General features: G+C 48.1%; 1 protein-coding gene and 1 non-coding gene across 2 annotated transcripts; both read left to right on the forward strand.

Moving 5' to 3' along the window:
• Nucleotides 1–6485: 6485 nt before the first annotated feature.
• On the forward strand, nucleotides 6486–6570 carry LOC129736297 (small nucleolar RNA SNORD45). The gene has a single exon (XR_008732668.1). It is a non-coding gene; the product is annotated as a small nucleolar RNA SNORD45 (small nucleolar RNA).
• Nucleotides 6571–13165: 6595 nt separating this feature from the next.
• On the forward strand, nucleotides 13166–29771 carry LOC129736198 (aprataxin and PNK-like factor). Its single transcript, XM_055712000.1, is given in 7 exon segments — nucleotides 13166–13308; nucleotides 13310–13392; nucleotides 13395–13467; nucleotides 13469–13564; nucleotides 20278–20403; nucleotides 22890–22936; nucleotides 28994–29771. Coding segments are annotated over 7 exon segments (708 nt in total). The 3' UTR covers nucleotides 29134–29771.
• Nucleotides 29772–70674: the final 40903 nt, after the last annotated feature.

The following is a 70674-nucleotide window of genomic DNA, read 5'->3' on the forward strand; positions in this document are numbered from 1 at the left end:
ATGCACCCCTTCCCCCAGGCCTGGCTGGGTACCCCTGCTCCAGGCTGGTGCCTCGTGGCCATACGGCTGAGGTGGGAAGCAGGATCAGGAAAGCAATACACAGAGGAGGCAGAGACTTGCCTGGCCGACCCTGTCTGTAATGCGGTGGATTTCTCTGTCCTGCAGGGCAATGGGTGGGAGTGAGCCATCACCACCCCCCCGCCCCCGCCCCCATCCCCCCGGGCAGCAGGCAGTGAGCAGCAGGAGCAAAGGCATCTGGGGGGGCAGGAGAGGAGCGGCAGCAAACTGCTCTCCCTGCCTGAAATCCTGAGGCTGCAGAGCAGGCACAGAGGCTCTGCAGGAGAGTTTTACTGCAGGTCGATGTTTGAGCGTATTCAGGTGAGAGAGTGGCTGGGGAAATGGTAGGTGAAGAACTAATTGCTTAGTAAAAAGGCTGCTTATTCCGTCTGACGTGCGGAATTAAACTCCGTAACCCAGGGTAAGTTATAAAGCAGGTGTGTTTATTGCGGTGCCGGGTGCAAGGGGGTCGCTCCTCCTGACTTGCACACGTAGTTTTATTCACAATACATATTTACACAGTGAAGTTGGTTAGTTCTGCCCAAAGTCTACACCTACGAGCTAATTATTGGTTAGTTGCATTCTCGCTTCAATTTAAAGGTAGAGTTCATTTTAAATTTTCTCCCCGTGCTCCCCAAGCGGGGGGATTCACTCTCTTCGGGGGGCCCATTTGAGTAGGAGGTCGGGATCTCCCCCTACCACAGTGATTTTACCCTGGTGTCCTTGAGCCTTACCTCTTCAGCAGCCTGTTTTCTTTCAGCAGCTAGCAGGCCCTTGCCAGCAGGCTCTGTATTTTCACGCCGGTGGGGCTCAGCTCCCCCTGCCCTGGCTGCCCCCCGAGGCGCTGAGCGGGCTGAGCCCCAGCCCTTCTCTGCAGGCAGGGAGGCTCCTGCCCGCCTGCCGACGGCTGCTGGCCCCGGGGCGGCTCCTGCCTGCGGCCCAGCTTTCGGGGGGCACCGCACTGTCTCGCATCAAGTCCCCCCCTTTTCTTTTCCCTTAGGAAATTCTTTTGCTTAAACAATACCATTCTTAGTATGGATTCTGGTAAAATATTTCCCATCTTCTAGCCTTTGTCTTAGCCCTTGTTTCTTCCATTCTTCATAACTGCTATTGTTATTTTTTTTTCACATGCACAGAAAGCATCGTAACGTAATACAAATCAATAATTCTAATACAATAATTATGATAACTACAACAAAGGGCTGCTTCAGCCACATAAAATGAGGTAGGCAAGAAGTAAACTTTTCCCAGAGGTCAGAAAATCCAAAGGAAGTGTCATCTAGGGATACTTGATGTAGTATTTTGGGGGTTATCCAAATTTGTTGCAAATCCATTGCAATACGTTTTTCTTGGTTAACATAGACACAGCAAGTTTGATTAATAACAATACATAATCCTCTTTCTTTTGCTAAAAGTCTCTTCAGACCCATTCAGTTTTGAAGTACTACATTTCTTAATGAAGAAACTTTGTTGGACTCCCTGTACAGCGCCTATGGTGAGTTTTTCCATTTGTTCTATTGTGGCATAAATATTTATTATTGCTTTTTCTAACTCACCCCTAATGAAGGAAGATGCCATCTTGCAAAACTATGGAATACTAGGGGGCTTTTGGGTCATCAGGGGGTTATTAGTTCCTCATTTAACCAATTTCCATGGGGATCTCAAAACACCCGGTGGAGGATGCGAATGATTAAATATCCTGCCTTGGGGAACTCGTATCCTACCCCAGATTCACCTTGCCGTCAGTTAGGTAGTCTTTTCCTGGCCCTGCCATCTCCACATAACCACCATAATACTTGATGTAAGCAACTATAGGTCTGATTAGCGAGCATATCTAGATGTACTTTCCCACATTTCGGGGTAATACTATATTTTCCTTTTGTATTAGTTGGTGTTAGAATTGGCGGGCCACATACACTCCAATTCAGAGCAGTATAGTTTAAACTGAGCCATCCTGTCAGTGGAGCATTCATTCCCATCATTCCCTCTAATTATTGTAGAATTTCCTGATTTCTGTACTTCATATCAGGGTCCTGCTGTACTATCTGGAGATTTGTAACAACCAAATCCTTTATGATTAAATGGCCAGCTCCAATTTGCCTGTGATACCATTACACCATACAATGGAAATTCTGTACTACCTCTGGAAAATGCTGAACATACCCAGCAATCTGCCAGATTCAAAGCATTCGTTACATTATGGGTTAATTGTACAAACAGATTCTGGTCCCAAGAATGAGTTCCTACTGTACAGAACATTGTTAATATACAAACAATCAATGGTCTTTTTGTTGGATCCGAAGCCGCAGAGGTCTGGTAGGTGTTGATTTCCATTGTGACTTAGGGGCTGCCTTCGCTCTGGTGTGGCGGATCCAGGATGCTTGTTCCTTAACTCTGACTGCGGTATGGGATGTAAGCAGTATTTGGAAAGGACCTTCCCACTTCTGTTCCAGAGGTGAACCTGAAAGAGGTCTGACACATACATAATCTCCTGGCTCCATGTTATGCACAGGTCCATCAAGACCTGGAGCTCCAGTTCCTAAAACTACGTCTCGAAGCTGTTTCTGCATGCTTCTTCCATAATCAGTAAGTACTTCATTCTCAACTCGGGCTGACGCTCTGCTCCTGTTTGTATAATAAAAGGTCTCCTATACAATATCTCAAAAGAATTTAGCCCTTCTTTAGCTCTGGGCTTGGTTCTAATTCTCAGGCGCGTCAGAGGCAATGACTGAGGCCAAGATAAACCAGCCTCCTGTCCAGGTTTTACAATTTGCGGCTTAATTAGGTGGTTCATTTTCCACTTGACCACTTGCTTGTGGATTATATGGGGTGTGTAACTGCCAGTCTATTCCAAAAAATTTAATAACTTGCAGAATGACTTTTTCAATGAAGTGTGGCCCCCAATCGGATGAGATTACTGCTGGAACCCCAAATCTCTGTACTCTTTCTTGTAATAGTACTTTGGTTACTTCTTTAGCTTTGTTGGTTCGGCAAGGGCGTGCTTCGGGCCACCCTGAAAAGGCATCCTCAATACCTCCTGCATGACCAGCAGGTATTAGGACCCCCCTTTTTGGGTCGGTGAGCCTGGATTGCGATGACGGTGCCACCTTGTCCCGCGGCCCCACGGGGATTTCAGGAGTTCACCTGGCTCCCGGCTCCCCCTTCAGCTCAGCTGCCCCCTGCCCCGCACCCGCCCCAGCCCCTCCGCGCCCCGCTGGGGTCTCCTTCATGTGCCCACATGCCGGGGGCGTCCGTGCCCTGGGGAGCCCGTCTCGGCGCGGGCACGGAGGGGAGCGTCGCAGAGCCCCCCGGAACGGCGAGCGCGGCTCGGGGAACGCCGGCCGAGGCGTCCCGGGGCAGGGGGGGCGCGGGGGCCCCCAGCCCCGCAGCGGGCTCGCTCCCCGTGCCCCGAGTAACCCCCCGCCGCCCCCCCCGGCGCCGGGCGAGGGGCTGCGAGGGAGCCCGGGGGACGGGTCGGGCCAGGGCCCCTTTCCCCGCGGGGCTCCGGCTGAGGGCCGGGGGACCCCGGGGCGGGCAGCGGGGCCGCCGGCGGCGGCCCCTCCCTGTAGCGGGGCGGCTGCCGGCGGCGGGGCCGGGGCGGGGAGCGGAGCGGCCGCTGAGCGCCGCCGGGCCGCGGCCGCGCCGGGGCAGGTGAGCGGCGGCCGGGGCGGCGAGCGGCGGGCGCGGGGGGAGAGCGCCGGGGGGGCGGCGGGGCCCGGGCCGGGGCGGGGAGCAGGGCCGGGGGGGGCCGGAGCCGCGCTGGGGGGCGCGGGGCTGCGCGGGGGGCCGGGGGCTGCGCTGCCGGGGGGCGGCCGCGCTGTGCCGGGAGCGCCGGGCGGTGCCGGCTGCCGGCACTCGGCTGCGGCCGCGCGGCCCGGGCCGTGCCGGGGGCTGGCGGCGCTGCGGGCCGGAGCGGCGGGGCCCGGGCTGCCGGCGCGGCGCGGGGGGCGCTTTGCTGCGGGGGGCGAGCCCGGCGGGGGGGCCGGGGGCGCAGGGGAGGGGAGCGGACCCTGCGGGGGAAGTGGGGGTGTCTCCTGCCCGCTGGCCGCCTCGGGGGGCGGCACGGGGGACTCCAGCCGCCCGCGAGCCGGGTGCGGGAGCGCCGGAGGGTCCGGGGGCTGAGGGGGGGAGGCGGGGAAGCAGGAGGCCGCCCCCCGGGCGCCGGCGCCTCCCCAGCTCGCCAGACCCCCGAGTCTGCCGCGGCCCCGCTCGCCCCGCACCGCTGCCCCCGCTGCAGCATCTCCCCCGCAGCCGGGCCCCAGCCCCAGGTGCCCCCGGCGCTGCCGTGGCGGCGGCCAGCCGGCCCCCCGCTGCCGCTCGGGAAGGGCCTGCGGCAGGAGCGGCTCCGGGCGGGGCCGAGCGGCGCCGGTCACGGCCCCCTGCGCTTCTGTCCCTCTGCCGGGGGCCGCGCCGCCTCGGGCTGGCGGGGGTTGTCCCTGCCAGGCCTCGCCCCCCGCGGCGCGGGTGCGGGAGGGGAGCGGGGGCACGGCCCGGTGTGGGCAGGAGCTGGGCCGGCCGGGGAGAGGCGAAGGAGAAGGAACCCGAGGGCAGGCGGGCAGCAGCCGCCTCCTGCTGCGGGCACAGAGGGCCTGGCCCTGCGGTGGGGGGGGACCAGCCCCGCAGCAGCCGGGTGCCAGCGTGCACAGCGGGGTCCGTGTGTCACCCGCGGGGTCCGTGTGTCACCCACAGCCTGGGGCGGCCCCCGGTGCGCGAGGGAGCGACGCGTGGTGTCCGGCAGGCCGCGTCTTGCGAGGAAGAGCTGTGAGACACCCGGGGGTTACCGGGGGTGGGGGAGCCGAGCGGCCGGCGTTCTGTGGGAGGGAGGGAGGGAGGGGAGAGGGGGAAAGGCGCATCTGAACTGGCACATTTTCGCAGCGGTACCAAAAGCAAGAGCTGTGGTGAGTCCTGGTCCGTGGGACCCTGTCTCCCCTCTTGTGTGCCCCAGGCGCCCCCTGCCCCTCCTCTGCCCCCCCTCCCCTTCCCTGTGCCGCTGTGATTTTGTGGGGGGGTGGGGGTGGGGGGGGGTGTGACCCGGGCTGGACCGAAGCTGCTCTTACCGCTCCCCCTCCTCCGCTGGACAGGGGGGACAGAATATAACAAAAAGCTCACGAGTGGGCACAAGGATGGGGAGGTCACTCCGCCATTACCTCCGTGGGCGAAACAGACTGAACCTGGGGAAATCAGCGCGATTGATTAGCAGTCAAGTCAGAGCAGGAGAATGCGCAGGAAAAGCAAATCTTCAGAACACCTTCCTTCCAGCCCCCATTTCTACTGGGCTTAACTTTACTCCCGATTTCCCTGTGTCCTCCCCGCAGGGGGATGGGGAACGGCAGCTGTGGTCAGTTTGATCACATGTTGTTTCTTCTTCTTTCTCCTCCTTTTCCTCCTCCTCCCCAAACCTTGCCATACAAACCCATCATGTTTTGATTCCCTGTAGCTCTCCATCCTATTCTTCTGTCCTGCTCCCTCTTCCCTTCGGTCTTTCTCTCTCATTCTGCTGCTCCCTTCTCTTTTACTCTCTCTGCTTGTGTCCCACTCCCTCTCCTTCTCCCCTTTTCTTCATCCTCCACCTCTGTCCTGCAGCCCAGGGCTGGTTTTCCTTTTACATCTCTGTCCTCATCTGTATCCGTCTCTTTTTAGGTTTTCTTCTTCTCTTCCCCACCGCCCCCCCCCCCCCCCCCCCCCCCCCGCCTTTCCCTAATGTCTCTGGTCTTTTCCCTGATGTTCTTTTCCTCCTTGCACCTGTACATGCCACTCGGGGTCCAGGGAGTTGTCTGGAGGCGGGGAGCACCTCAGGAAAGTCTGTGTCCAAAGAGGCACTTACTACTGTGGAATTCCTGACTCCCCCCAGGCATGGGAATCTCCCAAGCCAACACCACAACTGACCTTTTCTTGGTGTTTTTTAAAGGTGATGCCATGAAAGGATGGGGTAAGAAAACCTGATGCCCTAAGCATGTCATTTCCAGAGAAACATGTTGCTTATATGCCTTCATCTGGGAGGAGGACAGGTGAGTACATTGTGTTGACTTGTTTCAGCACAGCTGTGCTTTTATTAAGAGGAATAACCTTCTTTTTCTTGTTAAGAGTTAGGGGTTGCTTTTTCTGAGAATTCTGCCCGTCTGTTCAACAATCGCTGATCTGTTGCGTGCTTTTCCCTCGAAAAGGACCCTGTCTCAGTCTTGTTTATTCACCATTGCTCGCTCTGTTGTAGAAAAAATTTCTCACCATAAGGCTACAGCGCTTCCAAACGGCAGCTTGGTGGTCTGCATAATGTATCTGTAGTCCCCTCTCAAGGAATGCGTTAATGGTGTTACGAATTATAAATTTGTAAAAAATTAAAAAGTAAAAAATTAAAAGCTTTCTGCCATAGGAAGACAGTGTGTTGGGTTTGAAACCTTTGGGTAGGACAGAAGGGGGTTGCCACCCTGGGTCAGTGGTGAGTGCTGGCATGTATCGTCTGATCTAGAGCTGATGTCTGTCACCACTTTAGCTCTAGAATTACTCTGAGACGCAGGGAACTCCAGTTCCCTTCAGCTGCAGCCTTGGAGCTTTTCCAAGCAGTGGGATGAAATTCCTGTCACAAGCTGTAACCCAGCTTAAGGAGAAGGGGGCACAGTTTGAGTTTTCTTCCACGTAGGCATCAGGGAGGTACAGTTCTGAGCTTGATACTGCTACTAGGAGATGCTTTCAAGTGAACTGAGTGTGGCTCTGGCGACCCAAAGCTGGACAGGGTTGGCAAATGATCATGTAGAGGTTTGGTGGTAAACTTGACCAGCCTGTCTTAACAAGCAGGCATGTTCTTTGTTTGCAAGCACTGTTTAGTCCTGCCTAGGCATCCCGAAAGTTTGAAGGGCTGTGGTCACATCATCCCTTGGTCACACACAATGAACAGTTGCCTGTGCAGAGTTGCTTTTTAAGGAGCATGCTTGGTTATATTTTCTCTGTTTGGCTTTGCATTTGGGAAATAATGTAACAGTTACAGCTCAACTGAAGGAGCACGATACCTGACGTGGCAGAGACGGAGGTGTGTTTTACTAATTTTTTGGTGTGCATCAGTTTGACCCCAAAATGACATTGTGTCAAAGCTTGTGGCCAGGTTCCGCTGTAGATGTTGACTTGGGGTATGAATGGCTCCAGGTGTGCTTTAGGAGAGCTCTGTTGGTGTAGATGTGCTGAGCAATTGCTCTGCTGTGTGTGCAGCTGTTCTGGTTTGGCTTGCGGGTGTGAGCATGCAAAAGAAAACTCGCAAGTGTGGTCAGCCTTGCTAGAAAGTCAGAACGGTTTCTACTGCTGAGAGCCTCCTGAACATTTCAGGCTGGCCAAGTGTTGTGCCCCGGTGTTTCTGAAAGTCCACAGCTCTGCAGTTCTCTAGGAGGGTGATGCCAAAACGGCACAGAGTAACTGCTCAGAGATGAATTTTGTCTTTAAGCAGCAAAGGTATTTATTTCGTGCAATGCTGGGGAGCTAGCTGGTTCGCACCAGACAAACTAGCCCCAAAGTTTTCAGTGAAAGGTCAGGTAATTTATACAGTTTTCACGAGAGGTTACAACATCTTTACATACATATTCATTTGATTTCATCATCTAATCATCATATTCATAATAGATGGGGTTTAGGCGGAGCTTGAGGTGGAGTCTTCTAGAATTGTCTTTTGGGGAGACTTTTGGGTGGTCGTTCCGTTCTTTGGCTGGAGCTTGCCTCCTGACTCATGGCCTTCTCATCTCCTTCAAATGCCCACCTTATCTTTATTTATGACTGCTAGATTGCTCAGAGTACATTTCTCCTGTCTCTTACATCAGTAGCATCAGCGGAACAGAACAGGCCGTGCCGTCTCTGTTACATCTCAACATAAACAGAGCATCCCCCAGAGCATGGTACCAAACTCATCCCAAATAATCTTTCAAGACTTTGCTCTGTTTCATTCCCCCCTTTTCTTAGGACTTGGGAAGTCTTTTGTCAAGTTCTGAAGACAAAGGGTTTTGGTAGACATGCATCATTGATCACATTATTTGTGTTCTTCTGACTATGATACTTAGTTTATACCACAGACAGACGTTTAAGAGAGATAACAGGATCATTCCTTCCAACATGACTTAACATGGGATGTATTAAATAGTAGAATACTTGTGTTGCTTTGGGGGAATGGCCTGCAAAGGTGTCCCACCAGTGATGTTCTCCAACTTGTTCTGCATCGGCTAAAGATGGATTTTATATTTTCAGAGTCACGTTTCTCCTGTCGAAGCATGTGTTGGGCCGTTCTGTTTATTTCTTGGACCAGTCTTTCTATGTTGGGGTGTCTAAGCATTGCTTTGAAGAGGCTAATGTTCATGCCTATTTGTAATTTAGGTATATCATGATACAGGGTATAATCAGTTCCAATTAACTGTCTGGTAGTTACAGGAACAACATAATCAAAGTCACAGCCTACAATTCTAGTAAAATTACACATACAAAATTTAGTACCATTTGCCATTTCATGACAATTATCAATACTCTTGTTACCAGAAGAAGTTGTAACACATGTTCATCCATTTCCTACATAAAATACTTGTGGCTGGGCTTTAATATGTGGAAACCTTTCAAAAGCACGCATAGCCTTTTTGATATCTAAACACAGATCTTCATTCTCTATTACTGCGTTTTCACAGATGTATCCCAGTTGTTCCCTGGGGATATATACTTCCATGTTCATTGACTGCCACTTGCCTTTGGTCTGACCATAACTTGCCCAAACATTATGGCCTAGGGGTCTGACAGTGACTTTCTACGTGTATGGCTCCTAGTGTCGCAACGGGAAAGATTGCCTGTTCTTTTGCTGCACTAATTGGGAGCACATATGCTTCAGTTTGCTCCTGTTGTGGGTTGTAGGTGAAGTTTACTAGTTGTCACCAAGCCTGGTGATGTTTTTCAAACTGAGTGGTGAGGCTGGTTTTGCCTATTATTTCCCTTATTTCTTGAGATAGTATTCCTGATGTTCCTTCCCTTAACATTCCTGCGGCTACGGATTGTACCCACTGCTGAGTATTGGATAGCAAGTGCAACCTTTTTTGCTAATGCCCCCAGTCTGATGAGATTACTGCTGGAACCCCAAATCATGGTACTATTTCTTATAATAGTGCTTTGGTTACTACTTTAGCTTTATTGGTTCAGCAAGGGTGTGTTTCTGGCCACCCTAAAAAGGCATCCGTCATGACCAGCAGGTATCAAGACCCCCCTTTTCTTGGGAGTTCTGAGAAATCAGTTTGTCACTGTTGCCCTGGATAATTTCCTTCTCCAATTGTCCCCATTTGATTCATGTTCTCGCTACAATTTTGTCAGTCTAAATATTTATACTATGAGTCAGTGCCCCAATGGGTCTTATGATATTCTTCCTTCCTGGGTGACCCTCTTATAACAGCGGGGGCCATTCCTCACATCAAGGTCTGGCATGGCACATGTTCCCACCACTCGGCACCTACTGGCTTGCAGCCGAAAGCAGAATTTAAGATTCTTCTTGGTGGCCAACACAGAGGCCAACCCAGTCGTGCCCTTGACTAACGGTAGGAGGCACCTGACCAACCTTATTCCTTGTACTTCGTTGTCAATGCAGAGTTTCATCTGCGCACCCCATAACAGGTCGCTGCCATGGCAAAACACACAGATTTACATTGGTAGTAGAACTACTACACAGTGCGTTTTATTTCAGTTTTTGTGCCAATATCCCCCACAGCCCTGCTGACCAAGGGATATTGTTTTACCCAAACTGGGCAGGCCCCCCTTTTCATTTCTGCTGTAACAGGTAAAGCATTTTTCGCCTTACCTGGAATTTACTCCCAGATATACCTGGTTAAAGATTTTGGTGAAATGGCATTCTGATTTTTTTTTTTTTCTTAATTTGTACTTCAGACGTTTCACAATGCTTTTTCCTGGCGGCCAGTAGCTCCCACAACTGTAACAAATTCTTTTCTCGCTGAAGTTTAACACCAAATAAGTTGGTTTTGTATTCACTAAAAATCCCACCTCCTTTTTCTCTAGTCCCCAGCTTTAATTTAACCAGTGGATCCGCTAGGGCGGATTCCCCAGGCCTCTCAGTCTGGTTCTGATGCAGTCACTGGAACCCCCTGATGGTTCTTCAGCTTTGGGCAATCTGGCTGCCTGTGCCCACTTCCCTACGATGTGCCCACTGATCCGGGCCCGCAGGGCTGGGTTCGCTCTTTCACCTCTGCCAGGCATCCCTCCTCTGCCTCTGCCTCTGCCTCGTCTTCTCACCTTAGTCCCTCGCCAGTTTTCACTTTTCCCGAAGCCGCCGCCGTAGCTGTGACTACAGCACGACCCAGCTTTTCTTCTCTGACCTGCTGTGCACGTCCATGCTGCTTCTGTCAGCTTCTCTACATGGCGATTACCCAGTAACAATCAACTCAACCCTTTTTCTACTCCTGTTGGGTCATCCTGCTAGTCTTTCACAACCGACTTCCAAGCATCTAAATCTCCCATCACAGATTCGCCTTTATTCCCGCCCGCCCCCCGCCCCCACTGCGTGCCCTGAAGGGGCCAGTTCCCGGGTCCGTCGTGCTGCAAATGCTGCGGCCCTTGGGGTGACATTGTCAGGTCCTTCAGCTCTGGTGTCAGCAACAGCGACCCCCGCCTCCTAGCACTGGAAGGATTTGGGGCAGGAGAGCGCTCCTCGATCTGCAGCAGGTACAAGTGCCTGCCTCTGCAACAGCACCTCTGCTTTAACCCTTTCGAACCCTGAACGCAAATCTGCTCCGTGCTGCTTTAAGTCTGTGTCCTTACCTGTGGTGCCTTTGCCAGCAACCAGCAAACAGCCTGCCATGCATCCAGCCTGGCTCAGCCGCACCTCGCAGCGGTGTGGGGGTTTGTGCAAACTCACCCCAAGACTTTAACCCTTCCCTGGGGTCCTTGACTCCCCCTGCCTCAGGTCCTACATTAGTGCAAGTTTTTATCTCCCAATACGCTTCACCCCAGGAGGAGCCTCAGCCTGAGGCTCTGTCTTTGCAAAACACAGCAATCCTATATTACACAAAAAACTTCAACAAGAACATCTTTCTAGTTTAGGTCTCAGTTTTTCCTTGTCCTTTTCTAGAGCCAAAGTCAAAGGATCAGGTGGTGCTATATTAATCCCACGCTCCTTCTGCCACACTCTGTATGGCTTCTCAATGTGAAAAACAAATCTGCATGCGTCGTCCCATTTCCCTTGTCATCTTAAAAATAACATTAACTGTAGCGAGGTGTTACAATTTCCTGATCTTCTAAGATATATAAAGGCCACCATTGATTATAATATTTTATCAATGTTTGCTTGACGTGTGGAATCAGACTCCACAATCTTTATCAGATTGTAAAGTAGGTATGTTTATTCAGCGCTGGGCAGCACCAGGGGTAGTCCCACCAAAGCCGTGTGCGCCAGGGGCAACAACTTGTCTCAATTTATATAATCAAATGTTGCATATACATAAGATTTCCAAATATACCTATACATATTCATAACCTAGCCCTGCTTCATATTAAAATTAGTTCCAAGAAGTCATTTCCATATGTCCCTCCCAACTGCGTTTGCGTAATGCCTCTTGCTGGTCATGGGGGTCATGGGGATGAAGGCTTGGTAGTCTTCCTCACTCTGAACCTTCTCTCTTTGCCAGACTCAGTTGCTCCTTGGTCTTTGTCCAGACTATAGAGTTGGTTTTAGCTAGTTCTCATCACAAACTGTCCTTCAGGAGGAGCTGTAGACTCCTTGCTTCAGTTAATTTACACAATAGTTAGTAAAACAAAGCATTATTTATCAACAACAATCTAGGTAATCGTTAAGCAATTAGACCTACTAAAACTTCTTTAACCCTTTCCCTCACACTCCCACCCTGTGGTCCTCCTGTATTCTTCCAGTGAGCCAAAATACAACCCAAAGGGCTCATGTTCACTCTTTCCCCACTCTGTTGACCTCCCATTTCACCTTTATGCAATACAGTAAATAATAAAAATTATCACAAGTTGCAGGTTTCAGCACTCGCTTTGTAGCTGAGCTATGTCTCAGTTGCACAAAACACTCGCTCAAAAGGGCTTGTTACACACTCACTCTGCTACTCGGATAGATAGCAACAATACCATTTTATGACGGACATTCCAACCTCAAACACCGTTATGCCACCCCAGAACGTCAAATACCAACAAGAGGTCTCAACTAATACACGGTACCGAATTTTACAACAGATGACAAAATGGCCAAAAGACATTCTTGAAGAGAACCCAAATTGGCCAAAACACACCACTAGGGAGAAAACCTGTTACCCCTCGAGAGGCCCCTTCCTGCTACTGCAGCGAGGAGAGCACCCAAATTCCCACCCCCAGCCTTTCCAGGGGCAAGCACCAGTGCTCTTTACCTCACGTAGGACGTCTCCTCATAACTTACAGGTATCCCCAACCCAACTGCAACATACCTGGTCCACCGATGATGGTCCCTGTCTGTCCTCGCAGTCATCTAGGTGAGTAGGGGAGTCCTCCTGAGAAACCTTGGGGGCACCCAGAGGAGTCCCGTCCTCAGCAGGTCCTACAGCCGGACAGAGAGGGTCTCACCTGGGTCGCCAAACTGACATGCGGAATCGAACTGTACAACTCGAGGGCAGTTACAAAGAGGTATGTTTATTGCAGCGTCGGGTGCAAGGGGGATCGCTACTCCTAACTTGCACACTGTTTCAACAAGCCAACGGATATTTATTATACAAAGTCATGCAAATACGTAAGGTTTCCAAAAATTCATTATCATAACCTCCTCCCTCTGGCGCCTCTTCAGGATGTACTTTTCATCTTATTGGGCAGTTACCTAAATTTCCTGCTTACCTTTGCATACATTAGCAGTCTGTTGTTTAGTTTCTGTTACCTACTAGAGTTCTTTACACTTCCATCATCTAACCTTTTGTTCAAGTGTAACACATCTGCTGGCTAACGATGAGCCCCAAGCTAATATGTGCCCACGGGGCTGGTTTTAATCTCTATCAAGGTCCTTTCCAGCCTGGGCTCTACTATGATTCTCTCACTTTGAAAACAGGAATGATGAGGCAGAGTTTGACCTTAAAGCTTTTAGTTCTGAAGAATATACATTTTCAGGTCCTTCAAAATGGAACCTTGTTCCACAGAATGCTCTGGATTTCCTCTTGAGAATACCATGAGAAACATGGCAGGGAATGGCAAGACTGGAACAAAATCCCCTGGAAGTTCTCTGGGAAGAAAAGATAGGCAGCGGCATAGTAAATTGTCTAAAAGGTCAGATCTCCAGTAAAGGAAATAGAAGTGAGGAAACAGTAAACAAAGAGCAGATGACTGGTTCTGCAAGCCAACAGGCTCACTGGGCAGGACTTCCTGATCTTTTGGTGCCCAGGAAGGGACTCTTGAGCCTGATGCAAATCTGGATTACAAGACAGATTTCTGATTCAACCAGAAGTGCAGATACTTCAGAAAGCTCCAAACAGAACAAGCGTAAGAGGACACCTTGCGTGTATGGAACGGGCTGTTACAGGTGAAGCAAAAATAAACCCAGCTTAAGCTAGCTTGTTATTAAGAAGTACTGTATTAGCTACCGAAAACAGTAAAGTCGTTACAAGCTTTGATTTGAAAGAAATCTTTTGGTAAATGGGGACTGATGAGAAACCAATGGCATAGCAAGAATTTTAAAAGTATAAAAGGAGGAGCCAGGATGTCTTGCTAACTTCCAATATAACCTAAACAAGGGATGATGTACTTCAGCAGATTAAACGATGCAGAGTTCTAGGAAATAAGAAACAAAGGTCCACTTTAAAAAGGAAAGAAATAAACCCCCCTGTGTGTACAGTACATGTACCGGCAGGGAGAAGAGATGTAAATGATTGAAATGCCCAACATAGACCCTGTAGGCTTATTTTATTTGCAGCTGAAACTTTTATGAAAGATGAAGTTATTGTATGCTTTGTGATCTGACTATTTAAAATGCTTATTATTTGTTATCCCTAAACAATGGAGAATTACTTCTGTTGTAACTTGGCCAATCTGCACCATTTTTTTTTTTTATTTATTTTTTTTTTTTTTAAGCATTCAGTCCCCTCTTAAAACCAGAACAAGTCACACTTATAAACTCCCTGTGAACCCTTATCTGGTCAGTGTCTTTGGCGATACTTCAATTGAGGGATGATTTTTATTTTTTTTTCTGCTACTCATATCCTCTCAATTCACAATCTGTCATACAAATGTTTTGTGCGATACAAATGTTCCAGCAAGATCCCAAAAACCCCAGTGCTGAGTGCCTGGTCTCCTGCTAGTTCTTTCTGCCCAGAAAAGATCTGTAATGCCATGTGTTAATATATTGAAGAGAAGATAGGCGTCTAGAGGTGTTCCTGAGGGTAGCAAGTGACCAGTGACCTGAGAACTGCCTTTAGGAGAAGATTTTGAGCACTACATAAATCTATGTACATTGTAAGCACAAAAGATAAGGCTAATCCAGGAAACAGGAGGTCCTGTGATTTTTTTTTTTTTAAAAATATTATCACTGTTACTATTTTTGTATTTTTTACCTCTTCCCCCAAGGGGCTTGAGTGACAGTAAAAGCTTAGGTTGTTCAGCAAACAAGCAAGCACAAGTAAATGGGTTCTTGTGTATGTTTGGTGTGCCTGTTGCTGCAGATAACTGCGTAAAGCTGTTGTGTTCATGAGCACATCAGACTTCCAGTTTTCATGTAGCATTCCTTCGCATATCTCAGTTTTTGCCCTTCATGATTATGAGGAGGACATGGTTCATTAGGCAGCCAAGCTGATCCAGTAGTACAAATGCAGCCTTTAGTTTGCTCCAGCTACTTTTCATTTTGCTCAGACAAGTTTTCCCCTCTGTGGGGGTGAAGCTGATTCAGTGCTCTGACACGCTGAAGGATTCCTAATGTTTTGGAAGGCAAGTTTTAGTTACAGGTAACATGCAATAGGAGTCTGCATGTGCACGTTTCTTCTTGGGTCTTTATTCTAAAACATTTGGCAGCAGTACTTTTGGGAAGTGTTGCTTTGTAAGAAGAAAAGAATGCTCTGAAATAGCACATAACGAAATCTTATTTTGTTGGAGAAATTTGTAAATAGGAAGTATCAAAACCATCAGCTTTGATCTTCAGGAAATGTGATGAGACTAAACCTGCTTGTTTGCAAAGAAAGGTGCTTTATCGTCTGTCCTGTATGTGCTTTTAATGCAAGACCACCAAGTAGTCATTCTGCATCAATGAGATAGCTATGTTGCAGTAAAGCAAGCCATTGCAGTTACCCATATTCTTGACAGAAGTGTATATAAGTGTGATGTGAATGGACGCTTTGAAGGAACGCACTGATAGCGTATTCAGTTTTTGATTGTGTAGTGTTCTCCTTGAGCAAAACCTGTTTTTTAGAGTTGCTAAGGAAGAGGAGCTGCTTTGAGTGCTCTTTTGAGTACGATGAGTAGCTGGTTTTTGTCTCCTTCCATTAACCTTATGAAAGGTGTCTTCTAGCACAATGTGCTGTAGGAGTCAACGTCTTAAATGAGGACTGCTTTGGTAACCATAACATTTCCTTACAGTGTTCTTTCTAGGTGAGGTTTCATATAAAATGTCATTTTTCCAATAACTGAATGCCCTTCAGTTTTCTAATCCGTATTTTATAAACTCCTAGTAAGAGATACTTGTCTTCTGCATATGACAGGCACCTTTGGTGGGTGCGTGGTTGAACAGCACAAATGGAAAAGATGAAATGTTAGTTTAGTTGATTTTATTAGATGTCTCTAACACATAGCTGAAATGTTTAGGAAATAACTTTGTAACCCATAGCTCAGTTTCTTCATTTATGAATTTGAAAACGCTGCTTTTTGAAAGAGTCAAGCTTGATTCACACTTCTCTCTGCAGAGATTCTTCTTCTTATCCTCCGTCAGTGTGAGATTCTCTTCCTGTGGCAGTCTGAAGCTTTTTCCAAATCGAAAGAAACTGCTGTTACCACTAGGAGGCAAGTGCTCTGTCTGTGTTATATCTGACTATATTTGTTGTCAAGGAACTTACTCTTTGAATACTGTCTTGTGTTCATTTTCTTGTCTGCTGCTCGCTTTTCAGAAGTTAGAAGAATAGGGATTTAAAAACAAAAACAAATTCAAACCCAACCCCCATTTCGAGTTGCATAGTAGGGGTGTGGTACAGCTGAACTCTCATCTCTGAAACTGTAATTTCACAATTTTTGTCCACAATTCTGTCCTTTGGCTAGCCTGTGGTACAGTTCTGTGCTGACTGGGTGTGTGTGAATCTTTCCTGTAACTGTCAAAGCAGGGCATGCTCAACCAGCCTTTGGATTTGTATGTGCATTCTTCTAAATACTGTGCTCTTTGTTTATGAAAAGAAGTATTTTTCATTTCACCTTCAGCTTGTAAATCTGGCAGCTACAGACTTGCATCTGTCTTTTTATGAGACCTGTTTTCTAGTAAGACTTAGAGTTTAGAACTTATAAACATCTTACACGCACTTGTGGCGTTAACTTCAGGCTTGAATACTATGGCTTTATAACTAGTGCTGGTGAGTCATTACGTTTTCCTTACCAGTTTCTTTAGTAGGCTGAGAAAATAAGCCCTTGAGATGACAGGGGTCTCCTGCATGTGATTAAGAAGAGCCAGGGATTCTGACCTTACCACTTAAATTTGTTTTAGAAAAAGCTTTTAAGATGCTTTTGGGAGCTGCATAGATGAAAACTGTCTTGAGTATTTCACTGAGCGATGCTCAGCTGCTGCTGGAGATGACTGCATTGATTCTGAAGAACTTTGTAAGTGTTACTTGCATAATTTTTATTTGCATAATTTTCTGCCACAAATTCAGAGCTTCTGTGTATGAGAAGGCAACTCTCCTAAAACTTTATTCTTAAAATAGGCTTTTAATTGGTTATTTTTTGTGCGAGTAAAGCTTAATGATTTTGTTTTGATCAAATTAATAACGTATTCCTGTGCAGCAAGGTTTTGTTGTAAAACTAACTTTGGAGTGCAGCTTCCAGCATGAAGGGTGCTGTGCTCTTACAACTCAGATCTCTTGTATTCAAAAAAACCCAAACAAACCCTCAAACAACCCAAACTCTTAATAAAAGGAAGAAGATTTTTGCAAGAAGGGATAATGTGTACTTAATATTAGCTGTGCATTTCTCTGCTTCTATTTATTTTGCTGGATATCGTTGCACAACATCTAGAAATGGAGTAAGTATAAATTATCCACATAAAGGTAAGAGAAACTATGATGTTGTTACTAGTCCTGAGCATCTGAAATAGGACATGTTTAAGGTGCTTCACAGGTGATGAATAATTTGAGGAGCATCATCCACTGGCCCAAAGAATCCTGAGGCCCAGTGATAGGGTGCGTACCTCAAGACCCTTCCCTTTTTCTTGCTTCCTCCTATACAATTTTTTTTTTCTTTTTTCTCTCCTGCAATAAAGGCTCTTTGGTATTGGCCAAATAGCTTTTGAAGTAAATTCATGAAAGGAACTGGCTATCACCTAAAACAGAATAGGTTAGCTAACTGGCAGCTCTTAGGCCTTCTTTCCTTCATGACTATGATGCTGCATGTATCTTATTGTAGGAATAAGTATTAAAATGATTTCACAGAGCATTAGCTGCTTCTGTGTCCCTTTGAGAAGATGAATTGTGTTTCAAATGACTGAACTCAAATTCTGGCTAATATTGCTAGTACGTTAGCTCCGTGCATTTAGAAAACAAAGCAAGTAGCCTCTAAAATGACTTGGTTTCATCCCATTTATTTTTAAATGGCAAAAGAAGTAGGCAGCCAGCCTGAATGTGGGGTTAGAAGTGATGTTTTCTGAGAACTTGTAGAATAAAAGACTGGTAAATGCAGCCTTGCAATGATATCTAGTGAAACAGTATTTACTTACCCTACAGTCTGCAGAAATCAACAGAAAAGACCAGAACCAGAACAAGGCGTCTGTCACCTGTGTAAATAGGACTAAGGGACACTGGATCTCTGATAAGTAGCTCCTGGAAGAGTTTATCTGTAGCTTGCTTGCTGAGTTTCCCGAGTGAAAGATACCAAGCAGATGGAGATGTAAAAGTATTAATACTAAATATCTAATCTGTTTTCGGTGCCTGAAAGGAGGCCTGAATGGTTAGTGGGGCTCACGGTGCTTAAGTAATCATTTTGCAAAAGCTATAACAAACGCTTTTTCTCTTACGGTGTTGGTTGAAATGCTGAAAATAATACTGACTGTTCCCTAGAAAGTTCATAAGAGCCCGTTGTGGTCAGTGAGGAAGCTGCTGTGTATGTCGCTAGCTGCATACGTGCTTCTGGCTTGGTGTTTCTAAATGCAGCTGTAACAAGTGCAAATGACAGCAGTAATCCCTCTGCAGTTTAAAGTTATCATTGCTCTTGCTTGAGGCAAGCAGTTCACTTTTACAGTTTGCACAAAGATGTTGATTATGTACACTGGGGATTAGTGGTAAATCACTGAAGTATTTTGTGTATATCTTTTGGAAAATCATTTATTAAAACATCTCACTTTTCTTGCTTTCAAATATGCTTGAAAAAAAGTGTCTCTAAAAGAAATCAGAGGGAAAAAGTAGATTTGCTTTTAGTACAGTATGTTCACTATGACATAATTTTTTGTAGTGTCTTTTGATCTGCCCCATGAATTTCTCCTGAAGTCATAATGTATTTTTCTGTGTTCTTTTTAACATCACTTCTTCACAAAGTGATGTTGTTTATAGCTGCCTTGTCTTGTATGGTGCTCTCATCACTAACATCGGTGTGGCTCAGCTACACACAGCGTTATGTCTTAGGGTACAACTTCATGTCATCGTTGTGATTTGGTATTTCAAATAAAATGCCACGGTAGCCAAGGCAAACCTGAGAGCATAATCAATGTAATGTCCAGGAGACTGCTCCATTGTTTTGCCAGTTGATGGGGTCAATAGATAGCACACAGAAACCAATACAGAAGATACCCTTGATGCACTGTTTGTTTCAAATTAATGCAGAAAATAAGGCAATATGCACATACAGAAGGATTAGCCTACGATACCCTGATTCAAACAATAAAACAGATAAGCAAGGCAATGCACCTAATCGTTACTATTCACAGCTAGCTGTAGTGGTTCAGAAAGATACATCACCCGTTGCCCTAACAGGTTGCCATCCTCCAGCTCCGCAGTCGCTGGGGAGCCCCTGTTGCACGAGGATCTGGAGAGCCTGTCCCGGCAGCTGGGAAGTCCTGCGCAGGGCATCTCCTGGTAGGTGAGGTCTGCAACGTCGCTGCAAGAGGGTTCAGCTTTTATACTATTAATAAACAAGCTCACGTAATTCCAAACGTGGAAACATCTGGTTTCACTCTCCTGTCAGATGCCACCAAAGCCTGGCCAGGGGTTGGGAGGAACCGAGGGAGTTCCCTTTATCGACTGGATTTTAACCACCGGTTTCCAGACAAGGCCAAACAGCTGGATTCATGGCTTTGGCCGCCTGCCTCTAAGCAAGGAAGGATGCGCTGTCTCTTCTCTCATGATTGTAGTTTATCCAAGGTGCATCTTTTGCTAATGGCCATACATGGTTCACTAATGACCGTGCATATTTCGCTAATGATTGGATACTAAATACATATATTTAAGGTTGGGTTGGCGGGTTCTTCTGGAGGTCAGCTTCGGCTCAGGGCCTGCTGCTCAGGCCCCAGCACTTCATCCCTCTGGAATAATACGCTGGCATTTGAAGTGTTCAAGTGAGTAGTAACTTGCATATGGAACAGAAGTAATGATTGAGACATGCTGCCTGAAGCTCACAGGTGATCACCCGAGAGCGTGGGAAGGCTTCAGGACTGCAGTTGCTCGGCTGCCATGGGTTGGCCCTCGCAGCTTGAGCTCAGACTTTGCGAGAGGTTTGTGTAGCACTTGGTAACTCCAGAGGGAGTCATGACAGAGCAAGCCACGGAGCGAGATTCATGCTATGGGACTACATCAGTAGATTGTGTATGTGTTGGAGGCCTGAAACGTAAAGCTGATGATGGCAAATAGGAGAATTCATGTTTTAACCTCTTGCGGCCTCTGCTGAAACAAAACTTTTCTTCAGTTATCCTGAAAGCAGGTCTTACATTCTGCACCAAGTTAAACGTTAAAAGCTTCTCTTTCTGTAACCGCTGAAAATGTCACTGATTCAGTAACACCTTTCTTACCTCCACTTCTCCTGTTTAAATGGAATAGTCAGTTCTTGATCTATATTTGTCTTTTGCAGGAAGAATCCCATTCACTTTCAGCAGTTTAGTCACCCTAATGACGATGACAATCATGAAACAGAGATCGTAACTCAGGATAACAATGATAACCGGCCTGAATGTCTGTATGGAACGGCTTGTTATAGGTAAGAAGCACTGTACAAAATGGCTTTTCTTGTTTTACAGGTTAAGAATGTTCTCCCCTGGAGTTGCAAATTGACAGTAGGATAGTGATGTTAAATCTTGACTGTGGCTTTCCAAATTTACTGGCGCCAGACTGCTACCTTTATGCCTCCAAGGTCTGTGCAAAGTATTTGTGATTTCAGCTGGTGAACATGAAGCCTTGACTTTTGGAACCTGTTCAGTGGCCTAGAGATCAAAACTTTCTCATTTTTCAACCTGAAGTAAACTGTTCTTGTATAGAAACAATAATTTATTGTTACATGTTCTTCTTGATATGTAACTTTTAGTTCAGATTTTGACAAAATATTTGTTAAGATTTTGTACAAACCCTCTATTTTAGTCAGTATTTGATTTGTTAGAAAGCATAATTTAGGTACCAGCAAGAAAATCCAGTTTATGGCTGACTGCTGTTTCTTTTAGCAGCTGTTGATTTTCTTCAAAAGATCCTTTTGTTCCATTTGTTTCTTAATATCTAGGTTTTACACTTGTATTTAGCAGAGTGTAAGGACTGCTTTGTAATTGATGCAATGGACAAAAGGATATATTTTGAGACAACAGCCCTTCTGTGGGGGCATATTGAAACTAACAGCTGCTGTTAAAGATTGTGCTTGAGCAGAAACATTTTCTCTCTCTCTCCCTGGAAGCGTGATGATCCTAAAGAGCGTGTTCTTTATAAAGTGTAACAAAATGGGAGTAACTTTTAAGGAAAAGCCATCTTATGTTCAACTAATGCAGAAGAAGTGTTTCTTTTCTCAAAAACCATCTGTGAGATGAATTTCTCATCTCAGGATGCGAAATCTAGGTTTATACCGCTCCTGAAATTGCCAACATACTTTTCAGGAGTACAATGGACACTGTCCAAAACTAAAACTGTCTCTCCTTGCAGATAAGTCAACTCCTGTGCTGTATTAGTTGATCATTTCTTAAACAGCGTTTCATTCTTTTTGGGGTAGAAGAAAGGAGGCACCCACAAAGCAATGATAATTCTTTCCACAAAGCAACAGGTGTCATTTGAAGGATTTGGATGTTATTTTTGTTGTCTTTATCTGTTGGCTACTACTGGAATACATAATTGAGTTATCTAAATGTTGTGCCTTGAGTTGGGATCAAATGCTCTGATGCTACCAACACTTGCAAAACACTGGATTAAGCAACTGTTCTGTTTCAGTACGGTATTTAATAGAAAGCTGTACTTGCATGTTTTTATTCAGATAACTATCCCTTCTAATGCACATGAAATGCACTTTGGGATAGCAGTAGCTATAAAACTGTAAATCAGCTTCAAGTATGTGAATGTGTAACAAGTTATTTGATGTAAAAATAAGATTTTCTTACTGAAGAGTATTCTGTTTTTGAAGAATAAGAAAACATAAGCAACTAGTTTTACAAGGCAGTCTTCACAGCAAGGGTATTTTGTAAAATATCAAAAAAATTCTGCAGTTATAGAAATTAATCTTGTGTTTCAAGCAATGTCAAATGGTATGTCATTCTTAAATAGTGGGCTTTAATTGTTGATTCTTTTTCAGAAGGAGAAATTAGGACAACTGAACCAGTTTTCTTCCAAAGTTAGAATTTTTTTTAATTTTAATTTTCTGCACAGAAGTAAATTGAGCTGAAACAATTTTAACGTGCCGCTCTAATACACTAACACAACAGATCAGCACGGTGTAAGTGGGACCAAGTTAAAACATTAGAACAGCATTGGATAACTGCTTTAGGGGGTGGGATAAATCAGTGTGTTCATGACCTGGATCGCAGCCTGAATGAGGGGAGCATTTATTGCAGATCAAAGAGTAAGTTGACTTTAAATTTTTAATTTTCATTGCATTGATGCTGTTTTTTAATAGAAGACATACACACTTGTATATTGAACTTCCCAGATTGCAGCAGCATATTGCAGAAATGAGTAAACTCTCTTAACAGTCCTTCTTTGGCCTTTCCCTGTGATACTTTGAGACAGGCAATTCTTTTCAATTTCTTTAATTTTCCCAAACTATTTGATTTTTAGCCTTATGTTGCAGAATATGGAAGTTACGGCTGGGTATCTCAGACTTGTGATGCACTGTGTGTGCATTGCACTTTGTGCACCAGAGGTTATGTTCTGGTTTTGGTTTTAGTGAGAGTAAATAATTGGATCAGTTCTTATTATGCTGAACAAATGCATCTCATCTTACAAGTTTGGAAACTATCTCATCTCTTGGTTTTGGTCAGCTGTCTTTTTTATTTTTTTTTAAAAGGCTGAAACAAAAGGAACTCTTATGGAACCCTTTTTTTCTTCCACCCTACATTACGTAAGCTGAGACACTGCAGTAAGGCACTGGTCACAGAATTTTATTTTAAAAAGAAGTGAAAATTATTCACAAAATACAGAGGAGTTCTGGGAACTTGTTAGGTTCTTGTTAGGTGTGGAACAAGGTGGCAAATCAAGCTTTTACTGTTTTCTTTGCAGGAAGAATCCACAGCATAAACTAGAATACAAGCACAGTGCACCTCCAGGTAAGCCAAGTTGTTCAGTATAGCTCAAAGTGGGGGGAAAAAACCCCCAAACCCAGTAATGGATGCCAACACCTTGGAATAAAATGCTTTAAGTGAGAAAGTAACATTGCATTTGCAGCTTGCTCTGTATTGCCCTGCACCCTTGCTCTTCTTGAGCATGCGGTGTTGCCGTTGTCTGTGATAAGGAAGGTAAGGCTGCTTGGCCGCTGCACACTTACATTCACTTTTTCAAATGTTTTTCAACTGAAACAAGATGGTCTGGGTCAGACACCGCTGACATAGTTTGTATGCTTTGTATCTTAGGATTTGACAAAAATGCCAGGTGGCAAGTGGCTGTTTTCATGAGTTTAACAGGTTTTATTGAAAACTAAGCATGGTATAGCATGGTCTTACCAGATCTCTCTATTCTGCTTCCTCCATTTGGAGCTGGAGTATTACAGTGAAAACAGGGAATATACTGAAGTATTTCTCAACATTTCAAATGGATACTGCAGTAAATTTTTTCTGTAGCTTTTTTTCCCATCCCCACAGCAAAATGTGTATATCCCTATAGCATGTATGTTCTGTTGAGGCTTGGAGGGAATATAATTAAAACTGAATCTGAGATTCTATTCTAAAAGTCTTTTTGTATTCCAGTAACTAGACTTGTTGAAAAACACAGGGGAATATACTGTTTATATTTTGTCTGTTCTTAGAGAATTCAAAGATGTACTTTGCATTCTTTTTGTGCTTTTTCTTAATTATTGGACTTGGAGGGGTTTTTTTCCCCAATTTAATTCCCAATGCAAAAAGACAATACTTTAGAGCAGAACAGTTAGGGAAATGTAATGATAATGCATTTTACTTCAAAAAATCAGGATTATGACATTACCCCTGCCCATGGCAGGAGGGGTGGAACTAGATGACCTTTAAGGTCCCTTCCAACCCAAACCATTCTATGATTCTATGGTTATTAAGGAGAAATTGCATTTATGGAAACAATGGCGTAAAATATTTAAATGCTTTGAAATACTGCAATTGTCTGCTGTAAAAACCCCAAACAGTACCGATGATGTTTGTCTACAGATGGCATGGTTCATAATTGTAAGAACAGTTCATCTGGGTAATCTTTCAAGAATCATTTAATACAAAAAAAAAGGTTTTTGGGGGCAGCAGAGTAGTTTTTATACTTGTAAATACAGCACAACCATTGCAGCATTTCTTTTAATAAGTCAGTCTTCTGTTGTAGCAACCTCTCCGAATAACCTTATTGCTAGGTTGTACTCTGTCCTGGCTAATAACATTTCTTTCTTTAGTACCTGAAAGAAGAACACGACAAAAACTTCAAAAAATGGTATGTTCTGATGTTATGAATGGGCCCATCAGCATGGGATGCAACTGATCTGCTTTGGGTTTTGGGGCATTTAGTGGTGCTGGAGATGCTTGATAATACTTACCTGAGAAGAAGGTAGTCATTATTTTAGTAAAACTCTGCTTCCTTTTTTGCAAGTAATAGTGCTGGAATTGAATTCCTGTGTGCTGAGCACACCTGTCCTTCCCTGGAAGCAGGCAGCGAAACAAACAAATGTTTTGAGAGACATGTGTGACCAAGTCAATTCTTCCTTCCTTGAACAGGGTTCATAATAGGATGAAAGGAGCCAATAGTTCATCCACAGCTAGTTAAGGTTACCCCATGAAGACTGATTGCTCTTGAAACATTGAGATACTCCTTCTGCATTGCATTGACCTCTAAATAAATGTCAAAAGATATCTGCGGATGTGGTGATGAGCTTTTCTTATATTTACTCTGAGGTATTGATGTTACAGGCTTGTTAGGACTGAAGTGTCGAAGAAGGGTAATGCCTTTCAGCTGGGGCAGTGTTCCCTGTGAACTATGTATGTATCCTTCGAACTTTAGTTTCTAGAAATCAGTGAGGATTGTGTAGTATCACAGGCAAGCTGTAGTCTCTCTTGATAATGTAACCTGTAATACTGTGTATGAGTATCTCCTCCATTTACCAGTAGTACACCTAGCTTGCTTTGCTGCTGCCAATAATATTAACTTACATGTGGCAGGTGCATGGGCTCCAGTTTTAAATATCCTTTAGCTCTGTTTCAAGGCATCTCTTGTATCTCAGTTTGGCTTCCAAATGTGAAGCTTCCTGTTATTTCTAAAATAATTTAAAAGTGAGCGTTGAAGAGCAGTCTGAAAGCCTGATGATATGCCATCTTTACTTTCACTGGCCTGAACAAGGCATGAGGATGTGGAACTGCTGCATCTCGAGTGGAGGTGGGAACTGACTTGTCTTCTTTGAGATCACCAAGGTGTGGCTGGGCATTTCCTACAGAAATCTTCAAAACAGAGATCTGCCTTCTAGAGAAAGTAAAGTGCAAATAGCTGTAGTTTTCTAGACAAAGTGTTTTGGCCTCCATTCTGTTCTGCGACCTATTTTCCACTCGGGAATGTCTTTCCCATCCCATTTCCTTATCATGTGTGTGTACTTCTGCTGTCACTGAATGCTTGATATGGGTGTATCTGTGCACTAGCATATTTTGAGGCATATTTGTTAGCTGTACGCTTTGCCACATCCCATGATGCAAGTATGAGCCCCATCTTGATCACCGCTCCCTTGCAGAAATGTGCATTAAAGAGTGGCAAGAGTTGTAAGCAGCGTTGTAAGTGCAGCGAGCGGTTAAAATTTTAATAATGAAGCAAGCTGGACTGTGTGCATATCTGAAGTTTAAAGCTAATCTTGAAGGTTTAAAATTGTAGCTGTGTCTTTCATAAGAGGACCTTCCTTACCAGAATGGTAGATCCTGTGTGTGCAGCTCATGGCAGGTGGTCAGCCAGGCATGGCTATGGATGGAAAAGTGCTTCTCTTGTAAATGTGTAAATCTTTGACATGGAAGTGAAATTCAATCTGTTAAATTCAACTCCTCATCCTAAGAACGAACCAGGGAAAAAATGATATTCCATGCACAGTGGGAAGAAGGGAATTCATTAATTAAAGTTCTGTTCATATTTAATGATTGTTTAAATTTCTTTTTTCCCCTCAATATCTTGTTGACTGGCTTGCTTCGTTCTCTTGAGGGCAAAGCTTGTAAAAGGTTGCACTCAGCAAGCTCACGTCTGAGGCAGTCGTACCGAGCCATGCAAGATCACACAGGCAAGGTTCCATTAGCCTTTATTTCGTGCTGTTTGGCACAACTGCACTGTTAAGCACAGCAGGATTAATTTCTGTTCAAGTGCACTGAAACTCCACCAGCCAAGAAAAGAAGGGTGCTATCTACATGACATTTGCCATGTTTAGTTTTTAACATTGATAGTCTAATTGCTGCGAGATGGATTACAAATTGCCAATAGAGAATGTGGTCTATGTTCTGAGAAACAGTCTAAGGCTAATTACTGGGGAAATAGCTGTAAGGGAGGAAGGGGAAAAAAAAAGAAAGGCTGGAATGTGTGTTGTCATTAAATTGTCACTAGTGAATGACTTCACTGCCTTGTTGCTACTTAGATGAATGACCTGCTGTGGCTATGGAGTCTGAGAGTTCTCCTGCACGCTTCTGTGTATGTTTTCTAGCAAGCTGATCGGCTCACTTCCAAACATAACCCTTTGTAAAGGGGTGGTCAGCAAGCTTTTTCTCCCCATGTGAAGGAGATACTTCCAGGGAATGTTTCAAGGTCATATTTATAAATATGGTACTAGGGGAAAGGCAGAATTGTGCTTAATGAGCAGCTTCAGGGGCTGTGGAGCTGAATTAAACTATAGCAGAAAGAGAGGAGTGGGAAGACATGGAAGGAAGTGCATCATTCACTGCTGAAATCTAAAAACACTGGTGGACGAAAACCAACATCGTATGTTCCTCATACATTTGTAGGAGAAATATGGAAGTAATCAGTATTTTTCCAGAATTCCTATTTCTGTTGTAAAATACCACCTGCAGTGCTGTGAAAGTGAAGAGCAGTTTTTCTTTGTTAATCCGGTCTTGGGTTTATTATTCTCACAGGCTTAGGCTGAGAAGAGAGATTTTGTTCTTAAGGTATTTAGAATCTTTGTTTCGACTTCTCCCTCCAGACATAATTCCTTCTGCACGACTATAGTCTGTGATTCTTAGAAAAAATTCTGCTGTTATGGGTAAACATGGGCATAATTACTTTCCTCTAAAGTCTGGTAAACAGTAAACTAGCAAGCATCATATGGGATGGGATTACAGCCGAAATTGACAGCTGATATTTTCAGGATTTTCTGCTAGGTGCTATATAGGTTGCTAGCCATAGGATATTTCTCAGTTGTAGTATTGGCTGTGTCACGCATGGCTGACTTTATTCTAGGAAGTCATTGGGTGCCTCTGTAGCACAGTTCACCCATAAAATTGTGTACCTTTGAGGGAATTGACTGCTGCTGTAAGTGCTTTTGAAAACCTTGCTATAGAGTATAAAATGTTAATCAGACCATAAGATGATTCTGGAATAGTAACATTCCCACTAGCAGAAAAATGTAACTGACAGAGGATGTGATCTGACTACACCAGGCGCTGGTGTTCTTGCTTGTTCACCACACGCACAGCTTGAGTGTCTGGAGCTCTGACCTGAGGTTTCAAGAAGCTGCTAAGAAATACCTGAGGTTAATATAAACATGGATGATTTGGACTGGGTTGTGTAGCTGAGAAGACACATTTCTAGTTTCATATAAAAGATGATAAGAACTGCTCAACAGATAAATCATTATGAGATCATTGACAGGTTATCTCCAAATGAGGTAAGAATGCAGAAACTGGAGGCTGGGAAGAAAAGGAACAAATACAGCTTTACTCGGGGGTGTGACTTAAGGGCAGCATACCATGACTGGAATATTAACAGACTGTGGCTAGTTAGGAATTGTGGGCCTGTAAGAAAAAGGGAGGTAGCGTAGGCTGGTAGAGCAATGGTCGTGCACATCTGCCAAAGTCCCAAAGCAGTGGAAATAAACTTGTTAAAGGTTCACAGCTACCGATAAGTAAAAGGAGAATGCAATGCTGCTATGGCAGCAGCTTTGCATCGATGCTACCAAGTCAGGTAGATAAGGCTTCTTCAAAAATCAGGCTTGCCCTGTCTCTGGGAACTGGTTTATATATGTCAACATATTTGAGCAATTAAAAGACTACTGCAAGACAAGCTGCCTAAAAAAGTTTAGGAACATGCAGCGAGCAGCATCCATTTCTTGTGAATAGAGGTTTCCAAGTTTTGACTCCTGCCAATGTAGAGTATTGTGACATACTGGGAAGAGAGAAGGCAATTTAATCACAAAGTGTGAGCTGTGCAGAAGATGGATAGGCAGCAGATTGGACAGCAGCGCGATAGAACAGACTGAACTGGGAAAGGGGTAGGCTGCATCCAGCTCAGGAAAGAAGTGTTCAGCATTTGTTGTTTCCTTAACGTGTGTTCAGAAAGGAAGCACAGACTACACAGCACAGATCGAAGTTGAGAACGTAGGAGGTGAGTGATCTAGCAGATTGTCTTTGCTGACCTGAAGCTCAGGAAAGAAGTGAATGGGAATTCAAAGCCATGTCAGATTCCAAAGAGCAAGAGTATAAAGTAGCCCTAAGTAAATATGGGTGGGTGAAGGCAGAAAATTTAGAGTCGGAATAGCTGTCTAGCAAGAGCTAGGGGCTAAAGGGCAAGAAAGATGCCTTGTTTAGGTATAGAAGTAGCAGGAAGATGACCAGGAAAATTGTGTATGCCACTCCTTCAGGAAAGGAGAGTTGTCAGAAGATGTTATCTGATACCGTTTTCTTCTGATATCAGAAGATGTTATCAGAAGAGGCCTGGCAACTGTTTTCCAAGTGCTGGAAGAAAAGCCACTAAGGAGAACTTTCTTAATTGATCAGACTGGTAAGCCCTGCAGTAGTGGTCAGAGAGGGATGGTACAGCTTTACATGAGAGTCTTGAAAGTCAAACACAAAATTGTCAGCATTGGATAGAGTGCTTTAGTTGAGCCTTTCTCCTGCTGAGGAGAGAGGCTAACTAGATGGCCCCTGCAAGGTCTCTTTCGTTCTGTATTTATTATTCATGAATATATGGCATTTTTGTCCCTACAGGAGAAAGGGCTGTGGAGAAAGATGCGGCGAATGAAGAGACGGGACGCAGCTTGATGCAAGCAAATGTCAGTTTATTGTACAGAAGCACGAGGTTATATACACTTTCAGAAGCTGCGCGTTTTAAACAGATTGGTTCTTGAAGCTAAGCATTGCATCCTAGGCAATCCCTGACTGGTGGTTAACTGCCATCAATTAACAGCAAGCTGTTACCTTTCCTTGGCGCCATCCTTGGCGCCATCCGTCTCCCACTCCCCTGTGCTCTGTAAACACGTCTCATCATGTTAATTGTTGTCTAGACAAGCTTGAGCACATTCCCCTCAGCTAACTGATTGCCATGCATGGTCCTGGTTTCCAGCCCGCTCCTGCAGAAAGATGAACCACATGAGTATGACCTTAATGGCGGCTTTAGAGATGATGAGGAAGAGGTGTGCAAACCTACCGATGAAGACTCTGACTGGGAACCAAGTTCAGAAGACAAGGATAACAAAGATGTTGAAATGCTTTTGCAAGAAGCGTCTAGATTTGTTAGAACCAAAAAGTAGCCATAGGGGGACAGCATTACGAATGCCCAAGCTGGTTATGTTAAAACATGAATGTGTAAGGAGGGGAATTGCTTTGAAAGCTATTTTTTCCTCAGTGATGTAGGCACTGCAGGAGGATTTTAGTCAGCGAGGGGATTCAGCAGTGTCTGTCTTTTCCATATGGGTTTTTTGTCTTATTAAGTGGTGGAGCCAGAGAACTGAGCTCTGAAAGTTTTTTGTGTTTCCTGCCCCCCCCCCCCCCCCCCATCTATTTCTTATGTTCTTATGCAACACCATTGGTATTTCATGGTTTGAAACACAGTTTTAAAGGTTGTTAATGCTTCATCTTCCTGTGCTTGAAATAAATGCTGGCATTAGGAAAGCCTTTTCTTTTGCTGAAGCACAGTATATACTGTGTTGGATGAAGGGGAGTTACACTGCCCACCTGCCATATCACAGATTAATTCTTGGCCATCACTGGGGAGTTTGTCTAAATTTTGTTAACGTTCTTTTGAGTTAGTGCAGTGCTACTGGCTTTCCTCTTTGGTGTCATTTCTTTGGTTCTCTTGATTAATACAGATTAAATACAGATTAATACAGTTAAATACAGAATGTGTAAATCACTTGAGAACAGTATATCAGTGTATCGAACCGCATACACACAGTGACTATGGTGTATTTGCTGTAATTACAGTAGGACCTCTTTCCATGCCTGTACCTCACTGGAATTACATTCAGTTTACAACAAAGCTTAAGTCTTGATGACTGTATTTTTGCACAATTAAACTTGTAACATACTGCGGGAAAAACGTTTGCCTGTGTCTCTGTGATTTCTAAAGACTGTTGAAGGATCTTGCCTTCTGTGTGTTTGCAGCACGCCTGAGCTTTCAAGAAAGTAAAAGTTTTAGTGTGTTTCAGGGCAGGTGACTGGAGCCATGTGAATTGTGTCCAAAAAGGTGCCAAATCTGGAAATTCTGCAGGGGAATTATTCTTGTGTGGCTCTGGCTCCCCTGGGAGCTGGAGACAGACATCCAAATACGCTCAAGCTTTTCAGCTGTGTGGCTCAGTGTGCTCTGCTTAAAATGAAATGGCTGTTGCTGCAAGCTGGCATTGGGTGCTTTTGGATGTGGGGACCATCTTCTGCCAATTGTGTGTCAGAAGCTTCTCTCAAAAATTGTAGATGTCAAAAATACAAACATTTATGATGGGGAACTCCTGCGAATTTGGAGAACATCAGCTTCTGTTGGCCAACGGCTTACTGTTTGCTCAAGTTATTCCATACAGAAAGAATCCATTTGGTGTTTTGTACAGTGATTTCTGTGACCATAACCTTCCTCAAGCTAAAGCATTCTGTATCACAGCATTAGTCTGTGAATGGCTATTTAAGCTGCTCACAGGAGCTACTAGCCTTTATTTTGAAAGCAGAAATAGCTTTTTATTGCTGGAGGCTCCCAGTCAGATCTGTAATCACAAAAGCACATTTGGAAGTAAATTTTGATGTTGCATGATAGATCAAGTTTTATTACTGATACATCGGGACTGAAAAACTTGGGTATGACCAAAGCAGCACACTGGGACAGTCAAAGCCGTTGTGAGCTGCTCTGTGCTGGTAGGTTGAAGTTCTCTCTGTTGAAGTGCATTTCCCTGTTCTTGTATTCTTTCCTTAAGAGCAGGATGCATTTTTATTCTTCTGGCAGGATGAATTGGTAACTCCAGGATACTGGAATACTGATTGAAACTACTCTGTTGGAGATACAGATGAGAGTACCCGGGCACTCAGGAGACCCTGAAAATTTTCAAGTTACCCAGAAAGGCAGAGGGTAACGTTTCACCACGTAGACTCTGCATCACATTACCCTGTAATACATGCTTATTTGCTCTGAAAAAAAGCAACTGGTGAAATCTTTACCCCCCTGCCTCCTCCCCAGAAAATCCATTTTGAAATACTGTACTTCAAATGAAGTGAGTAGGAAGTGCTTCTCTCCAGCTGCCACCTGAGAGGGTACCCATCTGTTTTAATAATATGGCTAAGATGTGCAAGCCTCTGTTCCTTGTGTGATGGGGCGCAGACCGTAACTCCTCCCTCCTTTTATCTTGTGGTGCTACAGACTGCTCTCAAACTGCCCCCAAATTCTCCTTCCGTAACACCTCAAATGCATTTCCTTTGCTTCACTGAAAGCCTGGTCAACACGGAGTGCCCTCAACCCAGAGCATGGGGAGAAGTTAATTACTTTTTGATTTGTAGCATCCTTTTAAATATTTAAAGGCCCTTAGACAGCTCTTCTGTTAAGAAGATGCTGATGTTAAACAAGTCCATTCACCCTATGATTAATCCTGTGAGACCCTGTTTCCTGAAGCCCTGACCCTTCTTAACCATAGCCTCTGGCTGCTTTCTCCTTGGCTTATGTCTTTCTGGAAGAGTGATCCTCAGAAACAGACACTGTTTCGGGTGAGAATGACAGGAGACCCCAGCCCAGGCATGATCCTGGGAAGGGTTTTCCACCGACGGTCAGTGATTGCAGAGACAAACCTCTGCTGGCCTGTTCATGGGCATGGCAGGTGAGGGGGCGCGGAGGCCGTCTGGGGTCCGTGCCCAGGTACCTGCCCTTGACAGGGGCTTAGAGGAGGGAGCTGCTCTGCTGCTCCTGTTGCACAGTCCTCTCTTTATTGCCATTTTTTGTTGTGGTGGCCCGAATACACGTAACTCTGGGATAATGACTTAATCTTGGAGTGGGACCTGAAAAGGAGTTCTTTAGTTAAACTAATGTGATTTCATTTTTAAACTAAAGGAATTTATTTTCAATTGAATTTGATTTTTCTCTGCTTTTCTTGCCTCTTAGTTCTTTACCATCCTGCCGTGACATCTGGGCAGACAGCAAAGGAGTAAGAGCTTTCCATAGGCTCAGCCGTGGATTCTGACAAAGTTTATTGCAGGTTTCTTCCAAGTTTGTCCCCCAATAGTTTTGCTCAAGGGAGTCACCGTGAGCGGTGTTGATGCTGACAGGGAAGCACGTTACAGGGCTTGGCTGAGTCCCCTCTCCCTGCAGTGGGGTGAAGGCCCGCTGCCCTCCCTGTGGCCGCCTGAGGAGGCCTCTGTGGACGCGGTGCCCTCTGCAACACCCCTGCTGTGTTCTTTGACCAGCTCGTGTGGCCGTCCCCTTGTGACCAGGCTCCTCTCGGGGAAGGAGTCGAGGGGGACTCAAACCGGGCCCTGAGGGGGCCCCTCTGCTCCCGCCCCGAGCTGTGCGCGGCCTCCGCAGCCCTGAGCCTGCCGCCCCCCGCGCTGGGCCTGTGCTGGGCCCGGCCGGGCCCGGGGCTGCCGGCGGGCGGGCGGGCGGGCGGGGGGCCAGGGCGCTCGCCATTGGCTGGGCCCAGAGGCGTCGGGGCCGCCGGCCAATGGGGTGGCGCCTTGTCACAGGAGAGGGAATCTGAGGGGTTCCCCGGAGCGCGTCTGCCTGTTGCCAGGGCACTGCGCCTCAGCGCCTCCCCGCGGGCGGCTGCGGCCGGCGGGCGCTGCTGCCGCCGCTGTGGCCGAGCCGCCCCTGCCCGCGGGGGGAGCTGCCCTCGGCGGGGAGCTGCCGCGGCCAGAGCTCTTGCCGCAGCGAGGCATCGGAGCCGGGCTGTGTCGGGACGGAGCCGCCTCAGCGAGTCCTCCCCGGGACAGGCAGGAGCTGGTCTGCGGCTTGGGACTGGGGCTCGCCCCAGGCTTGGCTTCAGGTGGGGTTCGGCCGGGGCCGGGGCTGAGGTGCGGGGTTACGGGGGCTGGGTAGGAGCGGGCGGGCGAGCCGAGCCCTGCCAGGCGGGCTCTGCCGCGGGCGCCGCTGTCTCTCCCCTCCCTCGGCCCGCCAGAGCTGCGGGCGGGCTGCTCTGGCCTCCGGCCGGGGCTGTCGGCACCCTCCCCTCCCCTCCCCTCCCCTCCCATTGGTGGGTGCGAAGCACGCGCGGCTTCGGGAAACTTCGGGCGGCACCGGCCGGTGCGAGGGGCGGGTCCTGCCGCGCGCGGAGCTGTCGTTAGGACGCGGCTGCGGCGCCCTGAGGCGGCAGCGCCCTGAGGCGGCGGCGGCGGCGGCAGTTTCGTGGAGGACGGCCGGGTGAGCCAACACCTTGTCCGGCGGGACTGGCGAGGGGAGAAAGGCGCTTTTCCCCCGGAGCGGGCGGCGGGCAGCCTGCCTGCGGGTCTGGAGCCTGTGCCCGGCCCTGCCGTGAGGAGCCGGCACGGTGACAGGCCCCGAGTGTGCGCCGGGCTGTGGCGCTGTGTCACGCCGGGTGGTTTAGCATCAGGCCCCGCGGTTCAGAGGCTGAGCACTGGAGATAGGGACCGGGGACCTCTGGTGCTGCCAGTTTCCACCTCAAAAGAGGCCGTTGAACGCACACCCCCCTTGGCATTTGAAAACTAAACGGAGCTGGTTATGGATGTGCTGTTGACGTGAGGGGCAGCTAAGATGGTTCATGGGCACCAGTCCATTCAGAACCTGTTCTTCAGGCAGTTCTTCATGTGGAATAAATGAAGCCTGGCCCATGCCCTGCGCTACACCCTGGGGTGCATGTAGAAACGATGCCAGGGTTTTGTGCTCAGGGAGCTCCAGTCTTCCTGTGCTGGCTGTGGGGAGAAGGGTATGTGGATCACCCCCGAGGCAAGCAGGAGCTGCCTGAGCAGGCTGAATTTAGTGCTGCCCAGCTTTGTGGTGCTCCGTGTGTGTGAGTAGGTGGTGTGGAGTGGTCTTTTCCAAGCAGTGTCAGAAACATGTCTTTGCTTATGGTGTGAGTGCTTGTCGCTCTTCTGTCCCTGCTGCTGGCAGGGGGAGGAGGTAACTCGCTGCCAGGGAGACCCCCCTGCCCTCGTATGCATGAAGGTGTTGCAGGATTGTGTCTAAAGTGCAGTGGCTTGCTCACTGCTTTCCCTTTAAGTCTGCATTTACAGGATATGCTGGATTGTGGTGTTGGGGCCCAGAAATTAATCTCGGTACTTTATTTTTCTTCTGGAACAGACTGTTAAATGCCATGCAGGGACAAGCCCTTCCTCCCTTGGCCTTGAGAATGTCTATGTCCCCTGTAAAGGTAGTATATATTTAACATAAAGACTGAAGAGGATAGCTTCTTCTCAACTCTGTTGCCCACAAAGTTGACTGATCCCTGTGCAACAGCAGTGGTCTGGGAAGAGATGCGGCATTTGTGTCCCTGTGAGGTGTAGCCTGGCTAAACGCAGGCAGCATTTCCATTCTGGGAATGGTGTAGTGCAGTTCTTTAGCACAGTAAAACCAGTGAGAAATGAGGAATTTCCCAGGAAGGCCTAGGAGGTGATGAATTTGGATGCATTCAGGAACTTTCCTGCAGCTTCCTAGGAATTATCTCTGTACGGTTGTTGGCTGGGTATTTCTGACTGAGGATAAGAACAGCTATTTCAGTGCTGTTTTCTAGAAGTGCTCACAAGGGTTTTGAAGCATGTGAGGAGTGCGTCAGCATGAGGTCCTGGAGGATGCTTGAATGCCCAGCTAGTCCTTCACAGAGTGGCTTTGTTGGGTTCCTCCACTGCCTGGCTTTCCTGGGGAGTTCACCACCTGGATTTTCTGGGGAGCTTCATTCACTGTGTATCTGTTTAGTAGTGCTTCATCATCCAGCTTTTATTAGAGTGCATCACCACACAACGCTGGTGAGGGGCTTCGCTGCATGGCCCTGGAGGAGCCATTCTCTTCCTAGTTTCTTTGGGGTGATTCCCCAGTTGGTGTTTTTTGACAGTTCCATTGTGTTTCTTGGTGGTCTTGGAGCCCTTCAGCATACTGTGCCAGAGGTATTGGTGTGGTACGGGATATGGTATGGAACTGGCTGTGGTACTGTGTTCTATGCATTACTTTGACCGTTGTGTTGCATTTTGTATTGCCGTTAGTGTATGTATGGTGTTTTGGTTTGGATGGTAAGGTGTATTTTGTATGGTATAGTATGTGTGGTATGGTATTGTGCCTATGGTAGGTTATGCTAGTGTACAGTGTTTAGGGTATGGTGTTTAGTTATATGGTATGTACCGCATGGTATGCATTGTATTGTACAGCATGTATAGTATTGTTTGGCATGTATTGTATGGAATATAATATGTCTTGCATGTATGGTATCCATTGTATGGTATGGTATAGTGCGGTATGGTATTTTCTATTGTATGTATTGTATTTTCTATTCTATGGTATGGTATTTATATTTTGTATTGCACTGTATGTATTCTGTGTATTGGTTTTATGTACTGTGTTGTGTGTATCTGTATGTATTGTATGTGTAGTATCATATTGGATCGTATGTACTCTTTTTATATTTTTTCTGTTAGTGTGTTAGTGCATTGTGTTGTGTAGTACTTCTACTGTATGTGTTGTATATTTATTGTATGTATTGTGTGGGAATTTTGTTGTTAGATGTACTGTATTCTCTTGTGTGTTTTATTGTATTTTGTGTTCTATTGTATACTACTTTTTCCATTCTGTGTTGTGTTTTGTATTCTGTGTTTTCTTGTATTGTGTTGCATGGTACGTACGGTGTAGTAGATACCCTGTGAGACAGACCATACAGTATGTACCATATTGTACTGCAGGTTGTTTTGGATTGTATATTGTATTGTGTATTGCCTGTGTTGTGCAGAATTCTATGCATTGTGTTGTGTGGCATAGTATTACACGCACAGTAATATGTATGTATTGTTTCTTGTGGTCTGTATTTTATTGCGTGGTATGGGTTGTATTTTGTATTGGACTGTATTTTGGGTTGCATGCGTTTCCCGTTGTATGGTTTGGTATTGCATAGATTGTATTTTGTGTTGTGTGTCATGCACTTCTGTGTGTGTTGCGTGTATGGTATGTATAGTATAGTCTTGTATTCTGGGGTATGCCCTGTATTTTCTGTTGGATGGTTTGTAATGCCCTGTCTGCATGGTATTTGACACTTAGTATTTCCCGTCTCTTGTGTGTAGTGTTGTATTCTCTCTGTGTTGTGATGTGTGTTTTAGGATGACGTGTATTGTGTTGTGGTTTGTATGGTGTGGTTTGTCATAAATTGTGTGGTATGTGTGGTGCTGTATGATTTCCTGTGTTGTTTGGTATGTTTTGTATGTACTGTATTTTATGTAGGGCTCTTGCATTGTCTCATATGTATTGTATTGTGCTTCAGTTTGTGCCATCTTGTGTGCGGTTATTTGTGTTGTAGCGTGTATTTTCTGTATTGTACGGTATTTATGTATGTAATCTGTTGGCTTTCTTGTATTCTATAGGTTGTATGGTATTTATTATGTTTATTCTAGGAATTGTACTGTACGTTTTGTATGTCGGGTATGGTATGGAATGTCTGGTGTGTATCTTGTTTTGTATTGTATCTGGGGTGTGTATTGCAAGTTGTCTGAGGAGCGGCAGAGGGAAGTGGGGTTGTATAGCTCGGTGGAATTATGTGACCTCATGTGACCCTGGAGGAGCCCCTAGTCGCTTGGTAGCGGAGGAGCTGGTTCTTGCACCCCCGCAGAGGAGCCCTTCATTGCAGTGCCCTTGAGGAGGCCTTTATTAGCTTTGCACGGGAGGAGCCCCTCCTTGCGCCGCCCCAGAGGAGATCTTCATCACGCTGCCGTGGAGGAGCCCGTTGTTGCCCCATGCCTGAGGAGCCCTATATTTTGCCTCCTTCTCAGAGCTGTTCATCGTGCTGCCCAGGCCTCCTTGCAGCCCTTCGCTGTGCTGCCCCAGAAGCATTGGCTGTAGTGTGGGATGTGGTTTGGCATTGGGTATGGTATTGTGTGGTCTGCGTTGTTTTACGTTAAGCGTGATATTGCATTTTGTATTGCCTTTCCTGTATTTGCAGTATGGTATGTATAGTGGTGGGTTTTTTTAGTATGGGAAGGTACATTTTTTTATGCTGTAGGATGGCATGGTATGCTATTACAGGGTATTTCAGGTATGCTGTGGTATTTAGGCGATGGTGTGGGGAACGGTCTGGTATGTATTGCATGGTATGCATTGTAATGTATGGTATGCATGCCTTTTTTTTAGCAGGTGTGGTATAACTTAGCATGTATTGTGTGGTATGTAATCTAAGTCCGGTATCTATGGTATCATATGGTAAGGTATTGCATTTTGTATGTATTGTATTTTCTATTGTATTTATATTTTGTATTGTAGTGGATGTCTTATGTGTATTGAACTGTAGGTTTTGTACTGCATGTACTATGTAGTATCCATGCAATGGAATGGATTGTGCTTTCTGTAGAGAATTCTTTATGCAATGTATTTCCTGTGTTCTATGTGTCCTTTGTAGAGTGGGGTGAGTTTTATTGTATGCTGTGTAATATGGTATTTACTGTGCAATAATGTGTTCTACCCTAATGATTTATAACAGTCTCTTGTTTATCTTATGCAATGTGTAGTATTTCGTATTGCATTCTGTATTTAGTATTTTATTTTGAAATCTGTAGTATATGTCCTGTATTATATCTTCCATCATATGTAATGTAGTGTAGTGTAGTTTTTGTATGGCGTTTTGCGTGTATTCTAAAGAATGTGTTGTGTTCATGGGTATGTATTCCACGACCTTTGTCAAAATTGTATATTGTGCTGTATTGTTTTGGTTTTGCGTGGTTTAGTGCTTATTGCACTTATAGTGTATTGCATAGTACCTTCTGTTGTGTGTCGTTTACTGGGTTTTGTCTTGTTTTGCCTGTATTTTCTGGTACGTATTGTCTTTTGAGGTATTTCCCGCCCAGATTCTGTTTCCTGTCTTGTCTTTTGCGTCTGGTTTTGTGCGCTGTTTCTGGAAGTGTCTTGTGACATGCGCTATGGTTTGTAATGTACTGGCTCCTGCGATTTCTTCGGTGGTGTGTGTCTCGAGGAGAGGCTGAGGGAGCTGGGGTTGTTTAGCCTGGGGAGCCCTGCATCGTGCCAGCCCCAGAGGACATGTTCATCACACAGCCCAGGCCGTCTCTGTGGAGCCTTTCGTCGCCCCGCGCTGAAGGAGCCCTGAATGGCGGCACCCCGGAGGAGCCCTTTGCCAGATGTCACCGGAGGAGCCTGTCATCGCCGCATCATTGCGTTTGCTCTTTTGTATGGCGTTTGGTTTGGTGTATTTGATTGTACGGCATCTTCTGTGTCTCTTAAGTGGTCTGTACAATGTCCTTTGTCGGGGATGGGTTGTAGCAAGGGCGGGGGGTACATGGTGGAGCGTACTGTAGTTGGTTTTGTGTTCCGTAGTGCGTCGTCCTGTGTCTACTGAGTATTGCATGATCTGATCTGGACTGTATTTTGTGCTGTATGTATTGTTTTGGTTTTGCGTGGTTTAGTGCTTATTGTACTGAGGGTCTCTTGAGTTGTATCTTGTATTTCCGGCCTAGTGGGTATGGTGTGCGTAGGGTTGTATTTTGTATCCTATGGTACGTCTTGTGTTTTCTGCTGGGCTGTTTGTAATACGTGGTATGACGTATTGTATTTCAAGTCTGTTCTTTCCAGCGTGGTATGAGTCGTGTTGCATTGCGCTCGCACCACCCCAGAGGAGATGCTGATAGCGTTGCTCCTGGAGAGCCCCCAGTGGTGCCGCCCCGGAGCAGCCCTGTAGCGCAGCGCCGCAGGGGAGCGATTGGTGGCAAAGCGCCTCGGGAGCCCCTCGTCGTGCCGCAGAGGAGCAGCCCTTTGTTACGCTGCCGCGGAGGAGCCGATGGTGGCAGCGCCCTGGAGGAGCCATTTGTTGCTTTGCGCTGGAGGAGCCCGTGCTAGTGCCGTTGCGCAGGCGTCCTTGTTGTCGCCCCGTCGGAGGAGCGTGTCTTGGCGCCTCCCCAGAGGTTGGCTTTGTGCCGCCGCAGCAGAGCAGTGGTTAGCAGGGAGCGCCAGAGGAGCAGTTTGTTTGATGCCCAGCTCTTCTTGGAGCCCCTTTGGTGCAGCGGAGCAGCTGTTGGTGGTGCCATGCTGGTGGGGCCCTTGGTGGTGCAGCATTGGAGGAGCCCCTGATGGCTTGGCGGCAGAGGAGCCCTTTTGTCTTTCCGCTCTGGAGGAGTCCTTGGTTGCGCAGCCCTGGAGGAGCCTTTCTTTGTGCCGCCCCGCAGGAGCCGCTTCTCGTGCTGCCTGCTAGGGCACCTGTGTCAACTTATGTTGGAGGAGCCCTGCATCGCAGTGCCCCACGGGAGATCTTCCTGACGCTGGTGATTTGGTACGTACCCTAGGGTAGGTACTGTGGGTCTGGTCCCTGCCTGTGGTATCTCCTGTCCGGTCTGGGATGGTGTCGCATTGTAGTTGGCCTGTATTTTTCTACTGTGGTACTTGTATTTTGTATTGTAGCATATGTATGGTGTGTATGGAGTCGTAGTTCTTGTACAGTGTGTGCTGTATGGTATACATTGCATGGGATGGATTTTGTTTTCTGTAGAGTATTTTTTACTGTCTGTTCAGTATTCTGTGTATTCTTTGTGCTGTCTTTTATTGTGCAGGATGATTTTGATGGTATGTATTCGTGTTTTGTTTTCTGTTGTATGTTATATGTATTGCATAGTACCTTCTGTTGTGTGTCGTTTACTGGGTTTTGTCTTGTTTTGCCTGTATTTTCTGGTACGTATTGTCTTTTGAGGTATTTCCCGCCCAGATTCTGTTTCCTGTCTTGTCTTTTGCGTCTGGTTTTGTGCGCTGTTTCTGGAAGTGTCTTGTGACATGCGCTATGGTTTGTAATGTACTGGCTCCTGCGATTTCTTCGGTGGTGTGTGTCTCGAGGAGAGGCTGAGGGAGCTGGGGTTGTTTAGCCTGGGGAGCCCTGCATCGTGCCAGCCCCAGAGGACATGTTCATCACACAGCCCAGGCCGTCTCTGTGGAGCCTTTCGTCGCCCCGCGCTGAAGGAGCCCTGAATGGCGGCACCCCGGAGGAGCCCTTTGCCAGATGTCACCGGAGGAGCCTGTCATCGCCGCATCATTGCGTTTGCTCTTTTGTATGGCGTTTGGTTTGGTGTATTTGATTGTACGGCATCTTCTGTGTCTCTTAAGTGGTCTGTACAATGTCCTTTGTCGGGGATGGGTTGTAGCAAGGGTGGGGGGTACATGGTGGAGCGTACTGTAGTTGGTTTTGTGTTCCGTAGTGCGTCGTCCTGTGTCTACTGAGTATTGCATGATCTGATCTGGACTGTATTTTGTGCTGTATGTATTGTTTTGGTTTTGCGTGGTTTAGTGCTTATTGTACTGAGGGTCTCTTGAGTTGTATCTTGTATTTCCGGCCTAGTGGGTATGGTGTGCGTAGGGTTGTATTTTGTATCCTATGGTACGTCTTGTGTTTTCTGCTGGGCTGTTTGTAATACGTGGTATGACGTATTGTATTTCAAGTCTGTTCTTTCCAGCGTGGTATGAGTCGTGTTGCATTGCGCTCGCACCACCCCAGAGGAGATGCTGATAGCGTTGCTCCTGGAGAGCCCCCAGTGGTGCCGCCCCGGAGCAGCCCTGTAGCGCAGCGCCGCAGGGGAGCGATTGGTGGCAAAGCGCCTCGGGAGCCCCTCGTCGTGCCGCAGAGGAGCAGCCCTTTGTTACGCTGCCGCGGAGGAGCCGATGGTGGCAGCGCCCTGGAGGAGCCATTTGTTGCTTTGCGCTGGAGGAGCCCGTGCTAGTGCCGTTGCGCAGGCGTCCTTGTTGTCGCCCCGTCGGAGGAGCGTGTCTTGGCGCCTCCCCAGAGGTTGGCTTTGTGCCGCCGCAGCAGAGCAGTGGTTAGCAGGGAGCGCCAGAGGAGCAGTTTGTTTGATGCCCAGCTCTTCTTGGAGCCCCTTTGGTGCAGCGGAGCAGCTGTTGGTGGTGCCATGCTGGTGGGGCCCTTGGTGGTGCAGCATTGGAGGAGCCCCTGATGGCTTGGCGGCAGAGGAGCCCTTTTGTCTTTCCGCTCTGGAGGAGTCCTTGGTTGCGCAGCCCTGGAGGAGCCTTTCTTTGTGCCGCCCCGCAGGAGCCGCTTCTCGTGCTGCCTGCTAGGGCACCTGTGTCAACTTATGTTGGAGGAGCCCTGCATCGCAGTGCCCCACGGGAGATCTTCCTGACGCTGGTGATTTGGTACGTACCCTAGGGTAGGTACTGTGGGTCTGGTCCCTGCCTGTGGTATCTCCTGTCCGGTCTGGGATGGTGTCGCATTGTAGTTGGCCTGTATTTTTCTACTGTGGTACTTGTATTTTGTATTGTAGCATATGTATGGTGTGTATGGAGTCGTAGTTCTTGTACAGTGTGTGCTGTATGGTATACATTGCATGGGATGGATTTTGTTTTCTGTAGAGTATTTTTTACTGTCTGTTCAGTATTCTGTGTATTCTTTGTGCTGTCTTTTATTGTGCAGGATGATTTTGATGGTATGTATTCGTGTTTTGTTTTCTGTTGTATGTTATATGTATTGCATAGTACCTTCTGTTGTGTGTCTTTTACTGGATTTTGTCTTGTTTTGCCTGTATTTTCTGGTACGTATTGTCTTTTGAGGTATTTCCCGCCCAGATTCTGTTTCCTGTCTTGTCTTTTGCGTCTGGTTTTGTGCGCTGTTTCTGGAAGTGTCTTGTGACATGCGCTATGGTTTGTAATGTACTGGCTCCTGCGATTTCTTCGGTGGTGTGTGTCTCGAGGAGAGGCTGAGGGAGCTGGGGTTGTTTAGCCTGGGGAGCCCTGCATCGTGCTAGCCCCAGAGGACATGTTCATCACACAGCCCAGGCCGTCTCTGTGGAGCCTTTCGTCGCCCCGCGCTGAAGGAGCCCTGAATGGCGGCACCCCGGAGGAGCCCTTTGCCAGATGTCACCGGAGGAGCCTGTCATCGCCGCATCATTGCGTTTGCTCTTTTGTATGGCGTTTGGTTTGGTGTATTTGATTGTACGGCATCTTCTGTGTCTCTTAAGTGGTCTGTACAATGTCCTTTGTCGGGGATGGGTTGTAGCAAGGGCGGGGGGTACATGGTGGAGCGTACTGTAGTTGGTTTTGTGTTCCGTAGTGCGTCGTCCTGTGCCTACTGAGTATTGCATGATCTGATCTGGACTGTATTTTGTGCTGTATGTATTGTTTTGGTTTTGCGTGGTTTAGTGCTTATTGTACTGAGGGTCTCTTGAGCTGTATCTTGTATTTCCGGCCTAGTGGGTATGGTGTGCGTAGGGTTGTATTTTGTATCCTATGGTACGTCTTGTGTTTTCTGCTGGGCTGTTTGTAATACGTGGTATGACGTATTGTATTTCAAGTCTGTTCTTTCCAGCGTGGTATGAGTCGTGTGGCATTGCGCTCGCACCACCCCAGAGGAGATGCTGATAGCGTTGCTCCTGGAGAGCCCCCAGTGGTGCCGCCCCGGAGCAGCCCTGTAGCGCAGCGCCGCAGGGGAGCGATTGGTGGCAAAGCGCCTCGGGAGCCCCTCGTCGTGCCGCAGAGGAGCAGCCCTTTGTTACGCTGCCGCGGAGGAGCCGATGGTGGCAGCGCCCTGGAGGAGCCATTTGTTGCTTTGCGCTGGAGGAGCCCGTGCTAGTGCCGTTGCGCAGGCGTCCTTGTTGTCGCCCCGTCGGAGGAGCGTGTCTTGGCGCCTCCCCAGAGGTTGGCTTTGTGCCGCCGCAGCAGAGCAGTGGTTAGCAGGGAGCGCCAGAGGAGCAGTTTGTTTGATGCCCAGCTCTTCTTGGAGCCCCTTTGGTGCAGCGGAGCAGCTGTTGGTGGTGCCATGCTGGTGGGGCCCTTGGTGGTGCAGCATTGGAGGAGCCCCTGATGGCTTGGCGGCAGAGGAGCCCTTTTGTCTTTCCGCTCTGGAGGAGTCCTTGGTTGCGCAGCCCTGGAGGAGCCTTTCTTTGTGCCGCCCCGCAGGAGCCGCTTCTCGTGCTGCCTGCTAGGGCACCTGTGTCAACTTATGTTGGAGGAGCCCTGCATCGCAGTGCCCCACGGGAGATCTTCCTGACGCTGGTGATTTGGTACGTACCCTAGGGTAGGTACTGTGGGTCTGGTCCCTGCCTGTGGTATCTCCTGTCCGGTCTGGGATGGTGTCGCATTGTAGTTGGCCTGTATTTTTCTACTGTGGTACTTGTATTTTGTATTGTAGCATATGTATGGTGTGTATGGAGTCGTAGTTCTTGTACAGTGTGTGCTGTATGGTATACATTGCATGGGATGGATTTTGTTTTCTGTAGAGTATTTTTTACTGTCTGTTCAGTATTCTGTGTATTCTTTGTGCTGTCTTTTATTGTGCAGGATGATTTTGATGGTATGTATTCGTGTTTTGTTTTCTGTTGTATGTTATATGTATTGCATAGTACCTTCTGTTGTGTGTCTTTTACTGGATTTTGTCTTGTTTTGCCTGTATTTTCTGGTACGTATTGTCTTTTGAGGTATTTCCCGCCCAGATTCTGTTTCCTGTCTTGTCTTTTGCGTCTGGTTTTGTGCGCTGTTTCTGGAAGTGTCTTGTGACATGCGCTATGGTTTGTAATGTACTGGCTCCTGCGATTTCTTCGGTGGTGTGTGTCTCGAGGAGAGGCTGAGGGAGCTGGGGTTGTTTAGCCTGGGGAGCCCTGCATCGTGCTAGCCCCAGAGGACATGTTCATCACACAGCCCAGGCCGTCTCTGTGGAGCCTTTCGTCGCCCCGCGCTGAAGGAGCCCTGAATGGCGGCACCCCGGAGGAGCCCTTTGCCAGATGTCACCGGAGGAGCCTGTCATCGCCGCATCATTGCGTTTGCTCTTTTGTATGGCGTTTGGTTTGGTGTATTTGATTGTACGGCATCTTCTGTGTCTCTTAAGTGGTCTGTACAATGTCCTTTGTCGGGGATGGGTTGTAGCAAGGGCGGGGGGTACATGGTGGAGCGTACTGTAGTTGGTTTTGTGTTCCGTAGTGCGTCGTCCTGTGCCTACTGAGTATTGCATGATCTGATCTGGACTGTATTTTGTGCTGTATGTATTGTTTTGGTTTTGCGTGGTTTAGTGCTTATTGTACTGAGGGTCTCTTGAGCTGTATCTTGTATTTCCGGCCTAGTGGGTATGGTGTGCGTAGGGTTGTATTTTGTATCCTATGGTACGTCTTGTGTTTTCTGCTGGGCTGTTTGTAATACGTGGTATGACGTATTGTATTTCAAGTCTGTTCTTTCCAGCGTGGTATGAGTCGTGTTGCATTGCGCTCGCACCACCCCAGAGGAGATGCTGATAGCGTTGCTCCTGGAGAGCCCCCAGTGGTGCCGCCCCGGAGCAGCCCTGTAGCGCAGCGCCGCAGGGGAGCGATTGGTGGCAAAGCGCCTCGGGAGCCCCTCGTCGTGCCGCAGAGGAGCAGCCCTTTGTTACGCTGCCGCGGAGGAGCCGATGGTGGCAGCGCCCTGGAGGAGCCATTTGTTGCTTTGCGCTGGAGGAGCCCGTGCTAGTGCCGTTGCGCAGGCGTCCTTGTTGTCGCCCCGTCGGAGGAGCGTGTCTTGGCGCCTCCCCAGAGGTTGGCTTTGTGCCGCCGCAGCAGAGCAGTGGTTAGCAGGGAGCGCCAGAGGAGCAGTTTGTTTGATGCCCAGCTCTTCTTGGAGCCCCTTTGGTGCAGCGGAGCAGCTGTTGGTGGTGCCATGCTGGTGGGGCCCTTGGTGGTGCAGCATTGGAGGAGCCCCTGATGGCTTGGCGGCAGAGGAGCCCTTTTGTCTTTCCGCTCTGGAGGAGTCCTTGGTTGCGCAGCCCTGGAGGAGCCTTTCTTTGTGCCGCCCCGCAGGAGCCGCTTCTCGTGCTGCCTGCTAGGGCACCTGTGTCAACTTATGTTGGAGGAGCCCTGCATCGCAGTGCCCCACGGGAGATCTTCCTGACGCTGGTGATTTGGTACGTACCCTAGGGTAGGTACTGTGGGTCTGGTCCCTGCCTGTGGTATCTCCTGTCCGGTCTGGGATGGTGTCGCATTGTAGTTGGCCTGTATTTTTCTACTGTGGTACTTGTATTTTGTATTGTAGCATATGTATGGTGTGTATGGAGTCGTAGTTCTTGTACAGTGTGTGCTGTATGGTATACATTGCATGGGATGGATTTTGTTTTCTGTAGAGTATTTTTTACTGTCTGTTCAGTATTCTGTGTATTCTTTGTGCTGTCTTTTATTGTGCAGGATGATTTTGATGGTATGTATTCGTGTTTTGTTTTCTGTTGTATGTTATATGTATTGCATAGTACCTTCTGTTGTGTGTCTTTTACTGGATTTTGTCTTGTTTTGCCTGTATTTTCTGGTACGTATTGTCTTTTGAGGTATTTCCCGCCCAGATTCTGTTTCCTGTCTTGTCTTTTGCGTCTGGTTTTGTGCGCTGTTTCTGGAAGTGTCTTGTGACATGCGCTATGGTTTGTAATGTACTGGCTCCTGCGATTTCTTCGGTGGTGTGTGTCTCGAGGAGAGGCTGAGGGAGCTGGGGTTGTTTAGCCTGGGGAGCCCTGCATCGTGCTAGCCCCAGAGGACATGTTCATCACACAGCCCAGGCCGTCTCTGTGGAGCCTTTCGTCGCCCCGCGCTGAAGGAGCCCTGAATGGCGGCACCCCGGAGGAGCCCTTTGCCAGATGTCACCGGAGGAGCCTGTCATCGCCGCATCATTGCGTTTGCTCTTTTGTATGGCGTTTGGTTTGGTGTATTTGATTGTACGGCATCTTCTGTGTCTCTTAAGTGGTCTGTACAATGTCCTTTGTCGGGGATGGGTTGTAGCAAGGGCGGGGGGTACATGGTGGAGCGTACTGTAGTTGGTTTTGTGTTCCGTAGTGCGTCGTCCTGTGCCTACTGAGTATTGCATGATCTGATCTGGACTGTATTTTGTGCTGTATGTATTGTTTTGGTTTTGCGTGGTTTAGTGCTTATTGTACTGAGGGTCTCTTGAGCTGTATCTTGTATTTCCGGCCTAGTGGGTATGGTGTGCGTAGGGTTGTATTTTGTATCCTATGGTACGTCTTGTGTTTTCTGCTGGGCTGTTTGTAATACGTGGTATGACGTATTGTATTTCAAGTCTGTTCTTTCCAGCGTGGTATGAGTCGTGTTGCATTGCGCTCGCACCACCCCAGAGGAGATGCTGATAGCGTTGCTCCTGGAGAGCCCCCAGTGGTGCCGCCCCGGAGCAGCCCTGTAGCGCAGCGCCGCAGGGGAGCGATTGGTGGCAAAGCGCCTCGGGAGCCCCTCGTCGTGCCGCAGAGGAGCAGCCCTTTGTTACGCTGCCGCGGAGGAGCCGATGGTGGCAGCGCCCTGGAGGAGCCATTTGTTGCTTTGCGCTGGAGGAGCCCGTGCTAGTGCCGTTGCGCAGGCGTCCTTGTTGTCGCCCCGTCGGAGGAGCGTGTCTTGGCGCCTCCCCAGAGGTTGGCTTTGTGCCGCCGCAGCAGAGCAGTGGTTAGCAGGGAGCGCCGGAGGAGCAGTTTGTTTGATGCCCAGCTCTTCTTGGAGCCCCTTTGGTGCAGCGGAGCAGCTGTTGGTGGTGCCATGCTGGTGGGGCCCTTGGTGGTGCAGCATTGGAGGAGCCCCTGATGGCTTGGCGGCAGAGGAGCCCTTTTGTCTTTCCGCTCTGGAGGAGTCCTTGGTTGCGCAGCCCTGGAGGAGCCTTTCTTTGTGCCGCCCCGCAGGAGCCGCTTCTCGTGCGGCCTGCTAGGGCACCTGTGTCAACTTATGTTGGAGGAGCCCTGCATCGCAGTGCCCCACGGGAGATCTTCCTGACGCTGGTGATTTGGTACGTACCCTAGGGTAGGTACTGTGGGTCTGGTCCCTGCCTGTGGTATCTCCTGTCCAGTCTGGGATGGTGTCGCATTGTAGTTGGCCTGTATTTTTCTACTGTGGTACTTGTATTTTGTATTGTAGCATATGTATTGTGTGTATGGAGTCGTAGTTCTTGTACAGTGTGTGCTGTATGGTATACATTGCATGGGATGGATTTTGTTTTCTGTAGAGTATTTTTTATTGTCTGTTCAGTGTTCTGTGTATTCTTTGTGCTGTCTTTTATTGTGCAGGATGATTTTGATGGTATGTATTCGTGTTTTGTTTTCTGTTGTATGTTATATGTATTGCATAGTACCTTCTGTTGTGTGTCGTTTACTGGGTTTTGTCTTGTTTTGCCTGTATTTTCTGGTACGTATTGTCTTTTGAGGTATTTCCCGCCCAGATTCTGTTTCCTGTCTTGTCTTTTGCGTCTGGTTTTGTGCGCTGTTTCTGGAAGTGTCTTGTGACATGCGCTATGGTTTGTAATGTACTGGCTCCTGCGATTTCTTCGGTGGTGTGTGTCTCGAGGAGAGGCTGAGGGAGCTGGGGTTGTTTAGCCTGGGGAGCCCTGCATCGTGCCAGCCCCAGAGGACATGTTCATCACACAGCCCAGGCCGTCTCTGTGGAGCCTTTCGTCGCCCCGCGCTGAAGGAGCCCTGAATGGCGGCACCCCGGAGGAGCCCTTTGCCAGATGTCACCGGAGGAGCCTGTCATCGCCGCATCATTGCGTTTGCTCTTTTGTATGGCGTTTGGTTTGGTGTATTTGATTGTACGGCATCTTCTGTGTCTCTTAAGTGGTCTGTACAATGTCCTTTGTCGGGGATGGGTTGTAGCAAGGGCGGGGGGTACATGGTGGAGCGTACTGTAGTTGGTTTTGTGTTCCGTAGTGCGTCGTCCTGTGTCTACTGAGTATTGCATGATCTGATCTGGACTGTATTTTGTGCTGTATGTATTGTTTTGGTTTTGCGTGGTTTAGTGCTTATTGTACTGAGGGTCTCTTGAGCTGTATCTTGTATTTCCGGCCTAGTGGGTATGGTGTGCGTAGGGTTGTATTTTGTATCCTATGGTACGTCTTGTGTTTTCTGCTGGGCTGTTTGTAATACGTGGTATGACGTATTGTATTTCAAGTCTGTTCTTTCCAGCGTGGTATGAGTCGTGTTGCATTGCGCTCGCACCACCCCAGAGGAGATGCTGATAGCGTTGCTCCTGGAGAGCCCCCAGTGGCGCCGCCCCGGAGCAGCCCTGTAGCGCAGCGCCGCAGGGGAGCGATTGGTGGCAAAGCGCCTCGGGAGCCCCTCGTCGTGCCGCAGAGGAGCAGCCCTTTGTTACGCTGCCGAGGAGGAGCCGATGGTGGCAGCGCCCTGGAGGAGCCATTTGTTGCTTTGCGCTGGAGGAGCCCGTGCTAGTGCCGTTGCGCAGGCGTCCTTGTTGTCGCCCCGTCGGAGGAGCGTGTCTTGGCGCCTCCCCAGAGGTTGGCTTTGTGCCGCCGCAGCAGAGCAGTGGTTAGCAGGGAGCGCCGGAGGAGCAGTTTGTTTGATGCCCAGCTCTTCTTGGAGCCCCTTTGGTGCAGCGGAGCAGCTGTTGGTGGTGCCATGCTGGTGGGGCCCTTGGTGGTGCAGCATTGGAGGAGCCCCTGATGGCTTGGCGGCAGAGGAGCCCTTTTGTCTTTCCGCTCTGGAGGAGTCCTTGGTTGCGCAGCCCAGGAGGAGCCTTTCTTTGTGCCGCCCCGCAGGAGCCGCTTCTCGTGCGGCCTGCTAGGGCACCTGTGTCAACTTATGTTGGAGGAGCCCTGCATCGCAGTGCCCCACGGGAGATCTTCCTGACGCTGGTGATTTGGTACGTACCCTAGGGTAGGTACTGTGGGTCTGGTCCCTGCCTGTGGTATCTCCTGTCCGGTCTGGGATGGTGTCGCATTGTAGTTGGCCTGTATTTTTCTACTGTGGTACTTGTATTTTGTATTGTAGCATATGTATTGTGTGTATGGAGTCGTAGTTCTTGTACAGTGTGTGCTGTATGGTATACATTGCATGGGATGGATTTTGTTTTCTGTAGAGTATTTTTTACTGTCTGTTCAGTATTCTGTGTATTCTTTGTGCTGTCTTTTATTGTGCAGGATGATTTTGATGGTATGTATTCGTGTTTTGTTTTCTGTTGTATGTTATATGTATTGCATAGTACCTTCTGTTGTGTGTCGTTTACTGGGTTTTGTCTTGTTTTGCCTGTATTTTCTGGTACGTATTGTCTTTTGAGGTATTTCCCGCCCAGATTCTGTTTCCTGTCTTGTCTTTTGCGTCTGGTTTTGTGCGCTGTTTCTGGAAGTGTCTTGTGACATGCGCTATGGTTTGTAATGTACTGGCTCCTGCGATTTCTTCGGTGGTGTGTGTCTCGAGGAGAGGCTGAGGGAGCTGGGGTTGTTTAGCCTGGGGAGCCCTGCATCGTGCTAGCCCCAGAGGACATGTTCATCACACAGCCCAGGCCGTCTCTGTGGAGCCTTTCGTCGCCCCGCGCTGAAGGAGCCCTGAATGGCGGCACCCCGGAGGAGCCCTTTGCCAGATGTCACCGGAGGAGCCTGTCATCGCCGCATCATTGCGTTTGCTCTTTTGTATGGCGTTTGGTTTGGTGTATTTGATTGTACGGCATCTTCTGTGTCTCTTAAGTGGTCTGTACAATGTCCTTTGTCGGGGATGGGTTGTAGCAAGGGCGGGGGGTACATGGTGGAGCGTACTGTAGTTGGTTTTGTGTTCCGTAGTGCGTCGTCCTGTGCCTACTGAGTATTGCATGATCTGATCTGGACTGTATTTTGTGCTGTATGTATTGTTTTGGTTTTGCGTGGTTTAGTGCTTATTGTACTGAGGGTCTCTTGAGCTGTATCTTGTATTTCCGGCCTAGTGGGTATGGTGTGCGTAGGGTTGTATTTTGTATCCTATGGTACGTCTTGTGTTTTCTGCTGGGCTGTTTGTAATACGTGGTATGACGTATTGTATTTCAAGTCTGTTCTTTCCAGCGTGGTATGAGTCGTGTTGCATTGCGCTCGCACCACCCCAGAGGAGATGCTGATAGCGTTGCTCCTGGAGAGCCCCCAGTGGTGCCGCCCCGGAGCAGCCCTGTAGCGCAGCGCCGCAGGGGAGCGATTGGTGGCAAAGCGCCTCGGGAGCCCCTCGTCGTGCCGCAGAGGAGCAGCCCTTTGTTACGCTGCCGCGGAGGAGCCGATGGTGGCAGCGCCCTGGAGGAGCCATTTGTTGCTTTGCGCTGGAGGAGCCCGTGCTAGTGCCGTTGCGCAGGCGTCCTTGTTGTCGCCCCGTCGGAGGAGCGTGTCTTGGCGCCTCCCCAGAGGTTGGCTTTGTGCCGCCGCAGCAGAGCAGTGGTTAGCAGGGAGCGCCGGAGGAGCAGTTTGTTTGATGCCCAGCTCTTCTTGGAGCCCCTTTGGTGCAGCGGAGCAGCTGTTGGTGGTGCCATGCTGGTGGGGCCCTTGGTGGTGCAGCATTGGAGGAGCCCCTGATGGCTTGGCGGCAGAGGAGCCCTTTTGTCTTTCCGCTCTGGAGGAGTCCTTGGTTGCGCAGCCCAGGAGGAGCCTTTCTTTGTGCCGCCCCGCAGGAGCCGCTTCTCGTGCGGCCTGCTAGGGCACCTGTGTCAACTTATGTTGGAGGAGCCCTGCATCGCAGTGCCCCACGGGAGATCTTCCTGACGCTGGTGATTTGGTACGTACCCTAGGGTAGGTACTGTGGGTCTGGTCCCTGCCTGTGGTATCTCCTGTCCGGTCTGGGATGGTGTCGCATTGTAGTTGGCCTGTATTTTTCTACTGTGGTACTTGTATTTTGTATTGTAGCATATGTATTGTGTGTATGGAGTCGTAGTTCTTGTACAGTGTGTGCTGTATGGTATACATTGCATGGGATGGATTTTGTTTTCTGTAGAGTATTTTTTATTGTCTGTTCAGTGTTCTGTGTATTCTTTGTGCTGTCTTTTATTGTGCAGGATGATTTTGATGGTATGTATTCGTGTTTTGTTTTCTGTTGTATGTTATATGTATTGCATAGTACCTTCTGTTGTGTGTCGTTTACTGGGTTTTGTCTTGTTTTGCCTGTATTTTCTGGTACGTATTGTCTTTTGAGGTATTTCCCGCCCAGATTCTGTTTCCTGTCTTGTCTTTTGCGTCTGGTTTTGTGCGCTGTTTCTGGAAGTGTCTTGTGACATGCGCTATGGTTTGTAATGTACTGGCTCCTGCGATTTCTTCGGTGGTGTGTGTCTCGAGGAGAGGCTGAGGGAGCTGGGGTTGTTTAGCCTGGGGAGCCCTGCATCGTGCCAGCCCCAGAGGACATGTTCATCACACAGCCCAGGCCGTCTCTGTGGAGCCTTTCGTCGCCCCGCGCTGAAGGAGCCCTGAATGGCGGCACCCCGGAGGAGCCCTTTGCCAGATGTCACCGGAGGAGCCTGTCATCGCCGCATCATTGCGTTTGCTCTTTTGTATGGCGTTTGGTTTGGTGTATTTGATTGTACGGCATCTTCTGTGTCTCTTAAGTGGTCTGTACAATGTCCTTTGTCGGGGATGGGTTGTAGCAAGGGCGGGGGGTACATGGTGGAGCGTACTGTAGTTGGTTTTGTGTTCCGTAGTGCGTCGTCCTGTGCCTACTGAGTATTGCATGATCTGATCTGGACTGTATTTTGTGCTGTATGTATTGTTTTGGTTTTGCGTGGTTTAGTGCTTATTGTACTGAGGGTCTCTTGAGCTGTATCTTGTATTTCCGGCCTAGTGGGTATGGTGTGCGTAGGGTTGTATTTTGTATCCTATGGTACGTCTTGTGTTTTCTGCTGGGCCGTTTGTAATACGTGGTATGACGTATTGTATTTCAAGTCTGTTCTTTCCAGCGTGGTATGAGTCGTGTTGCATTGCGCTCGCACCACCCCAGAGGAGATGCTGATAGCGTTGCTCCTGGAGAGCCCCCAGTGGCGCCGCCCCGGAGCAGCCCTGTAGCGCAGCGCCGCAGGGGAGCGATTGGTGGCAAAGCGCCTCGGGAGCCCCTCGTCGTGCCGCAGAGGAGCAGCCCTTTGTTACGCTGCCGAGGAGGAGCCGATGGTGGCAGCGCCCTGGAGGAGCCATTTGTTGCTTTGCGCTGGAGGAGCCCGTGCTAGTGCCGTTGCGCAGGCGTCCTTGTTGTCGCCCCGTCGGAGGAGCGTGTCTTGGCGCCTCCCCAGAGGTTGGCTTTGTGCCGCCGCAGCAGAGCAGTGGTTAGCAGGGAGCGCCGGAGGAGCAGTTTGTTTGATGCCCAGCTCTTCTTGGAGCCCCTTTGGTGCAGCGGAGCAGCTGTTGGTGGTGCCATGCTGGTGGGGCCCTTGGTGGTGCAGCATTGGAGGAGCCCCTGATGGCTTGGCGGCAGAGGAGCCCTTTTGTCTTTCCGCTCTGGAGGAGTCCTTGGTTGCGCAGCCCAGGAGGAGCCTTTCTTTGTGCCGCCCCGCAGGAGCCGCTTCTCGTGCGGCCTGCTAGGGCACCTGTGTCAACTTATGTTGGAGGAGCCCTGCATCGCAGTGCCCCACGGGAGATCTTCCTGACGCTGGTGATTTGGTACGTACCCTAGGGTAGGTACTGTGGGTCTGGTCCCTGCCTGTGGTATCTCCTGTCCGGTCTGGGATGGTGTCGCATTGTAGTTGGCCTGTATTTTTCTACTGTGGTACTTGTATTTTGTATTGTAGCATATGTATTGTGTGTATGGAGTCGTAGTTCTTGTACAGTGTGTGCTGTATGGTATACATTGCATGGGATGGATTTTGTTTTCTGTAGAGTATTTTTTACTGTCTGTTCAGTATTCTGTGTATTCTTTGTGCTGTCTTTTATTGTGCAGGATGATTTTGATGGTATGTATTTGTGTTTTGTTTTCTGTTGTATGTTATATGTATTGCATAGTACCTTCTGTTGTGTGTCGTTTACTGGGTTTTGTCTTGTTTTGCCTGTATTTTCTGGTACGTATTGTCTTTTGAGGTATTTCCCGCCCAGATTCTGTTTCCTGTCTTGTCTTTTGCGTCTGGTTTTGTGCGCTGTTTCTGGAAGTGTCTTGTGACATGCGCTATGGTTTGTAATGTACTGGCTCCTGCGATTTCTTCGGTGGTGTGTGTCTCGAGGAGAGGCTGAGGGAGCTGGGGTTGTTTAGCCTGGGGAGCCCTGCATCGTGCCAGCCCCAGAGGACATGTTCATCACACAGCCCAGGCCGTCTCTGTGGAGCCTTTCGTCGCCCCGCGCTGAAGGAGCCCTGAATGGCGGCACCCCGGAGGAGCCCTTTGCCAGATGTCACCGGAGGAGCCTGTCATCGCCGCATCATTGCGTTTGCTCTTTTGTATGGCGTTTGGTTTGGTGTATTTGATTGTACGGCATCTTCTGTGTCTCTTAAGTGGTCTGTACAATGTCCTTTGTCGGGGATGGGTTGTAGCAAGGGCGGGGGGTACATGGTGGAGCGTACTGTAGTTGGTTTTGTGTTCCGTAGTGCGTCGTCCTGTGTCTACTGAGTATTGCATGATCTGATCTGGACTGTATTTTGTGCTGTATGTATTGTTTTGGTTTAGCGTGGTTTAGTGCTTATTGTACTGAGGGTCTCTTGAGCTGTATCTTGTATTTCCGGCCTAGTGGGTATGGTGTGCGTAGGGTTGTATTTTGTATCCTATGGTACGTCTTGTGTTTTCTGCTGGGCTGTTTGTAATACGTGGTATGACGTATTGTATTTCAAGTCTGTTCTTTCCAGCGTGGTATGAGTCGTGTTGCATTGCGCTCGCACCACCCCAGAGGAGATGCTGATAGCGTTGCTCCTGGAGAGCCCCCAGTGGCGCCGCCCCGGAGCAGCCCTGTAGCGCAGCACCGCAGGGGAGCGATTGGTGGCAAAGCGCCTCGGGAGCCCCTCGTCGTGCCGCAGAGGAGCAGCCCTTTGTTACGCTGCCGAGGAGGAGCCGATGGTGGCAGCGCCCTGGAGGAGCCATTTGTTGCTTTGCGCTGGAGGAGCCCGTGCTAGTGCCGTTGCGCAGGCGTCCTTGTTGTCGCCCCGTCGGAGGAGCGTGTCTTGGCGCCTCCCCAGAGGTTGGCTTTGTGCCGCCGCAGCAGAGCAGTGGTTAGCAGGGAGCGCCGGAGGAGCAGTTTGTTTGATGCCCAGCTCTTCTTGGAGCCCCTTTGGTGCAGCGGAGCAGCTGTTGGTGGTGCCATGCTGGTGGGGCCCTTGGTGGTGCAGCATTGGAGGAGCCCCTGATGGCTTGGCGGCAGAGGAGCCCTTTTGTCTTTCCGCTCTGGAGGAGTCCTTGGTTGCGCAGCCCTGGAGGAGCCTTTCTTTGTGCCGTCCCGCAGGAGCCGCTTCTCGTGCTGCCTGCTAGGGCACCTGTGTCAACTTATGTTGGAGGAGCCCTGCATCGCAGTGCCCCACGGGAGATCTTCCTGACGCTGGTGATTTGGTACGTACCCTAGGGTAGGTACTGTGGGTCTGGTCCCTGCCTGTGGTATCTCCTGTCCGGTCTGGGATGGTGTCGCATTGTAGTTGGCCTGTATTTTTCTACTGTGGTACTTGTATTTTGTATTGTAGCATATGTATTGTGTGTATGGAGTCGTAGTTCTTGTACAGTGTGTGCTGTATGGTATACATTGCATGGGATGGATTTTGTTTTCTGTAGAGTATTTTTTACTGTCTGTTCAGTATTCTGTGTATTCTTTGTGCTGTCTTTTATTGTGCAGGATGATTTTGATGGTATGTATTCGTGTTTTGTTTTCTGTTGTATGTTATATGTATTGCATAGTACCTTCTGTTGTGTGTCGTTTACTGGGTTTTGTCTTGTTTTGCCTGTATTTTCTGGTACGTATTGTCTTTTGAGGTATTTCCCGCCCAGATTCTGTTTCCTGTCTTGTCTTTTGCGTCTGGTTTTGTGCGCTGTTTCTGGAAGTGTCTTGTGACATGCGCTATGGTTTGTAATGTACTGGCTCCTGCGATTTCTTCGGTGGTGTGTGTCTCGAGGAGAGGCTGAGGGAGCTGGGGTTGTTTAGCCTGGGGAGCCCTGCATCGTGCTAGCCCCAGAGGACATGTTCATCACACAGCCCAGGCCGTCTCTGTGGAGCCTTTCGTCACCCCGCGCTGAAGGAGCCCTGAACGGCGGCACCCCGGAGGAGCCCTTTGCCAGATGTCACCGGAGGAGCCTGTCATCGCCGCATCATTGCGTTTGCTCTTTTGTATGGCGTTTGGTTTGGTGTATTTGATTGTACGGCATCTTCTGTGTCTCTTAAGTGGTCTGTACAATGTCCTTTGTCGGGGATGGGTTGTAGCAAGGGCGGGGGGTACATGGTGGAGCGTACTGTAGTTGGTTTTGTGTTCCGTAGTGCGTCGTCCTGTGCCTACTGAGTATTGCATGATCTGATCTGGACTGTATTTTGTGCTGTATGTATTGTTTTGGTTTTGCGTGGTTTAGTGCTTATTGTACTGAGGGTCTCTTGAGCTGTATCTTGTATTTCCGGCCTAGTGGGTATGGTGTGCGTAGGGTTGTATTTTGTATCCTATGGTACGTCTTGTGTTTTCTGCTGGGCTGTTTGTAATACGTGGTATGACGTATTGTATTTCAAGTCTGTTCTTTCCAGCGTGGTATGAGTCGTGTTGCATTGCGCTCGCACCACCCCAGAGGAGATGCTGATAGCGTTGCTCCTGGAGAGCCCCCAGTGGTGCCGCCCCGGAGCAGCCCTGTAGCGCAGCACCGCAGGGGAGCGATTGGTGGCAAAGCGCCTCGGGAGCCCCTCGTCGTGCCGCAGAGGAGCAGCCCTTTGTTACGCTGCCGAGGAGGAGCCGATGGTGGCAGCGCCCTGGAGGAGCCATTTGTTGCTTTGCGCTGGAGGAGCCCGTGCTAGTGCCGTTGCGCAGGCGTCCTTGTTGTCGCCCCGTCGGAGGAGCGTGTCTTGGCGCCTCCCCAGAGGTTGGCTTTGTGCCGCCGCAGCAGAGCAGTGGTTAGCAGGGAGCGCCGGAGGAGCAGTTTGTTTGATGCCCAGCTCTTCTTGGAGCCCCTTTGGTGCAGCGGAGCAGCTGTTGGTGGTGCCATGCTGGTGGGGCCCTTGGTGGTGCAGCATTGGAGGAGCCCCTGATGGCTTGGCGGCAGAGGAGCCCTTTTGTCTTTCCGCTCTGGAGGAGTCCTTGGTTGCGCAGCCCAGGAGGAGCCTTTCTTTGTGCCGCCCCGCAGGAGCCGCTTCTCGTGCGGCCTGCTAGGGCACCTGTGTCAACTTATGTTGGAGGAGCCCTGCATCGCAGTGCCCCACGGGAGATCTTCCTGACGCTGGTGATTTGGTACGTACCCTAGGGTAGGTACTGTGGGTCTGGTCCCTGCCTGTGGTATCTCCTGTCCGGTCTGGGATGGTGTCGCATTGTAGTTGGCCTGTATTTTTCTACTGTGGTACTTGTATTTTGTATTGTAGCATATGTATTGTGTGTATGGAGTCGTAGTTCTTGTACAGTGTGTGCTGTATGGTATACATTGCATGGGATGGATTTTGTTTTCTGTAGAGTATTTTTTATTGTCTGTTCAGTGTTCTGTGTATTCTTTGTGCTGTCTTTTATTGTGCAGGATGATTTTGATGGTATGTATTCGTGTTTTGTTTTCTGTTGTATGTTATATGTATTGCATAGTACCTTCTGTTGTGTGTCGTTTACTGGGTTTTGTCTTGTTTTGCCTGTATTTTCTGGTACGTATTGTCTTTTGAGGTATTTCCCGCCCAGATTCTGTTTCCTGTCTTGTCTTTTGCGTCTGGTTTTGTGCGCTGTTTCTGGAAGTGTCTTGTGACATGCGCTATGGTTTGTAATGTACTGGCTCCTGCGATTTCTTCGGTGGTGTGTGTCTCGAGGAGAGGCTGAGGGAGCTGGGGTTGTTTAGCCTGGGGAGCCCTGCATCGTGCCAGCCCCAGAGGACATGTTCATCACACAGCCCAGGCCGTCTCTGTGGAGCCTTTCGTCGCCCCGCGCTGAAGGAGCCCTGAATGGCGGCACCCCGGAGGAGCCCTTTGCCAGATGTCACCGGAGGAGCCTGTCATCGCCGCATCATTGCGTTTGCTCTTTTGTATGGCGTTTGGTTTGGTGTATTTGATTGTACGGCATCTTCTGTGTCTCTTAAGTGGTCTGTACAATGTCCTTTGTCGGGGATGGGTTGTAGCAAGGGCGGGGGGTACATGGTGGAGCGTACTGTAGTTGGTTTTGTGTTCCGTAGTGCGTCGTCCTGTGCCTACTGAGTATTGCATGATCTGATCTGGACTGTATTTTGTGCTGTATGTATTGTTTTGGTTTTGCGTGGTTTAGTGCTTATTGTACTGAGGGTCTCTTGAGCTGTATCTTGTATTTCCGGCCTAGTGGGTATGGTGTGCGTAGGGTTGTATTTTGTATCCTATGGTACGTCTTGTGTTTTCTGCTGGGCTGTTTGTAATACGTGGTATGACGTATTGTATTTCAAGTCTGTTCTTTCCAGCGTGGTATGAGTCGTGTTGCATTGCGCTCGCACCACCCCAGAGGAGATGCTGATAGCGTTGCTCCTGGAGAGCCCCCAGTGGCGCCGCCCCGGAGCAGCCCTGTAGCGCAGCGCCGCAGGGGAGCGATTGGTGGCAAAGCGCCTCGGGAGCCCCTCGTCGTGCCGCAGAGGAGCAGCCCTTTGTTACGCTGCCGAGGAGGAGCCGATGGTGGCAGCGCCCTGGAGGAGCCATTTGTTGCTTTGCGCTGGAGGAGCCCGTGCTAGTGCCGTTGCGCAGGCGTCCTTGTTGTCGCCCCGTCGGAGGAGCGTGTCTTGGCGCCTCCCCAGAGGTTGGCTTTGTGCCGCCGCAGCAGAGCAGTGGTTAGCAGGGAGCGCCGGAGGAGCAGTTTGTTTGATGCCCAGCTCTTCTTGGAGCCCCTTTGGTGCAGCGGAGCAGCTGTTGGTGGTGCCATGCTGGTGGGGCCCTTGGTGGTGCAGCATTGGAGGAGCCCCTGATGGCTTGGCGGCAGAGGAGCCCTTTTGTCTTTCCGCTCTGGAGGAGTCCTTGGTTGCGCAGCCCAGGAGGAGCCTTTCTTTGTGCCGCCCCGCAGGAGCCGCTTCTCGTGCGGCCTGCTAGGGCACCTGTGTCAACTTATGTTGGAGGAGCCCTGCATCGCAGTGCCCCACGGGAGATCTTCCTGACGCTGGTGATTTGGTACGTACCCTAGGGTAGGTACTGTGGGTCTGGTCCCTGCCTGTGGTATCTCCTGTCCGGTCTGGGATGGTGTCGCATTGTAGTTGGCCTGTATTTTTCTACTGTGGTACTTGTATTTTGTATTGTAGCATATGTATTGTGTGTATGGAGTCGTAGTTCTTGTACAGTGTGTGCTGTATGGTATACATTGCATGGGATGGATTTTGTTTTCTGTAGAGTATTTTTTATTGTCTGTTCAGTGTTCTGTGTATTCTTTGTGCTGTCTTTTATTGTGCAGGATGATTTTGATGGTATGTATTCGTGTTTTGTTTTCTGTTATATGTTATATGTATTGCATAGTACCTTCTGTTGTGTGTCGTTTACTGGGTTTTGTCTTGTTTTGCCTGTATTTTCTGGTACGTATTGTCTTTTGAGGTATTTCCCGCCCAGATTCTGTTTCCTGTCTTGTCTTTTGCGTCTGGTTTTGTGCGCTGTTTCTGGAAGTGTCTTGTGACATGCGCTATGGTTTGTAATGTACTGGCTCCTGCGATTTCTTCGGTGGTGTGTGTCTCGAGGAGAGGCTGAGGGAGCTGGGGTTGTTTAGCCTGGGGAGCCCTGCATCGTGCCAGCCCCAGAGGACATGTTCATCACACAGCCCAGGCCGTCTCTGTGGAGCCTTTCGTCGCCCCGCGCTGAAGGAGCCCTGAATGGCGGCACCCCGGAGGAGCCCTTTGCCAGATGTCACCGGAGGAGCCTGTCATCGCCGCATCATTGCGTTTGCTCTTTTGTATGGCGTTTGGTTTGGTGTATTTGATTGTACGGCATCTTCTGTGTCTCTTAAGTGGTCTGTACAATGTCCTTTGTCGGGGATGGGTTGTAGCAAGGGCGGGGGGTACATGGTGGAGCGTACTGTAGTTGGTTTTGTGTTCCGTAGTGCGTCGTCCTGTGCCTACTGAGTATTGCATGATCTGATCTGGACTGTATTTTGTGCTGTATGTATTGTTTTGGTTTTGCGTGGTTTAGTGCTTATTGTACTGAGGGTCTCTTGAGCTGTATCTTGTATTTCCGGCCTAGTGGGTATGGTGTGCGTAGGGTTGTATTTTGTATCCTATGGTACGTCTTGTGTTTTCTGCTGGGCTGTTTGTAATACGTGGTATGACGTATTGTATTTCAAGTCTGTTCTTTCCAGCGTGGTATGAGTCGTGTTGCATTGCGCTCGCACCACCCCAGAGGAGATGCTGATAGCGTTGCTCCTGGAGAGCCCCCAGTGGCGCCGCCCCGGAGCAGCCCTGTAGCGCAGCGCCGCAGGGGAGCGATTGGTGGCAAAGCGCCTCGGGAGCCCCTCGTCGTGCCGCAGAGGAGCAGCCCTTTGTTACGCTGCCGAGGAGGAGCCGATGGTGGCAGCGCCCTGGAGGAGCCATTTGTTGCTTTGCGCTGGAGGAGCCCGTGCTAGTGCCGGCGCGCATGAGTCGTTGTTGTCTCCATGTCGGAGGATCATGAAAATTCCTTCAGTATCACAGTCATTTCTTGGCATGCAGCCAATGGAAGACCTGTTTCATGTAGTTTTCTAAGCAATAGGGAAATATACCTTTCATTATAAGTACCTTAAAAATAAATGCAACAGTGTGTACAAAATCCACCTTCTTGTGTTCGCATTTTGGCCAGAAAAAATCAACCCGAAATCACAATAAAGCAATTTTTTTCTCACTTGTCATTGAACTGCCCCACTGAAATGCTGCTTATTTTCACAATCTGTACATGCCTCTGACTTTTTCACCCACTGGCAACAGCTGGGTCACTTGTCTAGTTGCTGAGTCTTTTCAGACTTTGTTTGGTTTTGGCCCTTAGTTACTGACCCTCAATGGCTTCACTCCAGCTGGTGGCCTAGAAAAGGACACCTGCTAAGCTCCTTTGATATGTTGAGCCTTTTCGACACAAAACTGGGGGGGGGGCAGCAAAGGTTCCTGTTTACCCTGTCTACTCTTTCAAATACTTTGTTGACGTAAATCTTAACTAAGCTTAATTAATTCAATAGTATGTCCTGTTAATTTGGTTTTTTTACAGATTTGTTTGGGGGGATTTTTCCCCAGGTGCTTCTGAATTTTCTAACTGATGTTTTGACATTGGATCTGTGTGAATCTCGGCATTGGCCCCGATAGCTTTACATTCTCACATCAGAGCCAGTTTTGTTCTGCTGTAACATTTGGTTTCCCTCAGTGCTGGCATTCCCACTTCCCCGGCTGCACTGACACTGAAGTGCTGGTTGTCTGCAGAGGCACACTGGTGATAACAAGGAGGGGCTTTTTCATTTTGTACTAATGTCATGTTTACATTGGTAGCAGGAACATGGCCAGTCCAAACCTGTTACGCTGACAAAGCAGGTTGCAGTAACACAAAATGTCTGGAATTTGTAAGTTCACCATGCATCTAGGAGACCATAAGGCTGCTATGATGATACGCCAAAACTACACCTTGCCTTTTTTGCAGAAGAGGAAGATCAGGACTCATGTGCTGCTGCTCTCCTAGAAGAACCCTCTGAGAAAGAGGGACTACTTGAGAACCTTGGCACTGAGGCCAAGCCTTGCACATCTGGCCTCCCGGGAAACATAAATATGAGGTCCCGAAGAGCAGTCGGAAAGCTTTAACCAAAATACAACACAATGCAAGAAGTCTTGGCAGGGCAGGCAAGTGACAGGGGAGCCACCTGAGCCGTGCCAGCAGCAGCTGCTCAAGGTAGCCCCAGAGGCTGCTCAGGAAACCACGGCCCCAGCATGGTGGGAGACAGCCATGAGGCCCGCTGTCCTGGTGGGGTGGTGTCCGTGCTGAAGTTGGAGTTACGGGATAGCATTTTTAAGCTGGCACTGTGGTGATTCCCCACTCTTGGAGAGAGTCTCGCCACCAAGTGTCCTCAAGGGTAGCACAGACCTTATCTCAGATAAAACATAATGTAAGAAAAGGATTCTGTAATACTTCTTATGGAGGATCAACATTTTAACAAATTCTTTCTCCTAGTTGTCATTTTTTTTTACTGGCTTTTCATTTTCTTCGTGTAAGTAGAACAGTAACAACCCCACCGAGTTCTGCTGGTCCATAGGTGCTGGTGATGATTTTGTACAGAGCTCTCTTGCTTTAGATGGCTTTTGTTTCAAGTAGTAGGAGCTGGTGATCTGGGTGGGTGCTTTCCTTCTGCAAGCCCCATCTCCAATATCTCCCCGTGCAGACGCCTTCAAGGGCCACAGTCCTGGCAGTCTGTCAAGAACACTTCTTAAAATTGCTCCAGTGAGTTAAAACAGATGGCATGGGCAGATGCGGTGATATTCCCCAAAAAGGGGAAACCTTGTGCCTGTAAGACAGCCGGTTTGGGAATCTGTGTGAAGGGCTAGGGTCTTTTTTAACATACCAGGCTATATTCATCCACATCTTTTTTTTTAAAAAAAAAGCACCACTTTTTATTACTTAATAATAGTAATAAAAACTCTAGCAAGCAGCAACAAAACAATCCACTGCGTTTTATTCTGAGCCTAATGCAGCTGGTCAGGGCTGGGGACTCTGCAATCCTGGCACACAGCACCCTGTGCATCACTCAGCAGAGTACAGAGCTGGCTGTTTGGAGGAGCCCAGCCTTGCGTGCCTGGCTTCTTCCCCTAACACAGTAAGAATGATTCCAGTATCGCCTGGGCCTCCTTAGGCACCCAAGGATCTCAACTCAGCTCAGTTAATCACACCATTCACAGCAAAACTTTCTAGAAAGTGTCTCCCTTGGATCTGGGAGAAATAATCCCCAAATGGCAGTGTGTAAAGGATTAATTTAACTTCCAGATTCCATTTTCCTCGCATTAGCAAAAATAAAGCTTTTGTGTTGTTTCTCTTAACAGTTAAAAATTAGATGCAGGAAAAATAAAGAGAAACGTTAAGCTCTGAATTTTTTTTTTTTTCCTCCGTTTACATTTTGGAAAGACAGAACTAATTTGCTCTCCTATCTGCTGTGTATCCTGCGGCTGAACTAATCTTTTCTATGCCCTAGATTGTTTTTAGCCTTGCTTGCTTATTACTGAAAGATTTACTTTCTAGGACTCCTTTTAATTCCATTTGCTACTACACTGCCTTTTCTCTTAAATGTAGGTTTTTTGTAGTGTCCTTTAAAGATTCTTGGCCTTTTCTAACCTGAGGCAAATTTATAGTAGCCTAATCATTAATATAATAGCCTAATATAGTAGCCTAATCATATAGTTTTCCTAATCATTAATGATCTTCCCAGCAGGATATGTTCTTTGTCTTCTTCCTAACATGATTCAGGACACATTCCGATTTAAAGTGCCCTTACGCTCTCACCTATTGCAGAAAAGCTGAGCACAGCCCTTTGCTGACGCCCAGCAGCTTGTGCTCCCTGCTGTGCCCCTCTGATTTTTTTTGGTTGATTGTCATTTCATGGAGAGCTCTATTGTCCCCCCAGCCAGGGATACTGCAGCAATAGCAAACCAGGGCTTCTAGTTACTCCCGGACGCCTGCCTTCCTGCCCCCTCTGCATCTCCCCAGCTCTCACAGAGGAGGGGTTGCCAGTGGTACCTTCTTCAGGCAGGGCACATCTGCAGCTTCCCATTGAATACCCTCCTTCCCTTTGAAAGCCCTGCCTCTTTCTGGCGGGTGGGGTTTGCTCATTTCCGTGAGCGCTTTTACAGGTGGTGGTGACATGGGAAGGAAAGGGACATACAGTGCTGGAGGTAAAGAGCCGCTCTGCTTCTGTTTACACAGTGTTTGTACAGCTGAGGTGGATACAAATCATGGGCGGTTTTGCTGGAGAACTTTGCCAGTGATCTAACTGACCGCCTGTTTGGGAGTCCCAGAGCAGCACGTTCAGTAACAGGAGATCGCTGCGCTGCCTGCCCTTGCCGTTGCTCTTGTGCATGCGGCAGTAAATACCTCCTCTGCACAAACACTCCTGGGATGGGAGTGCAAATACGAACTGAGATGGTGGTGGCAGTTTGATGTCATTCGTGTACAGCTGCCCAGTGTCAGATGTACTGTGTAACACCAATGGTACCCTGGGGCTGGGTGCAGCGTGGTCCTCGCTGGCATGTGGGTCAGGCAGCTGTGTTGGACAGACACACGGCATCCCAGCCTGTGCCCCAGAGTGCCTGCTGCCCTGTGTGCCACCGTGCAGTTTGGTTTGGCTCTTCAGTGGCAGGGCATTGAAGAGCTCTTGCTGGACTCTACCTATTTTAATTGCTGTGCCTTGTAGTTGTTACTGATTTGCAGTTTGTAATGTGCAGCAGAAAGGCTTCATGTAACTGGGCTGTTTGTCCCAGACAACCTACTGTTTTCTGTTAGTGCATTGATTTTCAAAGATGTGTTAGAGGGTGCTGTCAAATAGGGTTCTGTGTTCTAAACCAGAATTTTCCAATCTCTCTAATGCTTTTGAAAGCATTCAGAAAGCACACTGTTTTACTGTAGTCACCATTTAGTTTAATATCAGATAGCTGCTCGGCTGTCTCCGAGGGGGTGAGGCAGCTCTTCCAGCAGAGCAGAGCATGAGAGCCAAACTCCTTACAAAGTGGTCACGTGTGCCAGTGCATCCCAATCTCCCTCGTATCTCCTTGCATTGAAGGGCAAAATTGCCAAGTGAAAGCTGTGATCCTGGCTTGCCAGCGTTTCTCACTTGAGCTGCTCACCTCAAGCTGTTTGGCGTGCCAGCGTACTGAACTTCTGTCACTAGAGCCTCCTCTTGATTTTACTTTGTCAAGCCTTCAAAATCCCACCTGAGGTTCTTCTTACAGCCAGAAATGACCATGACACAGAATAAGTGAGTTGAACAAGCCTATAGGGTAAGTCAGGGGTGAAGCTGGAATGAATACCCAAGCGATCTGCTTCCCAGTGCCAAGTATACTATCTCCTGTGAAAAACTGCAGACCGAGAGGTCACACTGGAATGTTAGAAAGAGTCATTTAGGATGTGGGTATGAAACACACAGAAGACAGAAAAATCCCTGCAGACCATATGGAATTGGAACATATGGAATTGGCTTTATAGTTAAATAACCTGCCAAAGATGGTGGCAGTAAAAGGAAACCCCTTCACCTTCTGAAGGTGTTGGAGTTGAGCATAATCATTCCTTTGGGGTGCTGCTCAGCTGAGAAGCAATTAGTGTCTGAATAAAGACTTAAGCAAGGGTGAGGTAAAGAACACGGCAATGCTCATGAGGTTTCAGCACACAGACATCATGGACAAGGAGATCATGCTCTGGGAAAAGTCAGGTGATAGTCCCTATCCCATTGGTAGCCCGTTGAGTCAGCCCCTCCTTTCCCTGCTCTTTCATGCAGTACAGCAGCAGGCTGAGTCCCCATTGTTTTGCAAAGGGTTCTTCACCACGGGGTTGTCTCCCGCATCATTATGAAAAACAGTTTGGATAATTTTACATTTCATGTTAAATGCCTGCCTTTCATTCTAAGAGCACGCTTTCTCCAGTACAGCTGGAAATTTTGGTTCTGGTGGGTCATCTAACACATATGTTTGACAGTTAAATACAGTGAAATAACCTTTATTCCAGTCGAGACATGCTCAGCTGCAGTAACTTTCTACCATTATTTAACATAAGAGTGAGAAATAAAAGCTGTTTAAAGTCAAGTCAATTTGCAACAAACAACTGTTTCCTTGTAAAAGTAAAATAGTTTGATCCTCTGCATTGCCAGATATCACAGATAATGTGTTGAATGTAGGGAAGAAGATCGCTGTGATTATAAAACCCAGAAAAGCAAACTTACGAATTGCACTTGGAAACTGCTCTGGACCACTGACTTAACCAGATTAACCGTTTCTGACTGGATTTTCTTTAACGAAACATGTCAAAGCACCATCATGAGGGATCTTGCTTTGCCTTTAGCCAAGTCTAGTAGCAAACAATGTACTGAAGGAGTCCCAAACCTAGCAGGGGCACAGGAACACAGGCTGCCCACAGCCCTCTTCCAACAGCATCCCCTGCTCCCATGATGGGTGTGTGCCGTGTGCCGTGTGCTGTGTGGTTCAGTTTGTTGGGCAGTTTGTGGCAGCAGGACCTCTCTCAGCCTCCAATGTGAGATTGGAAAAAGGTTTTGTGGCTTCACTATTATCTTTCATACTTTCACACCAACCTGAAAACTCTGGTGTCTACACTCAAAAAAGTGCTGTCCTATCTTTCATCGGCTTACTGGGTGTGGACTAAAAATGCATGATTCCAGAGGACTCAGGAATTTGGGTATTGATGACTGTGTAGGATACTCTTTTTCAAGTAAAAGTGTGATACATTGCAACTTGGTTTACCTACCCACGGATAACAATTCCAATTTTTCTCTAGAAATAAATATTTTACAACTATGAATAATTCATAGGCACTTTTCGTGGAAGTTAATCCAAGACCTTACAATAAAGATCATTGCAGCAAAGTGCTGTGCAAACAAAACCAAGGATGGCTCAGAACTCTGCTTGTTTATCTGACCATCAGAGGGAGTCAGGTCATTAATATAATTTAGATTAATGAATTGTTGATATTTATGAACATATCATAAATGGTTTCTTCGCTTAAGGGCTTTTTGGCTTTTTGCTTTCTTATGTGCCTCTTTTATTGCCATTAAGTTAAAAGAACAAAACCGCTACCAGCGGTGACTACAGACTACCACTCAAGGCTTCAGCATGCCTGTTCCATAATAAATAGAAACGGTTCAGGTGCTGGAAGTGTCGGTGTCACACTCAGTAGATCCCTTTACTGTTTCCAGCTCACTGGAGCTCTTAAGTAAGCGGCCTGTCAGTGTGCCACAAGATGTCTAATTGTGCATCCATGTCTCCATTCATTGTCATTGGAACAGATGCAGAAGATCATAGCTGCACGTAGAGCTGCAATGTTACGGTTGGAAACTAACCACAGAACCATTATGGAGGAACTGCTGGAGGAGAGAGCCTGCAAGATTCAAAGTAAGCCAAAGACAACCCAATGGCTACAGAGCTGTTCCAGAGCAGGAATTCGTGCTCTAGATTGTGTGAGCTTGGATTGTCTTCTTCCAGAATAGATGATACAGAAAATCTGTGTTGGTCTAGTGCTTTCATGGGGGGTAGACCACCAGGTTCACACCAGGTTCATGCTAGGGATGGAGGAGAGGTACGTGCAGCATGTACAGCATCTGACTTGGAACTGAGACTACCTGAGAGATCTTTGGGCCAAAGATAAGGCTTTCTCCATGGAACACTAAACCTGGAGTCCAAACTCCACCTCATTTCACACACAGACTTTTCTCAAGAGTCTTATCCTTGGGTGCTCAGGAGGCTGGAGCTCACTGAACGTCTCTGAATTTAGGTGCTTAAATGCCTACTACACTGCTTCTAAAACCAAGACTCATTGTTTTCAGTAGCTAAAGTCTGGCCATGCTGATAGACCAAAGCTAGCGCAAATCTGCCCCTCAGCACTGCTGTCTTTATTTTGTGTAACGTTTTTCCGTGGGATTTGACGCTGCAGACAGAGCTGTTTCCTCCCTACCAGTTCAGTATCTAAATACATGTCTTTGTACATGCTTTAGCTGTCGTTTAACAGTTACCTGTACGGTCTCTCTCTTTTGCTTTACACATAAGTTTAAGGGTCTAATTTTTAAATAGCTTTATTAGGTTTTCCCACAACATTCCCTAAATCGAGCCATACTGCTTAGCTTTGCACTGCGTTAATTAGAGACACAGTCCGGAGCATAACGTGAACTAAGAACAGTTTATTCCCCTCTCCTGTAGGCAGAGATGGTATCTAGCATACCATTTCTAAATCAACATACACAGTTTTGCAAATAATAAAAGGCTCCTCTTCCCTGCTTGAGGATATCCTTGCCTTTCCATTTGTGTTGGTGTTCTCTGATGATAAAACTTGGCTGTGGGTTAGCAAGGGTCTGGTGGCCGGTTTGTGCTCCCTGGTCCAGGCGTGGCTATGAAATGCCCTCCTGTGCATGGAGAAGGCACTGCAGCAGCTGCGGGCTAGTGCGCTGTAAAGAGAGCGCTAGAGCATGAGTGTTATTGCTGCTGTTATTGTGGCTAGTGAGCAATGGTCAGAAGGCGGAACCCCATGGGACTGAGGGTAAAGACACCAAAAATAGAGTGTCTGTATCCTAAAAAGCTAGGTGCTACTGCTGTGCTGAGTGACAGTTTGATGTCACTGGTTTGGAGATCAAACTTTATTCCACTTTGGTTATTAAACTTTTGGTTGTTACTGAGTCCAGGGTGAGTTGTCCTAGCAGTGAAACCTTTGATCGTGTAATATAAATGGAGGACTTTTCTGCCTTCAGACTCTGTCTGTCTCACTAACAGAATGAATCTCCCAGGTCATCTGCCACAGCTCCTGGAGAAGCACTGTCATCTACATTTTTGCAGCCTGAGTTGCTGGCCCCCATCTCACTCTCCCCAAAGAACTTGCAACCCAAGCTTTTAAATATATCTAATTCAAAAATTTAAAAATCTTTGATTTGGGGATGCTCACCCTGAGCTGGGTCAAAGTGACCCTTTTCAGATCAGAACCCTGGGAGCCAGGAATTCTGTGCAGTTCTGAAAAATCAGAATCTGGTCACATAGATATAGAGATACCTGCAACCAGTGAAAGATGAGGAAATCCTGATCCTCTAAGGAATTCACCTAAGTTCCCAGAGCCTTATCAGTTACTATCAGTTTCCAACTCGGCCTCCATGCCCTAGAACTGCATCTGAATTGCGCTTGGCTCACAGTGTCTGCACTCCCGGACCGTGGTTTGCTGGGCTTCACCTAGCAGTGTCATGTCTGTGCATCTTCCCCAGAACTGAATGCTGCTCACCATCTGGAAAAGGCACAATTAGAAGAGAATTTTGAAAAACTGCCGCTGTCACTCCAGGTCAGCAGTTTCATTGTTTCCCACTCCTGTAACGATGTGGTGGAGCAGCTGCCGGGGCAGCCCCAGCCCCCTCACCAGCTGCCAGCACACCAGGCTGTTGCTTCTTACCAGCTATAGTACCCCTTGTCCTCTGCCTGTCCAAACTGGGATCCAGCAGCAAAGGTGCCCCCTCGGTCTTTTGCCTTTCCCCTTGGCTGGTTCAGCAAGATACTGTCTGAAAGAGAAGAGAGGGCAAACCTAAAGGGATGAAAAGGCAGCTGGATAAAGCAAGGAAATGTCCTTTTGACCCTGCTGGTTGCTGGCCCAGCCCAAGGAGCACAGTTGAGCTCTTCCCTGCGTGGTGGGGAGGGCTCTGGCACCTGCGGTGGCTGTGAGCGTCACCTTGTCTGCCACGGTACCTTCCGGCAGGGACCCCAAGGCTCAGGAATGGTGACCTCTCCCTGCCTGGCCCTGTGCCTGTGCTTTAAACTCTTCCCTGCTGCCTGAGTGTGGGGGAGCTGGTCCCACGTTGTAGAGACATCTCCACTCCCGCTGGAGAGCAATGCAGTCACTGATGAGGGATGTCCCAGGGCTGGCCCTGCTGTGCAGTCAGGCTGTGGCAGCCAGGGTCAGCCTGCCACATCGTGTCCCCCATTCCGCTATTTAACACCAAGCTCATCTTGGCTTTTTCAGTCCTGCTGATAACTCCATGCTGTTTGCACTCTCTAGATGAAGAATTCCCAAGAAGTGGAGAGCAGAAGCATGCCCCTGGGGTTCACACCAAGTTTGAAAATCTCGTGTGAACAAGTAAAGGTGCTGCAGCAAATAATGCAAGCTTTGTTTGATTTCATAGGCAGACATTAATTACAGTTTTTAAAAGCCCTGACTAGCACATACTGTTGCACGCAGCAACTGTCACTGCCTTCCTCATGCTGCTGTTGACAGCTCAGGGCATGTCAGCAGTTTTGCAGTAAGCACTGATGTAATGTTACAGCCAAGAAATGACATACATGAAAGATAAGAATATCAGTTCCACAGCAACTGTGTGTTTACAGGTGTTGTATAGAGAGAGTTAACAGGAATGCCTTTGATCGTAACAGAAATAGGACTGCTTAAAATAATGCGTTGTTTCTGTGTGTAACTCCGAGATGAACCGACAGTCATTTGAAGTCCACACCGCTAACTCATTGTTGCTTGTTACCATGTTAGAAGCCTAGAAAGGTGAAGGAGGCAGGGATGGGATATCTGCCACCTCATTCAGACTCTAGGGACCACGCAAATAATCTCTTTCATGCCTCTGTTACAAATGCCAGCTTCTTAAGGAAGGGCATGGTTGTTTCTCATCCAGCCGAAGGTGCTGGGGTGATTTAGCATCAAAGACATTTCATGAACTAGTGCCAGCCAGCATGTCATGGTTTAACCCCAGCCAGCAGCTAAGGCCCACACAACCGTTTGTTCAGTACCCCCCAGTGGGATGGGGGAGAGAGCCGGAAGAGTAAAAGTGAGAAAACTGGTGGGTTGAGATAAAGACAGTTAAATACGTAAAGTAGAAGCCGCACACGCAAGCAAAGCAAAACAGGGAATCCGTTCGCTACTTCCCATCGGCAGGCAGGCGTTCAGCCATCTCCACGAAAGCAGGGCTCTGTCATGCATAATGGTTACTAATGGTTACTCGGGAGGACAAATGCCATAATGCCAAACGTCTCCCCCTTCTTCCCCCAGCTTATATACTCAGCATGACGTTCGATGGTATGGAATATTCCTTTGGCCAGTTCAGGTCACCTGTCCTGGCTGTGTGCCCTCCCAATTTCTTGTGCCCCTCCAGCCTTCTTGCTGACAGGGCCTGAAAAACTGACAGGTCCTTGACTTGGTATAAACATTACCTAGGAACACCTGAAACCATCAGCGTGTTGTCAACATGGTTCTCACACCACATCCAGAACACAAGCCTGCACCAGCCACCAAGAAAATTAACTCTGTCCCAGCTGAAACCAGGACACAGTGCCGGCCAGCTGCAGGCATTACAGGGATTTGAGATTCCCTGAGGCACTGGATTATCAAAACACTGGGTGTTCCAGTGGCCTTCTGTAACAACACACCACCTTGCAGGGATTTCTAAGCCTTGTTCAGCTCCCCTGGTGGTTTCTCAGCACAGATTGACTTGTATGAGTGTAAGAGGGGCGATAGCATGGCTGGTGTGTTCATTGGTGTGTCTCCCCTCCAGGACCAGACAGACACCCTCACCCTTCAGAACCAACCTCCTAAGGCCAAAGCAGAGCGATCTGAAGAGGCTCTGAAGGAAAAAAAAAGGAACAACTGCAGGTAAATGGCAACTGTAACTCTACAGTCACCAAGATCCATCACTAAGTATGACTCACATCACACGATTCAGTGGATAGCAATAGGATCCTGCCCCAGATCTTGAACTTTGAGGAGGAGTCAGAAATCTTAGTCTAGGGCCATCATTTTCTGATTTTATTTTTCTTTATTCTTTCATCCAGCATTTGTAGCTCTGTTTCCAAAACATTTTGTTAACTCCATCTAGTATGACCTTATTGCTGTCTATTCT

This window comes from Falco cherrug, chromosome 5 (genome assembly GCF_023634085.1).
Source record: "Falco cherrug isolate bFalChe1 chromosome 5, bFalChe1.pri, whole genome shotgun sequence".
Taxonomy (NCBI): domain Eukaryota; kingdom Metazoa; phylum Chordata; class Aves; order Falconiformes; family Falconidae; genus Falco; species Falco cherrug.